Consider the following 72,089-nt stretch of genomic DNA (forward strand, 5'->3'; position numbering starts at 1 on the left):
TATAAAACACCCGCTTGAGCTTCCTGCACAGGGCCCACAGGAAATGCACATCAAAAAGGGGCAGGGACCCAGCCTTACAGGCTATGCCCCTTTTTCTGTGCTGTTATGCCCCATAGGTGCACATGAAGCAATAACATGAAAATCGGCACAATCATCTTCTCTTACCCTAAACTGTTACTATGTTTTCTGTTCCCTTCCGGTTCTCTTGAAGATCATGATCTGATGCACAGCTGGACCAAGTTTCTACAAATCTCGGTCATGCATAATTCCACACCGTATCAGAGTTCAAAAAAAGTCCTAAAACATATACCATCCCAGCAGGTAACAAGTTTTGCTGCAGTCATCTTGACGCTTTTTATGTTATGGCAGTTAAAATTAATAGGGCCTATGTACTTGTAAAAGGAACTGTACATTAAACTAAATGTTACAGGACATTTTGAACACATATTACACTTCCAGAACCCATTTTGTTTGTTTCACTGGTCAGATTGAAATAATTTTTTACAAGTTTGGCTGTTCTATTTTTATAGTGAGTTTGCTACGTTCTGCATACTAGTATTTCTAACCCAGGGAAGTATGGTAGAAACCACAACTTGCATTTCTATAGAGTTCCTCACATAGAATAATACATCTCAGTGGGCTTTACATGGTGGTGAACAAAGAAGAATGGACATTGTTAGCGTGGATTTTGGACTGTTGAATTAAAGGCAACGATGAAGTGACTAATGGGTACATGACTCGAGTGGTGATTTTTTCCCACAACAGACACTGAGCTGGAGGGAGAGAGGGAAAGGCAGTGATTAGGGGGAAAAACCATGGTTGAACAGAAGGATCTATAGGAGGCTTTTGCAAGTGTGGTGGGGGTGACAAGGCAGAGGTATTGAGGGAGGGAGTTCTAGATACCAGCAGCTTCAAAAGTACTTAATTGGCTGTAAAGTGCTTTGGGAATCCCTGGAATTACCCACCAAGGAGACACACCACTGTCCCGAGAGGCGAAATTTGTAAGGGGATAAAACAGCAAAATAAGCAAATAGCAATCTATGCCATGTGATGGGGGGCCAATTAATACATTCCATTATAATTATGACTTTTAATGAAGTTGCTATTCAATAGAACAAGATTAAAAAGAACAATATTTAAACAAAGGGAAAGATTGGGCACATACCACAGCAAGGTGTGGAATAAAGTATGGAAAGCAATATATGTGGTAGTGAAGCTTGAGGAGTAGATTTATTTCAAAAGCAACTAATGCAAAGTATTTAAAGTTCAAGCCCAGACTATGCAATAATGGAACAATGCTAAGTATACATTGAACTGTAATGTATAAAGAAATAATGCAATTTGGAAACAAACAGAACTGAGTTCAACTTCCCAGATTGCTTTAGCTCTGGAGACAATGGAATGGAAGAATGAATTTTGTAGTTAGATCATGAGACACAGAACTGATCGATAGCGTTTTATAGCTGTAGTTTCAATGTTTATATTTTGTGTACACTATAATAAAGTTGCTTGTTAAATGCATACTAAGGCGTTTAAAGTTCATGACACTTTTATTGGAATGAATATGCGGCCTGTAGTTCTTGGAATATACGCATGACTGCCCACACCCCAATACCTGCTACACTGCACATCTCCCTGGCCAAGACCACGCTGATCCCAGGTTTATATAACCAGGTAGGAGGTATTTCAGCACAGCCTGGGATGAAAGGCCTTCCCAATATTTTCTGTGGCAGAAAACTTGGCCTCTAGGTGATAACAGGTGCCAACCTGGTGAAGCTACAACTCAGGACTACATACGTGCTAAACAGCGGAAGCAACATGCTATAGACAGAGCTAAGCGATTCCACAACCAACGGATCAGATCAAAGCTCTGCAGTCCTGCCACATCCAGACGTGAATGGTGGTGGACAATTAAACAACTAACCGGAGGAGGAGGCTCTACAAACATCCCCATCCTCAATGATGGCAGAGTCCAAAACGTGAGTGCAAAAGACAAGGCTGAAGCATTTGCAACCATCTTCAGCCAGAAGTGCCGAGTGGATGATCTATCTCAGCCTCCTCCCGATATCCCCACCATCACAGAAGCCAGTCTTCAGCCAATTCGATTCACTCCATGTGATATCAAGAAACGGCTGAGTGCACTGGATACAACAAAGTCTTTGGGCCCTGACAATATGGGCTGTAGTGCTGAAGACTTGTGTTCCAGAACAAGCCGCGCCTCTAGCCAAACTGTTCCAGTACAGCTACAACACTGGCATGTACCCGACAATGTGGAAAATTGCCCAGCTATGTCCTGTTTACAAAAAGCAGGACAAATCCAATCCAACCAATTACCGCCCCATCAGTCTACTCTCAATCATCAGCAAATTGATGGAAGGTATCGTTGACAGTGCTATCAAGCGGCACTTACTCACGAATAACGTGCTCACCAATGCTCAGTTTGGATTCCGCCAGGACCACTCGGCTCCAAACCTCATTACAGCCTTGGTCCAAACATGGACAAAAGAGTTGAATTACATAGGTGAGGTGAGATTAACTGCCCTTGACCTCAAGGCAGCATTTGATCGAGTGTGGCACCAAGGAGCCCTAGTAAAATTGAAGTCAATGGGAATCAGGGGAAAACTCTCCAGTGACTGGAGTCATACCTAGCACAAAGGAAGATGGTAGTGGTTGTTGGAGGCCAATCATCTCAGCCCCAGGACATTGCTGCAGGAGTTCCTCAGGGCAGTGTCCTAGGCCCAACCATCTTCAGCTGCTTCATCAATCATAAGGTCAGAAATGGGGATGTTCGCTGATGATTGCACAGTGTTCAGTTCCATTCGCAACCCCTCAGATAATGAAGCAGTCTGTGCCCGCATGCAGCAAGACCTGGACAACATCCAGGCTTGGGCTGATAAGCGGCAAGTAACATTTGTGTCAGACAAGTACCAGGCAATGACCATCTCCAACAAGAGTCTAACCACTTCCCCTTAACATTCAACGGTATTACCATCGCCGAATCCCCCACCATCAACATTCTGGGGGTCACCATTGACCAGAAACTTAACTGGACCAGCCACATAAATACTGTGGCTACAAGAGCAGGTCAGAGGCTGGGTATTCTGCGACGAGTGACTCACCTCCTGACTCCCCAAAGCCTTTCCGCCATCTACAAGGCACAAGTCAGGAGTGTGATGGAACACTCTGCACTTGCCTGGATGAGTGCAGCTCCAACAACACTCAAGGAGCTCAACACCATCCAGGACAAAGCAGCCCGCTTGATTGGCACCCCATCCACCACCTTAAACATTCTCTCCCTTCAACAACGCGCACCGTGGCTGCAGTGTGGACCATCCACAGGATGCACTGCAGCAACTCGCCAAGGCTTCTTTGACAGCACTTCCCAAACCCGTGACCTCTACCACCTAGAAGGACAAGAGCAGCAGGTACATGGGAACAACACACCTGCTGGTTCCCCTCCAAGTCAAACACCATCCCGACTTGGAAATATATCGCCATTCCTTCATCGTTGCCTGGTCAAAATCCTGGAACTCCCTACCCAACAGCACTGTGGGAGAACCTTCACCACACGGACTGCAGCGGTTCAAGAAGGTGGCTCACCACCACCTTCTCAAGGGCAATTGGGGATGGGCAATAAATGCTGGCCTTGCCAGCGACGGCCACATCCCATGAATGAATAAAAAAAAACAAACATTAGAAAAATCATCCAGGGGCATGGTGGGCTCCAACCTGCAACTCTGTGGCATGTTGGAATTCCACCACGGCATTCAAAATTCCTAACGTGGTGATGCAGAAGGGCATGGGGTATGGAAGACATTTCGATTGGCACTTGAATCACACCACTGTTGAAGGAAAGTATATTTCATGGAAATTCTTCCAGAAATGTAGTCAATTTAATGATTTCCAATTTTCCCCCTAATTTTTTTCTCCCTCTGGGATACTGTTCTATAAACACAGGCTACCTACTGGTATCTCAACCAAGTGTTGATTGCCTGCTCTTACTGCTACTCACCTGCACTTTTAACAGATGAGCAGCGCTGAGCAGGCAATCCCGCAACATTCAAATATAACTTTTAGGCACTCTTCCTTCTTCGTTAAATTAAAATCCACTAAAAGGATAATGTTAACGAGGTTGATCTTTTCCATGGGAAAACAGTATATATAGTGAACCTGCAGCATAAGCAGTGCAATCACCATTCAAACTGCTCAGCTATCACCTTCAGATGTAATGATCTGCTAGGGACCTGCCAAAATAATTAGAACCAAATTCTGCTAATTATGCTACATATTTTGCCTGATTTATACTCAAACTAGCTGTTTACTGATCAGTTATTTCATTTCCTGATGCATTACTTCAAACTGCCAGTATACCAGCCAAATGCTTTTCCACGAAAAAGACAAATCTTATTTAATTAAAATCCACTGAAGGAATATTAAAAAATTAATGAAGTAAAAAATTTCTAAATGTTAATTCAAATGTAAATGAAATTGCCTGATCAGAGTTGTTCATCTGTTGGTAAACAGCACCGACAGCAGGCAGTCCTATTACTCTTCAATTTAACTTATAGTCATTCTTCCCATGAGAAAAATTAAACATTTTTATCTAGAATGCATCAAGTTATTGATTTTTTTCCCCTGGCACAGTACATTCATGTATAAAAAGCAAATTTATTCACAGAAAATGGGCCAGCTTGTTTTCATATGCAATAGCCCCAGAACAGACCTGGGCCTTAAAATCCGTGGGGAGGTTGGGGGAAGCATTTCAGACTGTCACCTCAGCTGATGACCCCATCAAAGTTAAAAGTGTTGGGGTAGTCCCTTAATTATGCCAATGGTGAATGCCTATGCCATTAAGGGCACCAACCATCGACTTAAGGCAGGAAAGGCCAGCGTGGCTAGGCCCTTCTAGAAACAAATTGAGGATGGTCCCATTGGCCCCCTTTGTAAAAGGCCTCAAACTGCATTCCTCTTTGGGAGGACCAACTTCCATGTAACCACGGGTGAATCTTATTGTCTCATGCTAACAGTTAAATGGCACACGTAATATCTCCTACTTTCCACTTAAGCACTTTACAGGTCATTCTATTCCTTTTCATATGCGTGCGTGTGTACGTTTCCCCCCACTGTTCCTTTTTAAATGCTGTAAATTTGTAAAGCTGATGAATTTTTGATAAAGGGTCCACACCCGAAATGTTAACTGACCTGTAATCTCCAGGATGCTACCTGATCCGCCGAGGGTTTCCAGCATTTTCTTTTTGTTTTAGATTTCCAGCATCTGCAGTTTTTTAAAAAAACTTTGTCTAGGAGTACGCTAGTTTGGCTGAAGATTATCAGCCCCCTTATGTTTATGACAGGAAGGGACCAAGCCCTTCAATGCAGATGAAAGCATCCCATTGGTTTTGTTGAATATATGTTTGATTGGTGGCTTTGAGTTTTACATACCTATTTAAATTTCCATTGTCCCAGTCAAATCTTGAAAGTATATCGGAGCCTGTCTTTTTCCAATTAAGTTGTCTGTCTGAAGCCATTTGATAAGAGATAGACCAGACAGACTCTAAACATTCAGCAGTGACCCATCATGCAAGAATGATACTCCTAGAGTTGGTACCAAGTCCAGTATATACTGATGTTTAATGTAGTAGATGCAAATGTTTATTTCTATCTTCTGAGGAGGGCTAGTTAACCCTGCAAATCTACAGTGCATCATTACTTTGGAACACTTATCAATGTACTGCTGAATGAATCTGATTGGTAGTTTATAGCCTAAGCCAGAGTTTAATGGATTGTTTAGCCAGATACAGCCAGCAAGCCAAAATATAGTAATGAGGGCTATCTGTTCTACCCCTACGCTTCCTACAAATTAACTAGATTTTAGTCTGGTAAAGGCACACTCTGGTTCATAATGAAGCTTCTGCTTATAGGAGTGGTCAGAGATGCTGAACTAGTAAAAGCCCCCAAATTTAATACTTGCTTCTTCCCAGCACAACCAACCAATGGGAAAAAAAGGCATAATGTATAGGAATAGAATTTGGTTCATGTAATTTGACCCACAAATGCAATTGATCATATAAGCAGTGATTGTTAACTGAATTCCACTGTACTTACACAAGTCAGAGTGGACTTTTGGGACCCAGTACTCCCCATCCACCAGCAGCTTTGCCATAAACTAATAAGGGGGAAGGGGGGGTTGAGAGGGTTCAGGTAAGGGTAAATTTACAAGTCTAAAGAGAAAAGTCAAGGCTGTAGAGCAGAATAGCGATTTGGGTAAAAACAAGTGGAGTGTGTCAGGAAGGGACAGAGAGTTTAACAAAAGATAATAGGGCATTTGTGATGGTCACAGCAGGGAAAAATAGTAAAGTTAAAATTAAAGCCTCTATACCTGAATGCATGAAGCACTCGTAACAAGATAGATGAGTTAATGGCACAAATAGATATAAATGGGTTTGATCTAGTAGCCATTACTGAGATGTGGTTACAAGGTGACCAAGGTTGGGAACTAAATATTCCAGGGTACTTGACTTCTAGAAAAGATAAGCAAAATGGAAAATGAGGTGGGGGTGGGGGGTGGTTAGTCCTGATAATAAAGGATGAGATAAAGACAGTAGTGAGAAAGGATCTTAGCAGAGAAAATCAGGATGCAGAATCAGTATGGGTGGAGCTAAGAAATAACAAGGGGCAGAAAACACTGGAGAGTAGTTTACAGGCCCCCTATATCTATTTATATCTATTTGTGCCATTAACTCATCTATCTTGTTACGAGTGCTTCATGCATTCAGGCATAGAGGCTTTAATTTTAACTTTACTATTTTTCCCTGCTGTGACCATCACAAATGCCCTATTATCTTTTGTTAAACTCTCTGTCCCTTCCTGACACACTCCACTTGTTTTTACCCAAATCGCTATTCTGCTCTACAGCCTTGACTTTTCTCTTTAGACTTGTAAATTTACCCTTACCTGAACCCTCTCAACACCCCCCCCTCCCCCTTATTAGTTTATAGTGTTGGACAGAGTATAAATCAGGAAATTAGAAGAGCATGTAACAGGGGTAATGCAATAATCATGGGGGACCTTAATCTTCATATAGACTGAGCAAACCAAATTGGCAAAAGTAATTTAGAGGGCGAGTTCATGGAATGCATTCGAGACAGTTTTCTAGAACAATATGTTGAGGAACCAACTAGGGAACAGGCTATTTTAAATCTAGTGTTGTGTAATGAGGCAGGGCCAATTAGCAATTTTACAGTAAAGGATCCTCTGGGGAAGAGTGATCATAATATAATGGAATTTCATATTGAGTTTGAGTGTGTTAAGTCAGAAACTAGGGTCTTAAATTTAAACAAAGCCAATTACATAGGTATGAGGGGTGAGTTGGCTACGGTAGATTGGGAAATTAGATTAAAAGATATGGTGTTAGATAAGCAATGGCGAACATTTAAAGAAATAATTCATCATAATCAACAAATATACATTCCCTCGAGGAATAAAAACTCCATGGGAAAAGTGGTCCAAGCGTGGCTAACTACAGAAGTTAAGGATAGTATTAGATTAAAAGCAGCATACAATGTTGCCAAAAAGAATGATGTGGAGATGCCGGTGATAGACTGGGGTTGACAAATGTAAGGAATCTTACAACACCAGGTTATAGTCCAACTGTTTTATTAGAAAATCACAAGCTTTCGGAGGCTTTCTCCTTAGTCAGGTCACTCACCTGACGAAGGAGAAAGCCTCCGAAAGCTTGTGATTTTCTAATAAAACAGTTGGATTATAACCTGGTGTTATAAGTCATAAGAACATAAGAAATAGGAGCAGGAGTAGGCCAATCGGCCCCTCAAGCCTGCTCCGCCATTCAATAAGATCATGGCTGATCTGGTCCTAACCTCAAATCTAAAATCATGTCCAATTTCCTGCCCGCTCCCCGTAACCCCTAATTCCCTACTGTCGATTTGTTTTAAATTTATTTAATGATGTAGCTTCCACAGCTTCCTGGGGCAGCAAATTCCAGAGACCTACCACCCTCTGAGTGAAGAAGTTTCTCCTCATCTCAGTTTTGAAAGAGCAGCCCCTTATTCTAAGATTATGCCCCCTCGTTCTAGTTTGCCAAAAAGAATAGTACACCTGAGGATTGGGAGGGTTTTAGAAATTAGCAAATGATGATCAAGAAATTGATAAAGAGGGAGAAAATAGAATATGAGTAAACTAGTGAGAAATATAAAAAGATGCAAGAGCTTCTACAAGTATATAAAATGGAAGAGATTAGCAAAAGTAAACGTGGGTCCTTTAGAGGCAGAGACAGGAGAAATTATAATGGGGAATAAGTGAATGGCAGAAACGTTTTTATCTGAAGACAGAAAACATACTGGAAATAGTGGGGAACCAAGGGTCTGAGATTGAGGAACTTAAAGTAATTAAGATTAGTAAAGAAAATGTAATGGAGAAATTAATGGGAGTAAAATCCGACAAATCCCCTGGACCTGATGGCCTACATCCTAGGGTTTTAAAAGAGATGGCTACACAGATAGTGGATGCATTGGTTTTGATCGTCCAGAATTCTCTAGATTCAGAAAGGTCCCCAAGGATTGGAAGGTAGCAAGTGTAATCCCGCTGTAAGCTATGAGGAGGATACAAAGAGTCTGCAAAGGGATATAGTCAGGTTACATGAGTGGGCAAGAAGGTGGCAGATGGGCATAATGTGGGGAAGTGTGATGGTTATCTACTTTGGTAGGAAGAATACAAAAGCAGAATTTTTTTTAAAAAAAAGGTGAGACTAGTAAATGTTGGTATTCAGAGGAATTTGGGTGTTCTTGTACATAAATCACAAAGTTAACAGGTACAACAAGCAATTAGGAAAGCAAATGGTACGTAGGCCTTTATTGCAAAGGGATTAGGAGTATAAGAGTAAGGAAGTCTTGCTGCAATTATACAGGGCTTTGGTGAGACTACATCTGGAGTACTGTGTACAGTTTTGGTCTCCTTACCCAAGGAAGGATAGCCTTGCCTAAGAGATGGTACAACGAGGGGTCATTTGATAGATTCCTGGGATAAGACGGTTGTCATAGGAGAGATTGAATAGAATGGACCCATATTCTCTGGAGTTTAGAAGAGTGAAAGGATCTCATTGAAATGTATAAAATTCTTAGAGGGCTTGACAAGGTAGATACTGAGAGGTTGTTTCCCCTGTCTAGAGTGCCTAGAACTAGGGGTCATAGTCTCAGGATAAGGGTCAGACATTTAGAACTGAAATGAGGAAAGATTTCTTCACTCAGGGTTGTGAATCTTTGGAATTCTCTACCCCAGAGGGCTGTGGATGCTCAGTCGTTGAGTATATTCAAAACACTAAGGGAATCAAGGGAAATGGAGATAGGGCGGGAAAGTGGAGTTAAGGTAGATGATCAGCCATGATCTTATTGAGTGGCGAAGCAGGCTTGAGGGGCCATATGGCCTACTCCTGCTCCTATATCTCATGTTCTTAATCTCCTGGAAGAACAAAAAAAATATTTTTTAAAAACCCTAGCCAATTCAGGGAAAAAGAATTCTGGGAAATTCTTCTGACCCTGCCCAAAGACCATCAAAAATATGAGTTCCAGGAGATAACAATGATCACAGGTACATTAGCCAACATCCCACCTATCTTTTATATGCAACAATACCATACCATCCTCCTCAAATAACTTGTCCAGCTCCCTATTGAACATCTGCAGCAAATCTGCATCTACTGCACGAGCAGCAAACCATACCAAAGGTCATTTATACTCTAGGAAAAGAAAAACCTACCAACATCTAACCTAGTTCCATGCTTATGCAGCTTATATACATGCCCCCTTCATTCTCTCTAACACCTAATTCAAATAATCTGTCCACATGCACACAGTCTAGTTCTTTCGTCATTTTAAATACTTCAATCAAGTCTCCCCAAAGGCTATGCTTTTCTAGAGTAGAGACCCAGCTCCCTGAGCCTATTGTAATAGCTAAGGATTTTTAGACTAGGTATTAATCTTGTGGCCATCCTCTGAATTGTTTGTAGGGCTTTGAGCTGTACACAGTATTCTATATGGGGCCTAACCAAGGTCTTGTACAAGGACACTTTGGTGCTGTTCATTTTAAATTGTACTGTCTGAGCTATACATCCGAATATACTTTTTGCTTTCGCTATAGCCTCTTAGAACAGCCAGGTCTCTTTTCCTTTCAGGAGACTTTAATTCAGAGCTCAGCATGGTATACATTAGCCCTACCCAAATGCATCACACTACATTTATATACATTAAATGTCATCTGCCTTATGTGGGCCTATTCCCCCATCGCATCTAAATCAGATTGTATTCTTCAAGGTTTGACACCAGCAAATTGTTTTATCATCCACAAACATGCAGACAATAGCACCAACGCCTTCATCCAGATCATTGATGTATATCACGAAGATTAACCACTCCAACACTGATCCCAGCGGGACTCAGTAGTAGCCGGTCTCCACATGGAGCTGCTACCATTAATGATGACCCTCTGTCTATGAAAACGCAACCAATTCCCTATCCAACCCAGGATTTGCCCTCCAATACCACAGAACTCTAATATAGCTGTCTATTGTGAGGCACCTGTCAAAAGCTTTCTGAAATTCCAAACATATGTCTTCTGGACTACCTTCATCCATCAACCTGGTAACCTCTGAAGAATTCAACCAGGTTGGTAAGCCATGATCTTCTTTTCCAAAAGCCATGTTGTGTATTCCCCCTAACCCCTTCTCTGTCAAGGTGGTCGTATATAGTGTACCCCTAATGATCCCTTCTAGCAACTTACCTACAACTGACATCAGCTAATAGGCCTATAAATTGATATGTACATTGAAGTACACCTCAAAACACCCCAGACAGCAGTCTAATATTTCAAAAGTGGAGTTTTAGAAAGATGGCTCAGATTTGTCTGAATACATGAACTTTGAAGGTAGTTTAGTAAATTCAATTGCAGGAGACGGTTAGAAACTGCTAACAATAGAGCAGAAATAAGTTAACATTTAAACTAGAAAGTTTAAGGCATGAGTATCATTTGTTACACCCTCTGAAGAGGTGGGTGGTAAAAAGCTACACAATAAGGCCAGATAAACATTCACCTAATCCAAAGTTTCGGTGTATTTCAATGCATGTTGATTTCATGATCTAAGGGTTTCAAAAGTGAGAACATAAGAAATAGGAGCAGTAGTGGGCCATCCGGCCCCTCGAGCCTGCTCCGCCATTCAATCAGATCATGGCTGATCTTCAACCTCAACTCCGTTTTCCTGCCCGATCTCCATATCCCTTAATTCCCCTAGAGTCCAAAAATGTATCTATCTCAGCCTTGAATATACTTAATGACTCAGCATCCACAGCCCTGCAGGGTAGAGAATTCCAAAGAATCTCAACCCTCAGTGAAGAAATGCCTCCTCATCTCAGTATTAAATGGCCATCCCCATATCCAGTGACTGTGCCCTCCGGTTCTAGACTCTCCAGCCAGGGGAAACAACCTCTCAGCCCCACCCTGTCAAGCCCCCTCAGAATCTTAAATGTTTCAATGAGATCCCCTGTCATTCTTCTAAACTCCAGAGAGTATAGGCCCATTCTACTCAGCCTCTCCTCATAGGTCAACTCTCATCCCAGGAATTAATCTAGTGAACCTTTGTTGCACTGCCTCTAAGGCAAGTATATCCTTCCTTAGATAAGGAGACCGAAACTGTATGCAGTACTCCAGATGAGGTCTCACCAAAGCCCTGTACAATTGTAGTAGGACTTCCTTACTCCAACCTCCTTGCAATAAAGGCCAACATGCCATTTGCCTTCCTAATTGCTTGCTGTACCTGCATGCTAACTTTTTGTGTTTCTTGTATCAGGACACCAACATTTAAGTTCCTTAACATTTAAAAAAGTGTTTTTCTATTCTTCCTACCAAAGTGAATAACCTCACATTATACTCCATCTGCCATCTTCTTGCCCACTCACTTAACCTGTCTATATCCCTTTGCAGATTCTGTGTCCTCCTCACAGCTTACTTTCCCACCTAGCTTTGTGTCGTCAGCAAACTTGGATATACTACACTCGGTCCCTTTATCCAAGTAATTAATATAGTGTCAATGAACATTTGAGGTGTCCAAAACCTGCAGTCAATGCAACTTTTGACACTCTTGTATGTTATTAATGAGAGCACATATACCAACAGTAAAAAGACAGCATTCCTTGCATTCCTGATATGCTCAAAGTATGGCATTCTTCACAGCACAGCACCTTGTGAGTCACACTCACCAATACCTAAGGAAAACCAATTAGTGTACAGACTACAGCCTATGCTTTGCAATGAGCAATTATGTTCTATGGCCTGTTGAAATCACTTGCTGGTGCCAGTCAGAAGGACATGTAATAACTTTTCATTGAAGCAAACTATTCAGTCTAAGGAACAGAAAATACCCACAAGGTCTATTTTGGTCAAGTTTGATAAATAGTCTCTGAAAGTAAAAAAAAGTTTTCCAATGCAAGGAGAAGACCTTAAATAATTTTAATAGCTAATGCAGATGATGAATATTAAGTGGGTGCGTAATTAAGCAAATATAAACATAGCACACTCAGACTGACATAATCCAATTTATTTAAATTATACTTGTAAAAAGTTTATATAAAACCAATGACTTTTTTCAGTTCTGTTTCTTACAAAACAGTCCATCTCCACTCACCACTATTAGCACTTCAGTGAATGTTTAACAGTTAAGGCAGACAAACTAACTGATGAAATGTTTTAGCATTTGTTCTTCTAATAATACGTTTCCAGCTCCACCCAACCTAGTAACAAAAAGGAAGAAAAGTTAGGCAATGCATTTTCACAATGTGTAAAGTATAAGACAAACAAAACTCTGAAGCAATCTGGTATCTTTACTTGTATTTGTCGTTTTCTTTTATGACAGATTTATTGCCCTTGCTCCCTAGTTTTCTCCCTTCCTCACCTGATCATGATCCTACAGGCACTAGATGTTGCCCAGTATCCCACCCGTGTGGCTGCTTTTCATGCCTAAGCTGAGACGGTGAACGTCGGCAGGCTATTCGACCGTGAAGGAATTTCGATGCTGAGCTGATCATGTTCTCATCCAACATCCAAATGCATGCATTTTCAAGTAGGTGTCGTTGGACAGCAATTAGGAGCAGGAACCATGGCTGATTTCCTGCGCCCTCTGCCAATGTCCCTAGCTCTGGGAGGCTATGAGCCAACCTGGTTAAAATCAGTTTGTTCAGCACTGAACAGGAATATCTGATTTGTATGCCCATGCCACATTGTGGGGAATGCATTTACCCGCTGTGGCCAGCAGGAACTTAAACCCAAAAAACTCCTCAAGAGTAAAAGTAATCAAACTACTTAACACCATTCCAATGTTGAGTGTTTAGGTCAGGCTACACGAGGCAGTCTGAACTCTCAGAACAAGTATAGCACCCAAAAACAGAAAAGCCTTGATCAGTCAGGGATATTAACCCTTAAAATTACAGATTGCACGTGAATCTTGACTAGATTATGTAGATTCAAATCTACATAAATCACTTTCAGAGACAATGTCACAACCTGTACTAGATTAGTCTTACCTCCAGGGCTCCTACGGATGATGAACCTTCGCATTTCATCATAAAGAAATATGATAAGACTGTATGGAAAGGCACAGAACCACCAGTTAGGTCTGAAAGGAAGCAAATGAACTCGATTAAAGACCAAACATGGAGGATGTCTACCAAATATTGAAAACCCACAGCACAAAAAATTCTGAGCTCTAAAAGGTGCTTGCTATTTGGAACTAAAAGCAACTGGTGCTGCAGGAACCAACCAAAGACATGAAAACTAAACAACTTACTTGAGTGGGTACATCCTGAGCGCTATATCAGTGCCAGGGCAGTATGAGAGGAATGCAGCGAGTGCTGTCTCTTCAAACAAACCGAAGATGAGAATTTTGTTCCTGTGAAGCAAGAAAACACGTTATTGAGAAGACATAGAACTGCAAGGCAACTAGAAAGCACTAGTCACCCAATACCTCTATAATGCCCACTCCTGAATACAGCAACTCATTAGGGTACAGTTTCACTGGTGCTGGCAGCTTCCAGTAACAAGCCATTTGTTAGCCTAGGCACCATCAGGCTATTCAATCACAGCAGCAGCACACAGGATTTCGATGCTATCCTTGCACTCTCAGGAAGGGGGCGGGGACAATAAAAAAAAAATCAATGGATAGCAAGCAGTTGTGGGAAACCTGGCTGATTATAACTCTCCCTAGTTCAAGCTGCAGAAGCCAATTATAATATAGCAACATAGGTCAAATAGCTTCACTCCCTGGTCTGTGCTAAGTTATCACTTTGGTCTTATGGCACCGCACCACAGCATAAGGCACATTTACGCACAAAATCATTGGGTCACTCCACATCATATTTTAGCAAGTTTATACTTTAGTCCACACCAAATTGTACCTAGTAACAGTCTCACATATCCAATTAGGTTTTATCCCCCCCTCCAAAGGCATAGGGAATAAAATGAAAAGAGAAGATATAATTCTGAAATTCTTTAGCCAATGATCCCAACTGCCATTACTGCATATTGGACGCTAAATTGGGTCATGTAGTGCCTTTTGTTTTGGCGCCACACGGCCGCTCCAACATCCAAGATGGCATCTTGGCTGCGCACACGTTTCCAGCGTGACATGCGCCGGATGCCATCTTGCGCAAACACCGAACACCGGAAGCATGTAAGGTAAGGAGAAAATGCGTGCAGTGTGCAACGCTGATTTAAAGTGATAGACGCCATTTTGGGACTTAACGCTCAATTCAACGCAGTCTTAACCCTGACCATCTGAATGCGTCTTAGGGTGCCTGGAGAACCCTCCCACCAGTTCTATTTAAAGGGACCATGCAGGATTTACAGGTTAGTGGCTGGATTATTGCTTCTGGCTGCCGAGACATTTGTAACTGTTTTTGGAGATGGCCTATGCTTCAATACTAGGAATAGGGGACATAGCCTAACATTTAGAGCCAAGACGTGCAGGAGTGAAGTTAGGAAATGCTTCTACACGCAAAAGGTGGGAGACGTTTGAAATGCAGTTGATGATAGCTCAATTGTGAATTCTAAATCTGAGATCGATAGATTTCTATGAACCAAGGGTATCAAGCGATACGGGACTAAGGCGAGTATATGGAGTTAGGTCACTGCCACTTACTGCCTCCTGATATGTGCCACCTTCTTCTGCAAGAAAGCGGGACGTGTGTCTGGATGATGTGCCTGTCATGGTTGAATAGCTAAGTGTGTGTGGCCTGTGAGTTGAGGGCGGGTGGCTTGCAACAGTGGTAATATGTAAGGATTAGAGGAAGCATCTGATTGGAAGAGTTGAGTACTGATGGAAAAAGTTTGTTGGTATGTGGGTGATTGGGGGTGGGGGGGTGTAGTGCGTGAAGGAATGGATGCTGCTGGTGGTGCAGTTGGTAGGAGCTGCCACTTGACAGTTAATCTCAGTCACCTTGACCACTCGTGTCAAAGCATTGAACTTCTTCCTACAATGCATTCATGTTCATGATGCTGTGCGCCTGGCATGGACTTCGTCCCCTGCTGCCTCCCACTGCCTTTTGGGTTTATGTCTGGAGGGACTCTTGCCCCCCTGTGGATATAGGATGCCCCTCCTTCTGTCCGCCTCTTGCGCCAAGGCCTCTAGTGCATCAGCAGCGAACCTTGGTGCATGCACTCTCGCGGGTCTGGTACCAACTCAGATCAGCAGATTGGTGAGGTTTGGCATGCAGATTGGAGGATGTGAGATTTAGTAGTGCGCAACCTTTATTCAATGTTTTAAGATAACTCATCAGTTTGTAAACAAAGGGATGGAAGCTGCATCTGTGTTTTGCATGTGCAATGTCTGACTCTGTGCAGACAGTAGACTGTTGTTTTCAGCAAATAATGGGTACCAGTTACCTTTAAGAGATTTTTAAAAAACAGCCTGCCTTTAAGAGATTGGAGAACCCCCTGCTGGTGCGAATTGTATTGAATCCTCATGTCAACGCTGATTTGGAATGCTGCTTGAAGGTTAAGTCCTCAGGCCTCACAGAATTCAAGTCCTGCCTGCGCAGGGGCCATTGGGCACGGAGTAATAGCGGATCGCGCTACCCCCCCCCCCATCCAATAACAGGCCCTATCCAATTTCCCCCCCCCCCACCCCATTGTGTCACTGATTGGTGTAACCATCCCCCCTCTCCCGAACATATCGCTGAAATACTTACTTCATTCCCTGTTGGAAGATGGAGTTCCTTCTGGTCTTACAGATCACTAAGTCAGCCCATTGCACTACCACAATGCTGATGAAGAATGAAGTGTGGCATGTGAACTCCACAATTTTCCGCTGTTCATAAGTCTGAAAAAGGACAGAAACATTAAATTAGGAGAGTAGGATAAGTTGGTTTAAGTTTTAAATTTGCTTAAGGAGAAAGGAAGGGGACTCAAACATGGTATGTTAAAAAAAACTGCGCAAAGATCTTAACAAAGGACACTTTAGAGTAAACTCCTACCCAGCGATGGAAATTTCCACTCACCAGAGGAAGAGAATGCAATTTTTCAGCTCTGACAAGTTGAGAAAGCAGTTCACCCACTCTAACTATATGTCTCCTTTGTCTTAGATCCCTTTTTACTTTTTCTTTCTCTCTGAATGAACTTATTGTAGCTCCTCCTTTCATTTCCATTCATAACCCTTCTCTAAATTACTGTGATACCTGTAGTAGAGGGACCTTCCCACCAACGACTGACAGTGAACTTTTAGTTTCTGATTGATTTATTAATGCAATTAATTGCCCAATGACCCAAGTTTTTCTATCTTAGAAAGAAACATTACTAAAAAAGAAATTGCTGTCACCCCAACTCCCAATGGTCTCCCAGACCCACGGCAGAATAGGAGAATTGCACGGACAATAAATTCTATCAGGACCTGGACATCTGAATAACCACTTATACTGAAGGATCAGGATCAAGAGTCTGTTTCAAATTAATTAAAAGTGTTTGATTGTATTTTTTTTTAGTAAAATCAAGCCCAAACCCTACAAAAGCTTCTGTGGGTAACCCAGGTTCCACTGTAAAAGGGGAATATTGTTCCTTTTGATAAGCTGCTCTAGTTGATGCTCTAAGATATTTGTGGGAAAGTTTGAATTCACTGCCAAGTGCTGAGCTATTATAATTAACAGCCGTCAACGTGGATGGATTATGCATCTCCAAAGTCTAAATCTACATTACAGGAAATCAGCCCTTGGTTCTCACCAATACATGGCATTAAGGAGGCTTATACTTACCCACTGTTGGCCATAGCTATCTTCTACGTCACTTTTCCACCGGTCATCCCAAAAGACACGTTTTCCAATTAGATCCATTGGAAGGAATCCATTCTCAGCCAAGATCACAAAATATGTGAAGAAACCACCCAAGGCCTGGATCATTCCTGGATAAAAGCAATTATATTTTAAGTCATTTCAATTCTAGCCACTACTTTCACAAAAATAATTAAACAATGCATCTTCTGAAATGCTTAAAAAAAAACTTAGATTGCACTGATCAGGGAAATTGGGATCGGAAGAGTAGCAATATTGATAAAAGACACCATTACTGCCGTTGAAAGGTGAGCAGGCAGTGGAAACAATTTGGGTAGAATTAAGAAACAGCAAAGGATGCAAGACTCGAGAGAGTTGTCTAGACCTCCTGACCGTAATGATGCATAAATACAGAGGTCAAAGTATGTAGCAAAAGCAAAGGGTTATAATGGGAGATTTTAATTTTCATGTAGACTGGGAGAAGCAGAACCTCCTCTCAAAACATGCCCAACCATGGAACGCCCTGCTTTCAAATGGCAAATCAACAGCAGGCATGATAAATAGGGTTTGGCACATCTCGTATCTTGCTGTAAAACAGCAACATTTGAAAAAAGGTATTTCAGGTACTTCCAAGCTATCTCAAGTTTCACTCTATACTACAGTACCATTTTGCAAAGATGGAATTGATCTAACTTCTAGAATTTTTTTTTAAAGTAACCATTATACAACTAACTCATAGCAAATTTAATTGTTTATATAGGGCAGTTAGAAACATTACAGCACTATTTACTGTATTGAAGGAGTACACTCAACCAATCTGCAATCATCAAATTCCAATTTAACCACCTGGTGAAATGACATCCAAACGTAAAGCAGCTACTCAAAACCAATTAAGTGCACATCAGTCATACTAGGGGAAATTATTTGGCATTAGGATGGTGTTACGGAGTATAATGTAATTTGTTGTACAAGTATCACAATTTTATACAAAAAGTCCCAGAAGCAATGGAAAGGCTGATGATAGTATGGATCTGACCAATACAAAGTCACTTACTGCAACTAATCATTTGCCCCAATCATGCTGCTTCTCAGTTCATCTTCAATAACTGAATGTGCCATCTGTCACTTTCCCTGGATTACAGATTACATGCAGTTTCTCTCCTGCCACCTGCAAGTGCTGACCCTTGCTTTGTTGAGAATGTGGAGATGCACTTTAATGTGATGAGCTCTATATAACTGCAATTTGCTGTAGTGGCGCAGTTACCTCCCAAGTACCTCATCCAAATGTTCACACTATGTATGATACTAGACAGTGAGCAGGAGCATCTTATTTGACTGTAGGGGTTTGATCCAGTCCTCATGTGACATTCACTCGGGGTCAGTGGGCTGCAGTCCAAGAGTGGGCACCAAAGCCAGGGAACATTCAAGCCAAATGTAGCACCACTGTAGGCCTGGCTGGATTCATCAGAACTTGGAGATTGAAACAGAGACATTCCTGATCTGTTCATTACTGTACTATATGGAGCTTAGAGGTGAATTTTCCATGCTGAATGTTCCAGGAGGCTATGTGGAACGTTAATAGTTTTAAATCTTTTGTATGCACTATTTGTATACTTTTCAATATAGTGGGAAAGAAAAAAATGAGAATGGCCAACTAAACCATTACTCACCAATCTGTCCATAGGCCATACTGATCAATCTCTCGTTCACCAGCTTGTCTGCCTTGGGGTCACGTGGCTGTCTCTTCATTATATCACTTTCAGCCTGTTCATAAGCAAGGGAGATGGCAGGGACCTGCAAAGGACAGCAATCATTGGTAAAATAGAAATATTCCATGTCCCACTGTAATAGTATCATTTATTAGTTTACATGCAACTAGCTTCAACATTTCTGCTGTAGTGCAAGGCACAAGATCAAACCCCCGAACACTGCAGAGAAGGAAAATAGTGGGTTATTCGGTCACTGGCTCAAAAGTAGTACAAGACGCCCGAGAGGAGGACATCCATTGGGAGGAGAAAGAAGCAACACAATCACTGAGCTATAAATATCCTTCTCAATGAAATAACTACGAAAAGAATCGAATGTAAACTTACCATGTCAGTACCCAGATCAATGCAGAGGATGGTGACTGTTCCGAGTGGCAGTGGGACATTGCCAATGATGAACACCAGAAAGGGTGTGATTTCAGGGATGTTACTGGTTAAGGTGTAGGCAATGGATTTCTTTAGGTTATCAAAAATCAGGCGACCTGTGCAAAGATCACATCAGAATTTGGAGAAGCAATTAAAAAAAAAACTCATCTGTACAAATTGGCCTCTGGATTTTTTTAAAAAAATACAAAACAGCAAGGTATTCCAAAAACAGTTGGAGATAACAGGTAGTTACATGAAACACCACAGCAAATTAGGCCACTGAATTCCTAATTTTAAAACGGGCACAGACAATTATTCAGTTCAAGATACAACACTGACTATCCCAATAGCTTAAATATTAAGAAGCGTGCCTAGACAGCCTATTGTACTTTCAAAATAAGGTTCTTATTTCTTTCTCTTCCAGCTTTCTCCCCTTGCCCTTCCTCTCAAGGTGGTGAATTATGCTGGGATGCATGCCCACAGCTGGCAGCAGCCCTTCAGTACCTCACCAAGTGGCCATTCTTCACATGAGCCTTGACAGCTTAGTCAATGCTAATCTCATTAAATCGCCACATTTGCACTTTTAGCAGAGTTACAGAACACATAGCAAGAGCAGCGACCCTGCTGACTGACTTCCACTCCTCCTTGCTTAAACCTGGAATGTCATTACTATCCCACTGCAACCCAAGCTGCAATCAGGTAATGTAGACAAGGAATTGAATGTGGTGCTTTCCTCATCTGTTTAAATATTTTCTGCTCAAGTAGAACAACTAGAATCAATGTTAGCAGTGGACTTAAAAGAAAAAAAATCAAGTGCTGTAAATCTGAAATAAAAATGTAAAATGCTGGAGGTAAATAGCCATACTACCAGCATCTGAAAATAGAAAAGATAAATTAATTTTTTTACAATGTTGATGGACTTGTGTACTTCTAGCATTTTCCATTTTATGTTAGAAAATGAGATGCAAGGAGAGAACCCAAACATCAAAACTTTGCCATCAGCTTCAAATATTGCCCTCACCTTCTTCCACACCAGTGACAATGGAGGCAAAATTATCATCTAGTAGGATCATATCGGCAGCTTGCTTGGACACATCAGAGCCAGCAATACCCATGGCAACACCTATATCAGCCTTCTTCAGAGCAGGAGAGTCATTCACACCATCACCTGTCACAGCTACAATGGCACCCTGCAGAAACATTAAATCAAAATATTATCAAACCATATAAAAAAAATCTGCCAACCTCCTGTTTAATATAGCTTTATACCCTTTCCCCATACAACCTTTTTGAACTCCCAATCTTTCACAATAGTTATTTCCATTCTAAATGGTTACATTTTAGGGGGAAAACGCCAACTTTAATTTCATCTCCAATTATTTCAAACTTTTCTGCTGAGGATGTCAACTCTATGAACTACACACTCCTAATAAAAGTACAAGTTTACAACCCACCATCCATGTGAAGTGCTTCTCCATAAAGAATGCTGTAGCACAAAGTTTTGGCCAGGATTTCCAGCCCTTCCTCCATCAACTTTTTGCCAGAACGAGGGTGAGTGGGAAATGTGCCCAGAACACCATCTGCCCCTTGTAACACCCCTCCCCCAATTTCCTGCATGCAGGGATCGACAGGTCGTCATTTATAAGCATATGTTAATGAGGGAATAGATCATTTGATGTATTTCCCGACATTTTCGTTAGACCAACAGTGGACAAAAGGAACATCTGTTCAACCAGCACTGCTATGGTGAAGCAGGAAGGATTTATTTTTTTTTAAATCCAGAAAACCTGTGCAATTGACCTCATAGGCCTTGGTAGCCAAATGCAATTTTTAAAAAATGAAGTTTTACCGGCACCCTGGAGGCTATTGACAGAGCTACACTACAGCATGGCTACTGGAGCCAGTGTCAGGCCGTATCCCAGACAGGCTTTTCAGCAAAGGTTGGGAATTTCACCAAAGGTGACATAAATGACCGAGGATGGAAAATGTGCCAAGATGAGAGGCGCATCTATGCAGCAGACAGAAGTCCCGCCACACTCAAGTTGTGCCCCAAGCGCCATCATAATTTAATGTATGACATTTACACTGGATAAAATCTACATGTAAACAAACCACCAATTTTTATTTTTTTTTGTAGTTGAAGATGGCACAACCTGGAAAATTACCCATTTCAATGACTGCAACATATGTACAAATTAATGTTCAAAATGCAAGATCAATTACATTTCCCTTTCCCCCTCTCCGATAGCTTAGAGTAGGTTGCAATATGACAAAATTCTGCAAAGCCATTTGGTGAGTGGGGGTGGGGTGGAAAACTGCATCTCATTCCTACCTGTCTTTGACAGCCCTCTACGATAATCAGTTTCTGTTGTGGAGAAGTTCGAGCAAAGACTATCTCTGTGTGATAGTGCAAGATGTCATCCAACTGTTCTGAGGTCATATCTTTAAGATCGGTACCATGGATAACGCAAGCTTTAGCATCCCTGAATGACAAAATGTGCAACAGGATGCTCAGTAAACAGCAATATTTTCAGAATCTATTGGTGACTATCTTTCATGTGTGAACCTAGATTGTGATTAATGGGCAATCCAACCGTAGAAAGTCACAGACGAGCCTGATCCTGCCCTCATCCAACATCCATACATGCGCACTTTCCAGTAGGAGTCACTGGATAGCAATTAGAAACAGGCATCCTGGCCAGCTCTAGGGCACAGAGTCCAATTTTAACTTCAGTGTTACTACCCTGGCTGAGATCAGCTAACTCAGTATTAGGTCAAGAATTGAATCTGGTACCTTATGATCTGTTTGGTCCAGTCACTTAAGCTTTTATTAAGTCATTTTATTAAGGAGTTAGTGAGTTTCAAGTGATAGAGCACTTGCAGCTCTCTCTACAGTGGCTCTTGGGAAAGAGAGAAACTTTGCCATACAGACCAGAAGAACCCAGGTTCCATGCCTCTCCAGTGCTGAGTTAGTCAATCTCAGCCAGGGTGGCAGCAGAGATGTTACAATTGACCTCAACAACACTGAACTATGAAGGATTCCAGCTTCTGATAAAATTGCTTACCTGGGATTAACCTGACTACTGGGAATGTTCAGACGAGCAGCAATGTCTTCTATAGTCTCATTTCCTTCCGAGATGATACCCACACCTTTAGCAATTGCTTTAGCAGTGATTGGATGGTCACCAGTTACCATTATAACCTATCAAGTACAAATTCAAAATGTGAAGCAGGAAACAAAAGAAAACAACAGCAGCTGTCTCAAAGGGTCCTACCTCCACATATCCTCTCCATAGAGATAACTGGAGCAATCTACAGACATCACAAAAAGCTTTTGACATGGAGTCATGCTTTATAAGATATACAGAGTCCCGTGGGGTTAGAGGATAGATCTTGGGTTGATCACATTCTTGTAGGCAGGTTATCAATGGTAGCAGTTCTGTGTGGAGACCGGTTACCAATAGTGCCCTGCAGGGATCGTTGTTAGAACAGTTATTCTTCACAATCTTTGTTAGTGATCTGGATGACAGTTTTGGGAGAACTGACCGCAAGTTCGCGATATTACAAAGATTTTAGAACCTTGGAGAAGAAATGACTAGTATCAGGTCCAGATGTGATGAAGGAATGGGCCCACATCTGGCAGATGTCACTTAATATCGATAAATGTAGTGTTATGCATGTGGGTTGGGCTAATGTCAACCACGTATATACCAGGCAGGGTTCCAAACTAAGGTCTGTTGAGCAGGAAAGAGATCCAAGTGTTATATAGCACATAAATTTCTAACGACCAGAGGTGCGAGGCTATAGCAAAAGTAAATAGAGTATTAGGATTTTTTGCCAAGATGATCCAATATAAAACAAAAAGCACCATATTGTTCTTTGTACAGGATCTTGTTTAGGCCTCATATACAACATTGTGTCCAGTTTTTGTCCTTTCACATGATGGGTGATATAGAGGCCCTGGAAAAAGATCAGAGGAGGAAGACTAGATTAAAAGCTTTATGATAGGCTTTGAGAGTTGGGTCTTTTTCTTTAGAAAAGCGTAAATGTCAGGGAAATATGATTGAAGTCTTGAAAATAATGAAGGGATTAGACTATGTCCATGCGGTATGACTATTTGAATTAGGTGGATTAGGAGAAACAGGGGATATGTGTATGTTACGCAAGCATTGAACTAGGTTAGGTGTCAGATTTTTCTTTTTGCAAAGGGTCATTTATTTCAACCAAGTTGCCGGCTCGTGTAGTGAGGACGGATTCAGTGAAAATGTTCAAAAAGGAGCTGAGCTCCTCCAGCTGCTGGCTGTGGATAATATTACAGCGAACAAAAGGTAGGTGAGGTATTGGGCGATGTGACCCATGATCACTGTGGTCTCCTAGAACTCATTTTCATCATCCCAGATTTTTTTTCTCTGAATTGGCCTGGTTTTTAAAAAATCAGTTACATTTTGTAACACACGAAAACTGACCCCAATATCTGAGCTTCTTCATCACTGTGCAATTACCACGTGCCTAACCTCTTGCTGAGCAATACGTAAAGCAAAGTTGCAAAACTCATCTTAAATTAGTTTCCAAAGCTTTGGTATAACTCAAACAAGTCATTTTACCTTGATCCCAGCACTTCTGCACTTGCCAACAGCATCCGGTACAGCAGCACGGGGTGGATCGATCATTGCCATCAGCCCAACGAAGCACAGATCAGATGTGGGGAAATTGGGTTCTTCTGGGTCAAACGGATATCCTTCATTGTACTTACTATCCGGCAGCAGTAAATGGCAGAACCCTACAAGAGAATAATGGGAGTTCAGCAGGGAAAACTGCACTTGATTGCCACATAATCTACACAAGAAAAATACCTTCAGATCAGCTTAATTTATCTTCCCTGAAGACAATCTTCTTTAGAAGGCAACTGTATCTGGGAAGCTGATTGGTACGCTGGTACAAAATATATATATTTTTAAAGCTGACCAATTTCCCCAAAATTCGGGCTGATTTTCCTCTATTGCTGAGGTCCATGATGACAACCCCCATCCCAGCATAGATCAGCTAATGGGGCACAGACTGGGAATCAAATCTGCTGCTTTGTCGGCTGTTACTCACTGCCTTAACCAACTGAGCGATCAGGATGACAAAATTATTTTTTCCAAGAACATTTAAAAGAATGAAACACATTCAGCTTCCTACTTTTAAGATTCAATGTTTGACTGTGGTGCGACATTGTGCTCAAATGCTCTCCATATTTGTGCCATTAGCTCATCCAGCACTTTTTTCCTCAGACCCAAGTCCCTCACTCCTTACCCAGTACTCGCTCTCCCAAGCCACCTAGCTCCAAGTAAGCATTCTGGAATCCCTCCTTCATCTCCTCATTCAATGGCTTCTCTACACCATTCAAAAGAATAGTGGAACAACGGTCTAGGATCCGTTCTGGTGCTCCCTTCATCACCAACAGGTAGCGACTCTCACTGGATTTTTCGTTCTCATGGATAGAAAGCTGAGGGCAAAATTGTTGAAACTTAGAGAACAGTCAGGAATGTTTATAAAATGCATTTGCTAAGAACTGTTAAACAGGATACCTCAATAACCAGTTCAAGGCTGAGAGATAGATTTCTGGACTCTAGCGGAATCAAGGAATATGAGGACCAGACAGGAAAGTGGAATTGAGGTTGAAGATCAGCCATGATCTAACTGAATGGCAGAGCAGGCTCGACAGGCCATATGGCCTACTCCTGCTCCTATTTCTTATATTCCCAGATGAGAATTTATTTAACCTTACCAGACACAATTAAACTCTTACAAGACAAAGTTCTTGGAACAGGGCAACAGAATGAAGAACAGACAAAATAGAAATCTATTTGAAAGTAAAACCCTTTTATTCTAAAACAGAAAGGTGGCTTAGAGACATTGCAATCATGAAAAGGATTACTGGACATGAATAAAGTGGAGAAGAAAAAGTGTGTTTGAAAAACAGATCTGTTTTGTTATTTCTAACCTCCTGGCCATCTCAGTTATCAATATAAATTTAAATACAACTAGATATCCCAACTTATTATAAAGGCACTCTTTGCCCCAATCCTGACACTTAAAATTAATTTGTGCTGGATTGTGAACTCTGGGTAAGAGATGCTCTCTTCCACCTCCACATACTATTTGATGCTTTTTAAAAAAAATTAATTCATGGGATGTGGGCGTCGCTGGCAAGGCCAGCATTTATTGCCTATCCCTAAATGCCCTTGAGAAGGTGGTGGTGAGCCGCCTTCTTGAACCGCTGCAGTCTGTGTGGTGAAAGTTCTCCCCCAGTGCTGTTAGGTAGGGAGTTCCAGGATTTTGACCCAGCGACGATGAAGGAATGGAGATATATTTCCAAGTCGGGATGGTGTGTGACTTGGAAGGGAACGCGCAGGTGGCGTTGTTCCTATGTGCCTGCCGCCCTTGTCCTTCTAAGTGGCAGAGTTCACGGGTTTGGGAGGTGCTGTCAAAGAAGCCTTGGCGAGTTGCTGCAGTGCATCCCGTCGACGGTACACACTGCAGCCACAGTGCGGCGATGGCGAAGGGAGTGAATGTTTAGGGTGGTAGATGTGGTGCCAATCAAGCGGCTGCTTTGTCCTGGATGGTGTCGAGCTTCTTGAGTGTTGTTGGAGCTGCAGTCACCCAGGCAAGTGGAGAGTATTCCATCACACTCCTGACTTGCGCCTTGTAGATGGTGGAAAGACTTTGGGGAGTCAGCAGGTGAGTCACTCACCACAGAATACCCAGCCTCTGACCTGCACTTGTAGCCACAGTATTTATGCGGCTGGTCCAGTTATGTTTCTGGTCAATGGTGACCCCCAGGATGTTGATGGTGGGGGAATTCAGCGATGGTAATGTCGTTGAATGTCATGGGGAGGTGGTTAGACTCTCTCGTTACAGATGGTCATTGCCTGGCACTTGTCTGGCAAGAATGTTACTTGCCATTTATCAGTCCAAGCCTGGATGTTGTCCAGGTCTTGTTGCACGCACGCACGGACTGCTTCATTATCTGAGGGGTTGCGAATGGAACTGAGCACTGTGCAATCATCAGCGAGTATCCCCATTTCTGACCTTATGACGGAGGGAAGGTTGGAAGAAGTACCTGATCTTCAGTCTAGACTCCTTATTAATCAGCAACTACTGCAACACAGTCCCACCTTAAAAAATTTTTATTTGCTCCCCCTCCATTTAGCATGCTACTTGTTTCCTTGGCCTCCCCAAAACTAGTGCTCAACTCTGCTGAATTTCCTCTGTACCTGATACTTATTGGTGGAGTTGAATGGAATTTCCACGATCTTCGGGTTGCGGTCCCTCACTTGCTGAACCGATCCACAACACAGTTCAATACACTTTAGGAGGGCAGATTCAGAGGCATCTCCAGCAACACTTCGCTACATGAAAATAGAAAGTACAATTACTGGTGGCCAATTTATCCGCACACACTAAGTATGTGCACTCAACAGGGATAAGCAAAATCCTCACTGCAGTAGCTAAGTGTTTTCTCTCAGGAAATCCTCATTACTCAAACTGAAATGTGGTAGTACATCAAGATGGATTCGCTGCGCATTCATGAATTTAGGAGGTGTTCATATTTAAATATTCACCCCCATATGCTATTACCTTGCATATAGCATGCAAACAACATGTACAATATTACACCAACAGTAGACAAACAGGAATAATAAAATGCAGAGCCGAAAGCTGCTTTTAAATCGGCACCACTTAATTCAGATCCTGGCATTTATGATGCTAAATCTGGCTCTCTTATCCCAGTGGCACATTCACTAACTTTTCGTGAGTCTGCAAATCTGCAGCTGAGATAAGGGAGTAGTATTTAGCAGCTTAAAAGGAGAGCAGCTCACAGATACCACACTACAGGAATCAGAATTAAAGCAGTATCAATATAAAAGCAGCTTATATTAGCTTGCGTAAAATTCAAATCAAAAGGTTTCATTTTGGAACCACTTTCAGGAGGCCATTTCCTATAAAATCTTCCAACACCACAATATCACTGTTTAGAACAGTTTGAAAGCCAGATCCTCCTTGTAGCAAGCACCATTATGCTTCCTAGATACTTAACCAGGACCTCTGGTTGGAAACTGCCAAACAGTCCTCAACTGAGCTGTGCTGTGTTGTAACCATGGAGTTTCCAAGGTCGAGGGAGCAAGGGGGTGAAACCACTGGAATTCATGTCATGAAATTAAACTCACCTTCAGGATGGGCACATTCTCTTGTCCTGCCTGGAAAACTGCCCGGTTGCACAATGAAGCAATACGGGACAATGCAGACCAAGTGGCAGAAGTCTTGTCAAAAGCAGCACCTATAAAAGCCACGCAGAGATAGTTAGGTCTCTATGATGCCACATTTCTTGTGTGTTCGAATTTTTACAATTTTAGAGCAAGATTTGTGCCGTTTTATCTTGGGCAACTTTTAACATTTTATCTGTAATGATAATGTTTAGCATGTGAGTTTTGTTACATGACAAACCAATATGAAGCAGAGTCTGTAGGTTAGTTAGCTACACCTGCCTGTGCAGTTAGCTCAAGTGTGTGTATATACACAAGTAGCAGAGAATAGTCTGGTGAAAAAGGAAAGACAGTAAACTCAGCTATCCTGAGGGCTGAAAGTTTGTAAGCTTCCCATGCATTCCATAATCCCTGTGTGCCAACATCTCAGACTGGTTAAGGCAACAACCTTAATCTGTGGTCTCCCTTCCATCTCTCTTTCGTACCCCATTACCAACAATTTGCGTGTTTTTTTCCTACTATAAATTACAATTGAATATTTGTTAGCTGCCAAGAATTCACTTATACAACCGACATTACTTGGTAAAAGACACAGCCATCTATGATTACTGGAAGTTACGGTGATTTCTCACCCCTAAATATGTGCACCAACTTGACTTGTGGAGATTTAAACAAGGAAGCCCACAATCTTAGAGATTAGAACAGGTCTCCTTATCTAAAGAGATATAGCTATTGAAGTTTGTGCTTTGAAAGATACTACACTTTGCACAAAAACAAAATCTATTCCCCTAACCTGACTGGTTTTCAGTGGTATCAGCTTCGTGGATCTGGTTGTCAAACCACATGTGAGCAACGGTCATTCGATTCTGCGTTAGTGTTCCGGTCTTATCAGAACAGATAGTAGAGGTGGATCCTAGTGTCTCCACAGCTTCCAGATTCTTCACCAGGCAGTTTTTCCGTGCCATACGTTTAGCAGTCAGGGTTAGACACACCTGGAGGGGAGACAAAATTGATCATTTGGATAACTGCTTCAGACTGCCAGTGTCACAACATATCAACTAATGTGCCCATTGGTGAATTAATTTCACTAATTACCTCCCCCATGGGAAAATAAAAACATAGAAAATAGGAGCAGGAGTAGGCCATTTGGCCCTTCGAGCCTGCTCCACCATTCATGATCATAGCTGATCCTCTGTCTCAATACCATATTCCTACTCTCTCCCCATACCCCTTGATGCCTTTTGAGTCTGGAAATCTATCCAGCCCCTTCTTAAATATATTCAGTGACTTGGCCTCCACAGCCTTCTGTGGTAGAGATTTCCACAGGTTCACCACCCTCTGAGTGAAGAAATTTCTCCTCATCTCAGTCCTAAATGTCCTACCCCGTATCCTGAAACTGTGACCCCCTCGTTCTGGACCCCCCCCCCCCCCCCCCCGCCAGGGGAAACATCCTCTCGGCATCCAGTCTGTCTAGCCCTGTCAGAATTTTATATGTTTCAATGAGATCCCCTCTCATTCTTCTAAACTCGAGTGAATACAGGCCGAGTTGACCCAATCTCTCCTCATAAGACAGTACTGCCATCCCAGGAATCAGTCTGGTGAACCTTCGCTGCACTCCCTCTATGGCAAGTCAAATCTTCCTTTTCCTCTTTTTATTAAAAACCCCTCAGTAAGTCTCCAAACAACAAGACCTTTTACTTCAATAGACAAGGGACTCTGTGTCTATTTTATTTGCCTGGCTTCCCCAATCATTTTCCTCCCATCTCTCCTAAAGATGCCCACTTGTGCTTTGAAATCAATGGAATGAAAACTGAGCGGGTTCTACAATAGGTGGGCGATCTGCTCCGCCAGATTACTGCCTAGGTGAAGATGAAAATAACCTCATTGCGTGCAATGCCATCTCATACCGTTACAGTAGCAAGTAATCCCTCTGGTACATTGGCAACAATGATTCCAATCAAGAAGATGACCGCTTCAAGCCAGCTATATCCCAGGATGAGGGAGAGAATGAAGAAGGTCACACCAAGGAAGACGGCCACTCCTGTAATGATGTGGATGAAATGTTCAATCTCAATAGCAATTGGAGTTCTTCCAACCTCCAGTCCAGATGCTAGAGTGGCAATCCTACCCATGACAGTGCGGTCACCAGTATTGATGACAATACCTCGAGCAGTACCTGCAAGAACAACAAGTTTGACATCAATACTTTAAAAGAGAAAAAAAGAAATATTTCCATTTATATAGTGCTTTTCAAGACCTCAGCATGTCCCAAAGTGTTGCACATCCAATTAAATGCTCTTAAAGTGTAGTTGATGTCGTAATGCAGGGAAATACGGCTGCCAATTTTCACACAAAGTCCCACCACAATCAGCAGGGAGATAAATCAGATAATCTTTGGGGATGTTGGTTAGAATCAGAGAAAGGTTACAGCACAGGAGGCCATTCCACCCGTCGAGTCCACGCCGGTTCTATGCAAGAGCAAATCCAGCTAGTCCCACTCCCCCGCCCTATCCCCATAGCCCTGCAAATATTTTCTTCTCACGTACTTATCCAGTTCCCTTTTGAAGGCCACGATTGAATCTGCCTCCACCACCCTCTCGGGCAGTGCATTCCAGATCCTAACCACTTGCTGTGTAAAAAAGTTTTTCCTCAAGTCACCTTTGGTTCTTTTGCCAATCACCTTAAATCTACATCCTCTGGTTCTTGATCCTTCTGCCAATGGGAACAGTTTCTCTCTATCTACTCTGTCTCGACCCTTCATGATTTTGAATACATCAATCAAATCTCCTCGCAACCGTCTCTGTTCCAAGGAGAACCACCCCAGTTTCTCCAGTCCATCCAAGTAACTAAAGTCCCTCATCCCTGGAATCATTCTAGTAAATCTCTTCTGCACCTTCTCCAAGGTCTTCACACCTTTCCTAAAGTGCAGCACCCAGAATAGGACACAATACTCCAGTTGTGGCCGAACCAATGTTTTATAAAAGGTGCACCACGACTTCCATACTTTTGTACTCTATGCCTCTATTTATAAAGCCCAGGTTCCCGTATGCATTTTTACCCGCTTTCTCAACCTGCCCTGCCACCTTGAACGGTTTGTGCACATATACCCCCAGATCTCTCTGTTCCTGTACCCCTTTTAGAATTGTGCCCTCTCCTCGTTCTTCCTACCGAAATGTATCACGTTGCATTTTTCTGCGTTAAATTTCATCTGCCACGTGTCTGCCCATGCCACCAGCCTGTCTATATTCTCTTGAAGTCTATCACTATTCTCCTCACTGTTTACTACCCTTCCAAGTTTTATGTCATCTGCAAATTTTGATATTGTTCCCTATACACCCAAATCCAAGTCCAAGTCATTAATATATATCATGAAAAGCAGTGGTCCCAACACTGACCCTTGGGGAACACCAATGTACACCTCCCTCCAGTCCGAAAAACAACCGTTCACCACTACTCTGTTTCCTGTCCCTTAACCAATTCTGTATCCATGTTGTTACTGCCCCCTTTATTCCATGGGCCGCAATCTTGATGATATGCCTACCATGCGGCACTTCATCAAACGCCTTTTGAAAGTCCATGTACACATCAACTGCATTGCCCTCATCTACCCTCTGTTACCTCATCAAAAAACTCTATGTTAGTTAAACACGATTTGCCTTTAACAAATCCATGCTGGTTTTCCCCAATCAATCCACCTTCGTCCAAGTAACCGTTAATTCTGGTTGAAGGATAAACGCTGGCCAGGACATCGGGAGAACTCCCTGCTCTTCTTTGAAAAATGCCATTCGATCTTTTATGTCTACCTGAGAGGGGCCTGTTTGTCTCGTCCGAAAGAACGTGCCATAACCCATCAGTACAGCACTGAAGTGTCAGCCAGGTTATGCGCTTACATCTCAATGTGGCTTGAACCCAAGATCTTCTAACTCAGAGGCAAGAGCGCTACCATTGAGCCAAGTCTGACACCAAAAAACAAAATCATTCACTACTAACAAATGAAATGTAGTCATACCTTCAACACAGTTGGTGGAGAAGAAAGCAATGTTTCGTGTCTCCAAGGGGTTTTCACTGGAAAATTCAGGTGACCTAGTCTGAGGCTCAGATTCTCCAGTCAATGAGGAGTTGTCCACCTAAATGAAAATGTAAAAATATATTATTTTTTTCAGCTGCATATGATTGGAGTGTGAACTGGAATTCCAAGTTCAGTCTGAGGCTACATTAATAACATCTGGTCTTTGCAGGGCAAACCCAGATCCTTTTTTTTTTGCATATAAGCACATTGCTCACCTGAGTACCATAATAACTGTCAAGCAGCTATATATGTCCTCAGAAGCACAACTAAGTATCGCTGTGACTAGCGCCAGGGAACGAGAACTTCCTCTTTCACTGACGCACATGCATTGGGCCACCAGATGACGGCACTCTCAGCGCGTGCTAAAAAGCTACGGCTCTGCTAGTGACGTCACTTCCAATTACATCACCCTCACCCGTTCTCGTTGAATGAAATGCACCTCACCAAACCAACTTTGCAGTTCAAATTATGTCAAATTCAGTCAGAGGAAGTTGTGCACATACTGCTGCTCAGACCACACCTCGATTCCCTTGTGCAGTGCTGGTTACTGAGGCGCAAGGAAGCTACTGATACTGATGTGCTGTGGCCAGTGCAGTGAAAAGCCACAAGGAGGATTACTAGTATAGGAGAAATCGACATGGGTGCAAATGTAGGAATGGTATCAAGAAATCATTCTTCACACAAAGAGGGAACTCTACTTGATTCAAGGTGAGCCAAATGGCCTTGCTCATCCATAGTTATTTTGTGATTTTTTTTTTGAATGACGAAGAGAGGGAGCATTGGAAGGAGGATGAACGGCATTCATAGATATACATAACCCAACTGGCAGAGGAGCAGTAGGAGTGAAGAGGAGGCACTGTGTGGTTTGTGTTGCCTGCAATTCCAAACAGCTATTGCCTGTGTTCCAAAAGACATTGCATTATTTGCAGCTGTGGAGTGGAAGGCAGTACTGCTGTCCGTTGGCCCCATACCTGTCTGCCATCTTTCCTGCAACTCCACGTTTGAACCTCTCCGATCAGGTTTTGGCCCAAATCAAAGTCAACAGTGACATCCTCTGTGACTGTGGACGTGATGCACTATCCAGTCTCATCTTTATTTCAGTAATTTTTAAACACGGTTAACCACACCATCCTTCAACGCCTCTCCTCCGTTATCCAGCTGAGTGGGAATGCCCGTACTTTGTTCTATTATTACCTATCCAGTCATAGCCAGAGACTCACCTGCAATGGCTTCTCTTCCCACCCCTGCACCGTTACCTCTGGAGTCCTCCATGAATCTATCCTTGGCCCCATCCTATTTCTCATCTACATGCTGCCCCTTGGCAACAACATTCGAGGACATGACATCAGGTTTCACATGTATATTGACGACACCCAGCTCCACCTCACCACCACCACATCTCTCGACCCCTCCACTGCCTCTATGCTATCAGACTGTTTGTCCAACATCCAGTCCTGGATGAGCCAAAACTTCCTCCAATTAAATATTGGGAAGACATCATCTTTGGTCTCCGCCACAAACTCCATTCCCTCGCTACTGATTCCACTCCCTCCCTGGCCACTGCCTCGGGCTGAAAGGCTGTTCGCAACCTCGACATCCTATTTGACCTGGAACTGCCCTTCCGACCGCATATCCTAATTCCACCTCCGCAACAACCCCTGCCTCAGCTCATCTGCTGCTGAAAGCCTCATCCATGCTTTTGTTACCTCCAACTCGACTATTCCAATGCGCTCCTGGCCGGCCTCTCATCTTCCACCCTCAATAAACTTGAGCTCATCGAACACTCTGCTGCACATATCCTAACTCGCAGCAAGTCTCATTCACCCATCACCTACAATGGCTCCCGGTCCAACAACACCTTGATTTTAAAATTCTTACCCTCATGTTGAAATCCCTACATGGTTTCACCCATTCCTATCTTAACTCGGTAACGCTGTGCCTTGTCTGAACTCTGTAGCCTACCTGACAATGACTGGATCAAATTACATATTCCAGACAAAGAGTTGGGTGAGTATTGTAGTCTAACTTCCTGTATAGAATAACTAATTTGTCTATTTGCAACACAGCAGTGTAAAGACCCAGCCACTAAAAATAGGGAATATATGGGCTGCATACACTGACCTCTGAATTTGTTGCAATGTGAGGCCCACCCTAGAGGTGGCACTCTTTATTTTGAATTCAGTCAGTTTGGAGCTTGCTCCAGTGACTGTTCCTCCATTCTAAAGGACACTGCACATCAACCTCATTAGAGTCTGAAGCTAGGCTGACCTCATTAATGTGATCACGTTTTAAAAAGAAATGCTTCCTACACGTTAGGGGAAAAAAAATCCCTTCTCCCATCTTCATTGTATTAGTCACACACACCTTGCAACCATGTGCAGAGATGATTCGCAAATCTGCAGGGATACGGTCACCACCTTTTACCTCCACCAGATCTCCAGCAACCACGTCCTCAGCATTGATGGTACTCTTCTCACCATCTCGGACAACCAGGGCTTGCTAAAGTGGAGAGAAATAAAATCCAAATATTATTGCAGACATATTATAACAGTTACAAATTTTACATCCATGTCCCTTATTTAGTTGGATCATAGGCCAGCAGGCACTACATACCTGAGGCACCATGTTCTTGAAAGATTCCATGATCCTTGAGCTCTTTGCTTCTTGGTAGTATGAGAAACAGCCAGTTACTATGACCACAGTAGACAATACAACTCCCAGGTATAACTGCAGAAATCATAAAATACACTTAAGAACAAGAAATACAACAAAACCAGGATGGCAACATAATGATCACAGCATAATTTCAAACACAGGGCAAGGAAATGGTTTTACTCACATTATCGTTTGCTGGCTCATCCTCTGTTGCAGCCTGAATACCATATGCTAGAAAGCAAAGAATTGCACCAATCCACAGCAGGATTGAGAAGCCACCAAAGAGCTGCCTACAGAACTTTATCCACTCTGGAGTGGTGGGTGGAGGTGTTAGTGCATTAGGGCCATCACGAGCAAGAATCTCCTTGGCACGAGCACTGGAGAGACCCTAAAAAGACAAATACTGAATAAACACAACTAAAACAGCAGTCTGCTTTTATTTTTTTTAATCTTCAATTTTTTTTTTGTTTCCTCCCATCATCTAATGATATTGGCAACTTATTTGGGTAGAGTTCCAAAGGCACCAGATTCTCTCAGGCTGCTCACCCAAGTGATCGATCTTCATGCGCAGGCCCAGACAGTTACATGTCACCATGCTATTCAACTACTAGGACTTCACAACCAAACCCAATTCTCCAGCAGATAAGACTAGAGGTGGCAAAAATAGTAAAAAGACAGCACTAAAGGCTTTTTATCTGAACGCACATAGCATTTGTCACAAATTGGATGAATTGACAGCTCAAATAGAAATAAATATGTACGATCTGATAGCCATTACAGAGACACGGCTGCAAGATGACAAAGGCTGGAACCTGAATATTCAAGGGTACTTGACATTTCAGAAGGACAGGAAGCTAGGAAAAGGTGGAGGGGTAGCTCTGTTAATTAAGAATGACATGAGTATAATAGAGAGAAATGACCTTAGTTTTAAAGACCAAGATGTAGAATTAGTTTGGGTAGAGATAAGAAATAGTAAAGGCAAGAAGTCGCTGGAGGGAGTAGATTACAAGCCCCCTAACAGTAACCACACTGTAGGACAGGGTATACAGGAAGAAATAATGGGGGCTTGTGAGAAAGAAACAGCGATAATCATGGGTGATTTTAATCTACATATAGACTGGAAGAATCTGATTGGCAACGGTAGCTTGAAAGATGAGTTCATAGAGTGCTTTTGGGACAGTTTCTTAGAGCGAATCAGAGAGCAGGCTATTCTAGATCTGGTAATGTGTAATGAGATGGGATTAAATAATAACCTCATTGTAAAAGAGCCTCTAGGTAGCAGTGATCACAATATGATTGAATTTCGCATTCAGTTTGAGGGAGAGAAGAGTAAGTCCAAGACTAGTGTTTTAAACTTATATAAGGGCAATTATGAGGGCATGAAGACAGAGCTAATTTCTGGGAAATTAGGTTAAGGGATAGGTCAGTACAGATGCAGTGGCAGACATTTAATGAGATATTTCATAACACTCAGCAAAGATACATTCCAGTGAGAAAGAAAGACTCTAGGGGAAGGATGTACCATCCGTGGCTAACTAAGGAAGTTAAAGATAGTATCAAATTGAAAGAAAAAGCATACAATTCCGCAAAGATTAGTGGCAGGTCAGAAGATTGGACAGAATATAAAAAACAGCAAAGAATGACTAAAAGAATAATAAGGAGGGAGAAATTAGAGTACAGAGAAAGCTAGCTAGAAATATAAAACCAGATAGTAAGAGTTTCTTACAAGTATTTAAAAGGGAAAAGAGTAAGTAAAGTGAGCGTGGGTCCTCTAGAGCGAGTCTGGGGAATTGATAATGGAGAATAAGGAAATGACGAATGAACTGAACAGATATTTTGCGTCCGTCTGCACTGTAGAGGATACAAATAAAATGCCAGGAATAATGGTGAATCAAGAGGTGGGAGGGAGGAACTTAAAACATTTACAATCACCAGGGAAAGGGTTCTGAAAAAAACATTAGAACTAAAAGCTGACAAGTCCCCAGATCCTGATGAACTTCATCCTAGGGTCTTAAAAGAAGTGGCGGCAGAAATAGTAGATGCGTGGGAATTAATTTTCCAAAATTCCTTAGATTCTGGAAGGATCCCATCAGATTGGAAAATAGCGAATGTAACTCCTCTATTCAAGAAAGGAGAGAGACAGAAACCAGGAAACCACAGGCCAGTTAGCTTAACATCTGTCATGGGGAAAATGCTAGAATCTATTATGGAGGTTATAGCAGGGCACTTAGAAAATCTCAATGCAATCAGGCAGAGTCAACACAGCTTTGTGAAAGGGAAATCATGCTTGACTAATTTATTAGAGTTCTTTGAGGAAGTAACAAGCAACGTGGATAAAGGGGATCCTGTGGATGTGGTGTACTTGGATTTCCAGAAGGCTGTTGACAAGCTGCCACATCAAAGTAAGAGCTCATGGTGTAGGGGGTAACATATTAGCATGGATAAAGGATTGGTTAGCTAACAGGAAACAGAGTAGGCATAAATGGATCATTTTCAGGTTGGCAAGATGTAACGAGTGGAGTGCCACAGGGATCAGAGCTTGGGCCTCAACTATTTACAATCTATATCAATGACTTGGATGAAGGGACCGAATGTATGGTTGCTAAATTTGCTGATGACACAAAGGGAGATAGGAAAGTAAGTTATAAAGAGGACAAAAGGAGTCTGCAAAGGGATATAGAAAGGTTAAGTTTGTGGGCAAAAATTTGGCAGATGGAGTATAATGTGGGAAAATGTGAACTTGTCCACTTTGGCAGGAAGCATAGAAAAGCAATATATTATTCAAATGGAGAGAGATTGCAGAACTCTGAGTTAGAGGGATCTGGGCATCCTAGTACATGAATCACAAAAAGTTAGTATGCAGGTGCAGCAAGTGATTAGGAAGGCAAATGGAATGTTGTCATTTATTGCAAGGGGAATGGAATATAAAAGTAGAGATGTTTTACTACAGTTGTACAGGGCATTGGTGAGACCACTTCTAGAATACTGTGTGCAGTTTTGGTCTCCTTATTTAAGAAAGGACATAATTGCTTTGGAGGCGGTTCAGAGAAGGTTCACTCGACTGATTCCTGGGATGAGAGTGTTATCTTATGAGGAAAGGATGGACAAGTTGGGCCTGTATACACTGGGGTTTAGAAGAATGAGAGGTGATCTTATTGAAACATAAGATCCTGAGGGGACTAGAAGGGGTAGATGCGGAGAGGATGTTTCCCCTTGTGGGAGAGACTAGAACTAGGGGCCACAGTTTAAAAATAGGGGGTCTCCCATTTAAGACGGAGATGAGAAGAAATTTTTTCTCTCAGAGGGTTGAGTCTGTGGAACTCCCTTCCCCAGAGAGCGGTGGAGGCAGGGTCATTGAATATTTTTAAGGCTGAGTTAGATAGATTCCTGATTAACAAGGGAGCCAAGTATAGGATGGTTACCTTTAATTGCTGTAACTTAACTGTGGGAAAGAGACTGAAAAATCTGCCCATCTAGATCCTAAAGAACTATGATGTCAATTGGTCTCTTTTTAACTAAGTAAGGTAGTTTAACTTGTGGGGAGATTAGTTTCCCAAGGTTGTGAATCAAATCATTGTTTTTATGATAAAACGCAACACTAATACATTAAACCATCACTGAGGGGGAATAAGCAACAATTTAGGAAAGGGTAGGATTTAATAGATTTATCCTTTTTAAAAAGTCTTAATTAATATCCATCAGATGTAAAACAATTGACAATGCATTCCAAATTGATCTGCAAGACTCCAGGTCAAGAAACTCCCGTAAGCATTGAAAATGGTTCTCTACACTTTCCCTTTAACTGGACAATCAAGTAAGATTGAGAGGAGGAGGTAATCTGTGGAAATAGCCACTAGCTTAAACATTCTCAAAGGTGGATTACAGGGATTTAAACAGGACTAAGCAGGAAGTGATCTGCCATATAACAGGTTTTGAAATCCCAAATCACTAGACCAGGAAGTCTTACTCATTACCGTAACTGCTGACACAAACTCCGTTGCCCATAGCATTCTTCGGGAAAGAGGACACAATGACCTTGAACTAGTGAACTCTCCCATCACTATATAAGTAGTATTACATAGGCAGTTTTCCGTCAGAGGGAAAAACATAGCTTAGTGTTTGACAAGATTTGTGGTAATCCTTGCGGTTAGGAGAAATTCCTTTGAGATTAGGCTGATTTTACCAGCACACTACAATATGCTTCAATTACAAATAAGACATAGTCAACAAAGGATGAAGCATTTTGCAGTACACCCATCACATGTGAACATCACTGTACTTAGCCACTAGCTCCTGTGGTTTGTTTTTAAAAGTTATTTTAGTGATAGTAAGTTAGAAGCCTCCCCCTATGACTGTCTTCTAACTGAAGTACAGTACAGAAGTCACACACTTATATTGTCTACTCTCAAATGTAGAGTGGATAAGCTCACAACACCAAATAGATCATGTTCAATCTTTGGCTGGTGCCAGACATACAACACCAACAAGGGTAGCAGTGGACGCTAGAAAATGCTACAGATTCTCCTCCAGACCACAAGCCCCTGCTGGAGAAGAGCACATATGAACATCAGGCAAGGACAGGGTAATGCTCAACTGTGATGGCTCCTCATAGTGAAACAGATTCACATTTGCACAGAGGCCACTTGGGGAAGATGTTAGAAGGTTGCCAATGCCTGTGGAACAGTACCTCAATACGAGTCACCTTTTGCAGGAGTGGAAAATATAGTGAGAGGTCAAAAGAGAGAAGCAATTGAGTTTTCCACCACCACCTCCCCAAATCAAACCCTTCGCTGTTAAGAAGTTTCATAGAATCATGACCTCAAATGGCTTTCAGAAAGTTAAAGAGCAGTTCGTCTTGGTATTGGTGAAGTAGAATCACATTAATCACTGTATATTTAATTGACAGATTGGTGTAGAATAATAAACCAAGATTCCTGCAACCCACCAGGGACACTATTTTAAAAATGAGCTTGATACAAACTGCAGCTACGCGTCCCTGCTGGGCCCTTTTATGACGGGACCATATATTTCACCCTTTTTAAGAAACATTGGGCCAGAATGTACTGTAGCTGGCCAATGAACGGCAGGACTTGCCCATGCCCGTATACTTTCCATGAGCTTTTGAGCTGAGAGTTGCCGTAAGTTAGAGATCCAATCAGCATGGCGCCCTCTACAGAGCATCTGGGACCTGTGTGAACAGGGCAAGCAACCGTGTATCTCCTTAACCAATCAGATTGAAGAACTGTTATTTATTTTAATTCGTTCATGGGATGTGGGCACCGCTGGCATGGCCAGCATTTATTGCCCATCCCCAACGAGCAGCTCAGAGCCTCAACCAGGAAGTGTAAGTGAGACTAGCGAAATCAATGTCAAATCAGGTACAGAAAGCAAAATAAAGAGAGAGGGGAAAAGAAAGATTGGATTAAGAGAAAGAGGTAAAGAAATGAGACTCCACTTATAAAAATTAATATTCAGTGCCAGAGAGTGTGTTTGGCAGTAATTAAGACTTATCATGCCATTAAAAAGGGTACTTAGACTTAAACTGACAAGCCCTAACTTTCTGTGGCGAGTTTAGTTCATAGCTACTATGGGAATTTCATTCCGTTTAATGTATTTGAATGGTGAGTCAGAAAGTGAGATGCCGTTTTCGCAAAGCTAACAGCAGAACAGTGCATCTTGGACAGCAACTTCCAGATTTTCACACTTAACTGCGCATCTGCCCTCGCCTGAAGTTGCTGTCCAATATGCACATAAATAGCAGTGAGCGCTGTTAGCCTCACTGTTTTGACAGGAAATTCTGGCTCATTAATGCCAACCCACATTAAACTCTCAACATATTTGGCAGACATTAAGGACAACACATACATTTTGTTGAAGAAAAACAAAGTAGCTGAAATTTAAGCTTGAAATTATTGCGAACAACTTTCATTTACGTAGTGCCTATAATTGTCCCAAGGCACTTCACAGAATCGTAATTAGTGGACACGGAGCCACAAAAGGAGATATTGGGAGGGGTGATCAAAATCTTGGTCAAGAGGTGGACTTTAAGCAGGGTCTCAAAGGAGATGAAGAGGTGGAGAGATTTCAGGAGCGACTTCCAGAAGATGCTGTCTAGACAGTTAAAAGCACCACTGCCAACGATGAGGCAAAGTGAGGAAGGGGGGGAAATGAGATGCACAAGAACCAAGTTGGAGTAATGCAGAATTCTGGGAGAGGGGACGTTTAGGGTTGGAGAAGGTTACAGAGATAGGGAGGAGCAAGGCCATGAAGGGATTTAAACACAAGGATGGGAATTTTAAATTGGAGGTGGTTGGGGTCCAGGAACTAATGTTGGTCAACAACGACCACGGTGATGGGTGAGTGGGACTTGGTGTGGGATAGGACAGACTTTTTAATGGAGCGGATATGGAATTGGAAGCTGAGTGCAACGTTGAATAGGATGCGACCGGAGACAGTGGCCGGAGAAGTGACACAGATACGGAGTTTGTGGTGGGGTCTGAAAACGTTGGCTTTGGTCTTCGCAATGTTTAACTTAAGGAAATTGCAACTCATCCCCAAGGTAAGATTTCAGACAAGCAGTCTGACAGCGCAGAGACAACAAAGGGGTTGAGAGAGATGGTGGAGAGGTAGAGCTGAGTGTCGGCAGTGTGAGTGTGGAAAATGGAAAGGCAATAGTAATCTGTTAAAATTGCACACACCACTTTTTGTTTAGGGCAGAGCCACATTATCCTACATTTACAAGTGTACAGACTAAACATGGCATTTGTGGAAAATTTACTGAACACAAAAATAATGTATAAATAACCACTGATGAACATCACCTACCTGAGTCAGGTCTGTACCATATTTGCGATGAAGTTCATCCAGAGTGAGTTTATGATCATCCTGGAACAGGAAAGTTGAGCATTAGGTCACCTCAAACATTTTTCACATGAATCAGGCAGACAGTTGAGACACCAAATAAAATGAATATGCCCCACTCAAGAAAAAAAGGAAAAGTGTTTCTATACCAGTGCCACTTCTTTCTTAAGTTCATCCATATCCTTTTGTTTAGATTTCTTATCTTTCTTCTTCTTCGGCTTAGTTGCATTCTCTGATGTTGCCGCAGGCTCATACTTGTCACTTGCAGTCTGGAGAAAAAACAATTTAAATATATTAAATGGATGTGTATGCACAGAAAATATCACACTGGTGAAAAATCTACCTGGACACAAGAACTTTTAAAAAAAAAAACCCTCCCCTTCTTACTCCAGCCAATTGCTAAACTGTTATATTAATGCCACAGAAGTCTGTGCATGATGCAATTCGCCCTTACAGGGTACTGTCTACCAACCCAAAGAGATACTTGGATGTTTGCAAGACAGGTTATTAGGAACATGAGTAGGCTATTTAGATCTTCGAGCCTGTTCCGCCATTCAATGAGATCATGGCTGATCTGTGACCCAACTCCATATACCCGCCTTAGCCCCATATCCCTTAATACTTTTGGTTAAGATCTAATGTTTTGCAAAACTTGAAATTCAGCCTTGAAGGTGATTTAAAAAAAAAAATTACATTCCAGTTTTTGAGCTCCACAAACTGACAATTTGGTGCTAACTTCTTCAGTCCCGCCCCCGGCACTGCTGACAGAAGCTGAAGGTAGCAACTTAAAATTCCAGTGCAGCTGAGCATGGTGGTTAGATCAGTATCTTCATTCAGCTCAATGAAATGCAAACTTTGCACACTCAAGGGCCATTGTGCTCACCAGCTTCGCCACTGAGTTCAAGTGTAGCTCTTGTAATGCATCACCCTTCTAATGGGAAACAAATCAACAAAAGTTGCTACCAGTTGTGCTGCCTGCTGCCCTCCACTGATCATAGACTGTAAAAATCCTCTGCTTTAAAAAGATCTCTCTTTATGCTTTTGCTAATTTTTTTATGACTTTTGCATAGTCACTTTTTCTAGATTCACAGCTCAACAGTAGAGCACACATTAAAACAAATGAGTGAACATTAATGATGTGTCATAGCCAGATCCAAAACCTTTACTAGAGGCATGCGGTTAGTTATAAGCACAGCTGAGTGATGTTTTAGTGCATCTCCCTCTACCGCCTGCCAGTCAGAACAGCTATTTCTCAGCGATGTACTCTACTAAAGTCAAGAAAATTTAAGCAGAGATAAAATAGCAATCAAAAAAGTTTTACATTAGATTGTTGGTACTGTACTGAAAAATTTAGATTTTCCTCAAGTTTTACTGTCTTTTCTCCAACTCAAGAGATAATTGAGGTAAAGGCAAGAGAGACAAAATGGTAATAACAAAAGTTTGTTTTTTGGAATAAAGCCATGCATAGCAGCCGACAATGGAGCGGTTGCAACCGTCAAAATAGGAGGTCACGGCTATCTTTTCACACACTTTCCCCTCCTGCATTTTTGCATTTCCTGTTTGTCATTCCCTCTCATTTTACTTTCAACTCTTCAAGACTGTTTAGCTTCATTTTCTTATTTTTCCAGTTTCTTTCATCCATTGATAGATTTCTTGCTTGCTGTCTTGATCCCAGCTGTTTCCTCAGACCCCACAGCAATGTTGAACTTTGATTTCCAGCTCAAGCCATTAACACTGTTGTAGGAGCCAAAGTCAGTACAGAAACAAAGAAGTGACGATTGTGAAGTTTCTGATCAATCATAAAAAAATGGCAGACTGAAACCATTCTGATTATGGGTATAGTTAGTATTTGGAGTTTTTAACCATGAACAAAGGGGCTAATTGTAACCCCCCTATGACGAGCGGGAGAGGGGGGTTACAAATGGATAACCCGGCCCCAACATGCCTACTTTGAGTTTTACCAAGGCAGGTTGGGGGACGGCCGAGGTAGCTCGCTTTGGAGAGGCGGGTCGATAATTATAATATATCAATGAGGCTCCATGCCTCAGATATTGTCAGCGAAATTAGAGGCGAGAACCGCCAGGTCCAGCTGGTAAGTGCCTTTCCAGCACTGCTTATGGACCAGGTGGAGCAGGAGTGCTTCCCACCGGCCTCCCCAAACAAATCTGCCGCAATCTTCTGACACGCTCCTGCCCCCAATCCGATCTTTTCTCTCTTCCCCACCTTCGTGATCGTCAGAACCCCTCCCCCTGATCTCTCTCCCCCGGCGATCTGATCTCTCCCTCCCTCTTCTCTGGTTCCCGGCTGTGGCCTTGTACAGCAGGCTTTCCCGCCCGGCAGCCTCTCAAGCTGGCTGGCTGCCGGGCAGGAAACGGAGTAAAAAGATTTTAATGAGGTCCCGCTGTTAAATTCGGCAGGACCTCCATCTTCCCCATCAACTGACAGGCGCCCCCACTCCATCCCCGTAAATATCGGGGTAGACAGAGCTTAATGCAGACTTGTGCATCTATATGTAGATTATGGATTGAACTTTTCCTTTAAGGAAAACGTAGGGCATTAAGACTAAGTAAAAGGACAGTACAAAAACTGTACTGCATCACATTTAACCCACGTCAGATTCTGGAGCACTTATATCAGAAGAGCCACTCATGCAGTGAGTGGCAAAGGTTAAAACTCTTGTTACTTAACAGTTCCAAAACTTTCTGGACCCTCCCCTCAATCAGCTAAAAATAAAATTCCTGGTGTGGACCATTGGTTTGATACCATTATCCACCATTTGCACTACAACGTAGATCACTCTTAGACTCCAGGCACTAAAAGGATATTTCCAATGTTAACAAATCATGGGATACAAAGGGTTTGCATTTTACATCCCCTCAGACTTGCTGTTTTTTCCCTAGCAGTACACAGCCCTAGCAGGAACAGTAGCTCCACTGGATTTAATTACCACTAAACCACAGCCTCATTCACTAGACAGACTTCAGTAAACAAAGTTACCCATAACCCAAACCAGACTTACAATTTGCAGTAGCTTTATAGCTGAACTACATTGAGCTCTTCTTCAAAAGCCAGACTGTCTTCCATTCTTTACATGCTGGCAACAGTCTTGGGGCTTAAAGTTACCTAGTGACGTTTGTCAGATATGTAAAGTATAATCAAATGCTAGTAATGAGAAGCCTATTCCACCCGCACTGGGAAAAAACAGCCTATATCAGGACCCAATTCCTCCGGACTGGAATTTCTGCAACTCAATAAAGGGCCACCTGAGAATACGTAAGCCCGTAAATTACTCCGAGTGGTGAACCAGTAGTGGTTGCCGTTAATTAGATTTAAATTCACCCACTAAGTTACCGGGTTCTTTTGGGCTGCAACTTCCTTGGACTATGACTTCAAATAACATCAGCATTCTTTCCTGGGCAGTAAGAATGGTGAAAGGATCTCTAAGGCCCGCTCAACCAATCAGCTTGAAGCAAACCACGCTGTGGGAACCAGGAAGTGTAGTTCATAGACAAACAGCACAGACTAAGAACCCAGATGTGCCCAATAAGGTATTATAAAATGATAGAGAAAGTGAAATAAGAGATAAAAAGAGAGATAAAGATAAAAAACGACAGAGATAAAAAAAAGTTTTTTAAAAAATTTAAATTTAAAACAATTTTTTTTTAAAAATGAACCCTACAAGTGGCCAGGATCATTTCAAGATTAACGGCAAAATGTCCCAAATACCGCCCAGAAAATAGCACTGCACAAGTTTTCCCAATTGAGGCCCATCGGCAGCCAAGCAGAGTGGCAAGATTTCCAAATTCTATGGCCCTGAAATTGCTTTAAAAAAGAACGGTGAGCTCAACAGCGCTCACGTTGTTAGTGGTGAAATCGAGGAGCAAGTTCTAGTGTTCGCACATGCGCAGTCAAAGGCGGAAATCCAGAACTTGCTCCTTCTGGTTCGCCGGCGATATGACAGCTTCGAATTAAAGGGATATCACAGGCTGGAATCAGTGGAAACATTGAACCAGAGCCAACTTGCTCTTCTGCCCAGCTAGACAGTAACTAATATCACCACAAAACAAGTAGGCTTAAAAATACCAGCTCTAAACTAAGTTTTAACAGGTGATAAGTCTTAATGACTGCCAAACAACTAAACATTAACTTTTAAAAATGTGCAGTCTCGTTACTCCTTATTTTAATAGCTTTTGGTCATTTTTTAAAAAAAAGTTTCCCTTCTGTCTCTTATTTAATTCGATTATTTCTCACCCTCTCTTTATCGCTGTCTATAACTGTTCTTACAAATGATTTTAGTGTTGCAACTTTCACTTCCTGGATTTTACGTTCCAGCTTGCAGAAACCATTTGCAGTGCGTCAAAAATGCTGCAATCTGATTGGTCGAGGGGAGAGTGAGATACTCTCGCCTCTCCCATGGGTCCTAGTTTCGCTGGAGCTAATGCTGGGCTTTTCTCAGCTTCCTATTTGAGGACATGCACCCAGTAAAGACCACAGTAAGTTAGTATAAATCTATGGAGCGACGAGCATTGTTGGTTCGCCACTCCAAGCAATTTCTGGGCCATTATTTTTCTTCTTTGTTGACTTACCAGCATATTATTTTCAGTTGCTGTATATACTATACCAGAACCTCCCTAGCCACCGTCATAGGCTAAACCAGACTGCTCGCAACATCGGTGTCCTATTCGACTCTAAGTTAAGCTCCTGACCTCATGTCCTCTCCATTATAGACTGTCTACTCCCACCTCCGTAACCTGGCCCGCTTCCAATAATACCGCAGCTGCTGCTTAAACTGTCATACAAGCCATTGTTACTTTCAGACAATACTCTCCAACCGGCCTCCTATCCTCCAGCCTCACATTAATTTCAACTCACCCAAAACTGTTGACCGTATCCTATCCTGCATCAAGTCCCACTCACCCATGTTCTCGCTGATTTGCACTGGCTCAGAGTTCCCCAGTGCCGTACATTTAAAATTCTCATCGTAGTGTTTAAATCCTTCGTGACCTCACCCCTCGTTACCTCTAACCTCTTCACCCCCCCGATCTCTGCATTCGCGACTCTGTCCTCTTATGTATTCTCCCAATTTTGGTGACCGTGCCTTCAGTCACTTAATCCCACGCTCTAAAATTCCTCCCAGACCCCTCCACCTCTCTCCTCCTTTAAGGCCCTCTTTAAAACTCATCTCTTTGACCAAGCTTTTGGTCATCCCTCCTAATCTCTGGTTTAGCTCACCATCCAATTTTCCTCCCACCTCTGTAGAGCACCTTGTAGCATTTTTCTGTATTAAAAATGCTATATAAACACAAGTTGCTGTGTGTGTATACATATATCTCAAACACACACACACAAGCATGTCATTCTTGTTGACGTATATATGCTAATAAAGGTTTTCTGCAATGGTAGCTAACACTACCCTTGGGGAGTTAGGACAGAGGATCTTAATTTGTAATGGAGTTTTCCAACACACAGAAGTTTTATAACCTTTGTTCTAAGGTATAAGACAAAAGTACTTAGCTTGGAGTAGTCAGGTGAGTACAAGTTAGTACAAACAGAAATTGGGGCACTGGGAAGAACAATGTGAAAAACAAACTGCAAAAACAAATTGAGAAAAATGCAGATCAAAATAAGATGGCCATTACCATGTTTTACAATCTTAACACAGTTTTTAACAGCTAAAGGGATGGGTTCTTGTAGGAATCATGAACTATAATCGTGAGTTAGAAAAATATCCTTTGCGTTTGGATTAATTATGGCAGCTTTCCTTCTAATATCAAAAGTTCCATTATAGGAACATAGGAACAGAAGTGAGCCTGTTTCACCATTCATTTAGATCATGACAATCTGTACCTCAACTCCATTTCCTTGCCGTTGCTCCATATCCCATGATAACCTTACCTAACAAAAATCTGTCAGTGTCACATCATGCTGCCAAAATGATCTAGCAATACTGGAGTGTCCAACAAAAAGTACTGCAAAATTATGACCTACATAATGATGAGCAATCAGAGCATGACTCTTCAACCTACAGGAAAATCTAATCCATTGTACCAAATACTAAAGTTGTGCTAAAAATTGACATCTTCAGTGCCTGGTCACCTTAGAACAGTAGTGTATGCTGATAAAAGTAAAACTTGAATACAGCAGTCATTAACATCTGATAAAAGTCAATTTTCATAATGGTTACAACTCACCCATGACTGAATCTTAAGTGATATAATGGGAGAAATATCCAGTGTTTCATTTTTTAAATTTCTAGTCATCTCAGAATGGCAACAGACCTTCCCGTTTGTTCTTCCCTTCCCTCCCCCCTTTCCCTGGCTCTGTACTTGCTTAAAAACGTTAACTCTTTTACATCTTCCATTTTTGACAAAAGGTCTTCAATCTGAAACGTTAACTCTGTTTCTTTCTCCACAGATGCTGCCTCACTTGCTGAGCTTTTCCAGCATTTTCTGTTTTTATTTCAGAATGGCAAGGACTGTTCAAGCAACTTTTTTTTGCTGGAGAAGAAATTCCATCTGATTAAGACATGTACTGCCCCCAATGTCAGTACAAAACAGATAAATTTTAATCTCTGGCTAGACTGTATGACTTATAATTATTTTATTCCCAGCACCTCAGTCTAAACATGGGATTCTTCTCAGCCAATTCTTGTAGATAATAGCTAAATGTTTTGAAAAATGCAATCTCTGCAGCCCAGAATAGACATTAAAATGGCATCAGGGAAAAAAATTAAGTTCATCTCAAAACAGTCAAGCAAATTTTAATTCAAAAATTGGGTGAAAGAGTTCAGTGATTTACCGCAATCCACCCAGACTTATAGCTCTGTAAAATCAAAGAGCATTCAGAACTGTGAACACTGAAAAGGGCCCCTTTGAGGATTAATTTTTGAAAACTGAAATTTGGGTCAATTTAAAGTCAGCTGTTACACATTGAGTAATCTTTTCAATTAGCCCAGAACACACCATTCCATTCGAAAAAAACAGAATAAAGCTTTATTACTGAAAGGTGGGAAAGGTATATCCAGCTGCACAGCTGAACTTTTGATGCCCAATTCTTCAGTATTGTGGCAGACCTACAGAATACACAATCAATTCTAGTTTGACTGGGGTCAGTGCTCTTCAAGCAGAATTGAGCCACTAGTTTAAATAAAATGTGCATGCACTGTAAGCACCAGATCACAATACAGACACACATTACACATGGCTATAAATGATCCACATTAAAAGCTGAAATTGGCAGCCATACAGTACATTGTTTTGGTTCTGCTCATTACACTATGGCTGCTAACTAATATCAGAACAGTATGTCCAAAGAACATGCAAATGTTTTAAAATACTGTCTTTCTACACCTGTGGAACCGTGTGAGCACGCAAGATTGAGAGACATTATTGATCTTGTCAAGCTACTCAATTCAAGATGATTTATCTATTCAGTTAGTTAGGTTTAGCTAAAAACGGTGAGCTGCAATCTCCCTCTCACCTGACGATGGAAAAAGCCTCCGAAAGCTTGTGATTTTCAAATAAAACTGTTGGACTATAACCTGGTGTTGTAAGATTCCTTCCATAAAAGAAATGAACTGAAGGTACAGGCTACACTGCACCTTTATCTGAAACACTTCTACTTGTATGCATATTGCAATGTTGGAGATTGCCTACATAACTACTGAGCCTACACTTCAAAAGTAATTCAGTGGCCATGAAGTGCTTTGGGACACCCTGAGGATGTGAAAAGTGCTATATAAATGCCATTCCAGATGCAATGTTGATTTTAGATCTTCGTAATCTTCCTAACCTCACCATATCTTTGTGCAATTTATATTTTCTTACCCCCTTTAATTCTCTGCCCCGTGTCCTGAAAACACTTATATTGGGGTATGGTACCACGGGTACAAGTTGTTCTCTGGTATCTCATCTAACCACCTATCATTCATGTCAGACGTCAGTGAACATAGTCAGACTACTGCATCATGGAGGAGGGAGAGACCAGACACTGATCCTGTCCTCATCTAATATCTACACTCATGTCTTTTACAGCAGGCAGGGCTGTATAGTGATAAGGAGTGTGAATCCTGGATGATATTGTTTCTCTAGTCTAGGAGACCGATTACAGCACCATTACCACCACAGCTGAGATGAACTAACTCAGCACACACAAACGATCGAACCTGGGATCTTCCTGGTAGATATGCTTCACTTCCACTCCACCCGCTATTTACAATCGTGACATTGAGCAAGCTTGGGGATGACCCTTTGCCGTATTACAGTTCTGCTGTAGTGCAATTTTAGCAATTGAGCCACTGGCAAAAGCCAAGTACTTCATTCTCAGACCAACTTACACCAAGACTCCGTCTTGTCAACTAAATCTCGAGCATACACAATACTCAAAACTAGGAAGCGGACAGGCTACAGGCAGATCCCCATGCCTTTCATCAGCACAGATTCCTACACTGTTCGCAAACTCAGTGTCCTATTTGACCCGGAGCCGAGTTTCCGATCCCAGAACCTTGATCACCTACTTCCACCTCCGTAATATCGCCGTCTTCACCACTGCCTCAGCCCATCTGCTGCTGAAACTTTCATCCATGCTTTTGTTACCTCCAAACTCGACTATTCCAATACTCTCCTGGCCGGCCTTCCATCTTCCACCCTCCATAAACTTGAGCTCATCCAAAATTCTGCTGCCCATATCCCTAACTCACACCAAGTCCCGTTCACTCATCATCCCAGTGCTCATTGACCTACGTTGGCTCCCGGTCCACCAACTCCTTAATTTTAAAATTCTCATCCTCATAGTCAAATCCCTCCATGGCCTTGCTCCTTCCCATCTCTGTAGCCTCCTCGAGCCTTACATTCCTCCAACTCTGACTTCTTGTGCATTACCCACTTCGTTTGCCTCACAAATGGCGACCATGCCTTCAGCCATTCTAGGCCCTAAGCTCTAGAATTCCCTTAGCAAACCTCATTACCTTTCCCCACCTTAAAACCACTCTCTTTTACCAAGCGTTTGATCACCGGTCTTAATGTCTCCTTTGGCTCGGTGTAAATTTTTGTCTGATCATGCTCCTGTGATGCACCTTGGGATATTTTACTAATTTAAAGGCACAATATAAATGCAAATTGTTGCTGTTAAAGATAATACATTTTATAAAAATACACAGGACACGAGGTATATGTACTTAATTTTCCAAATAGATATGTCTTGCACATATATTCAACCTTTTCCATTTCTTGGCATTTAGATATTTTAGAAAAGGCAAATAATTCTTTGTACCAAATACTGATATCTGAAAGTAAATTGGACAATACAAAAAAAATCAGCTTGAACAGAAGTGCATAATTAAAATCAATAATTTCTATGTACAAGTAATAAAGAGGAATCATCCACAATACTTGCGTTTTTGACAGAACAAAATGAACTCCATTCTATCTAAATTCCAATAATTATTTTTTGACATATTTTGAAAAGTTGTGCTGTAACCTCACTCCACCCTGCATTTACAGTCTTGTCACTATAAGTTTACAGATGTCCCTTTATTGTATTAGTTATAGCACACTGCCCATATCCCAACCCTTCCTGGTAAGGTTCACAGTGGCACGAGTGTTAATCACTACCCTCTTCCTGCCTTTGAACAGTATGCACTGTACAGACTTGTTCCTGTTCACTCCACACCCCACCCACTTCGCTGAGGTCAAGAATCCTTGGGAAGAAAAATTCAACCAAAACGCCTTTTAAAGAAAGACCATTTGAGTGGTTTTTTGGTTCAATCATGAATGTGCTTAATAGCCTTAAGACAAAGAAGAGAATTCCTGTTTATTTTTTGATCTTGCCTTAAAACTGAGCACAAGGACAAAGGGAATTATAATTTACATGGTCAAAAAGATTGAGGAAAACTTTGAATTGTTCTTAAATGCAATAGCAATTAAGTGAAAACACTGAAGTCCGTGGTTTGCCAAGAACAACATACGTTACTTATACTAGAACCTCTTTACTCTACCCCTTAAATCACAAAGTAGACAAGAGTCTGAGTTGACCTGCTTTACGGTAACAAAATAAAACAGATCTCTGCGAGGAATGTTTGGCAAAACGTCAGCTCTGCCGTGCGGGCTAGGCCGAGCCAGAAGCAGTATATAGTGCCTGCTCAGCAATGTACACACCAAGTTTGAGCAAAGCAATATTAAACAAGTACTTTTTCCCTTGCAGCAGAATGATAGCTTTCTCCTGCTAAGACTGATACACACCTTCTATTCATAGGCTATTTATATTTTGCGGTTGGTAAGCAGCTTCCAAATTCTTCTCACTTTTCTGTTGCCTAACTCGGGTAATTCAGTCTTTCTGCCATTTTTTGTCTAAATTAGAATGTAACCATTTTTCACCTTTATATCTTACTTTTCTCTGTTTTTAAAATGGTAGAGAAGGAACAGATGCTCACGCGTGTATTTTAAAATTATTGAACTGTCACAAAGCCCACCAGCTGACTTTATCCATCTCCGGTTTAAAAAACACACATATGTATGCCTAGCATAACTCATTGTTTTCAAATGCAAAACAACCAAACTCAGTATCTGTTCCCACTTTGAGCCTCCGCGCATTTGAAAGATTATGCAGATGGCAACAGCCCAGTAAACTCAAAGCAGACAAGCAGCACCAGACTCCAATAACACTGAATTATATTGTTCTCACACACAGGAAGAACAAATAGAGGAACAAGACCAATAGGGAGCTTCTAAAAATCAAGTGATCTAATCTCCTGACAAAAAGCTAGGAAGTCGGGTGATGAATAATTTTCCCATTTACTGGTGGATTTGTGAAGTCTGATTAACTCAAAGTTGTAAAACCTGTAGTTGCCCTCAAGTACTAATTTATGGGGAGAACACAGAAGTGAACCATACAGATCAGAAGGCGCGCTAGCTTCAAACTCCACTCTGTGCTAAGTTAGCCAACTGTAGGAGCACTATAATTACCTTCAGCACCTTTGTGCAGGGTGGGGAGGGCTGCACATGTGGACACCAGGTCAGGATCAGGTGTGGCTGTGGTGGCCGCATCTAGGACAAACAGCCACTTAAGTAAGGAATCAAAGGGCAACCAGCATGCATGGAACTGAACCCCAGCAAAATTCAATGCCTTAAGATGATGAGGCGTGGAGCAAGTTTGGGAAAGACTATCATGGCTGGTAGGGTATGAATTCATCTTCCTAAGATAGGGAGAACTACTCTCACCTGTTGCACCAGCAAATTTACTAGCATTGAACATTCTACTTTAATTATCACAAACCGCAGCCGTCAACTAGAATAGCATTAATGGAAAAATGGTAGGGAACAGACAATTATGTTGAGCATGAGCTCTTCTCTACGCTGTCTTTGCTATCAGTATATAATTTAACACTGATATTACCCTGCACTATTTTTATCCTCTGTCTGTCAAGTGCAGAAGGACATCAGATTAAAGCAGCTTTCCTCAGCAACCAGATGTTTTTACTTTCTTAACACTTTTACTGAAGAGTGCAAGTATCTCAATTTATGAAACAATCCTGAACAGTTTTAGCAAATTAACCACCACAAAATGTTGCCTGGATAATCCAATGACTCTCCCTCCCTACATTGTGTAGAGGTTTATTATACCAAGAAAATACTTTAGTAAGCATGACTTGCAACTACTCCCTTACAGGTCACAAAAACATCATATTTTTCAAGGTCTAAATCCTCTCTTGAATCAGCTGAGTATAAGTGAGGAATTGGCAGTCATGTATGAAAAACTCTCCATCTCAACACCTCAGACTCCATGACACCAGGGTACGATCATAGAATAAACCAAAGACAAGTGAATCCAGAATTTAAAATAAAACAGTACCAACAAGTAATAGCCTTCACTCCAGATCGGTTCAGCACCAGGACTTCATAACCAAATACGGCCTCTGGCCTAAATCCTAAAGGTTAGTCAGAAAAAAAGCATCCCAATTTGCTGCCCACTTTCCCTATATGAATCAAGCCTCATCTTGCTTTTGAACATTACGTTGACAGACATGTGCACAGACTGCAATTTGACTGAAAGTACACTCCCTAGCATTTCCAGAACTAAAGAAAACTAACTTTCAACCCCTCCCCCAAACGTAATGTTGATCCCAGGGCTCCATTCTGAGTGAACAGCCAAGACTGTTGACCTTCTTCCAATGCAATTCTCAAAACTACCACAAGGAAGCATATGACAATAGTCCAAGCTGACTTGTCCATCAACTTTTCCTCCCATGTCATAAAGTATCCAAGTGTCTTTCTTGACATCACAGCTATGAACATATACCGTAATACGTTGTGGCACAGTACACTGCAGCACTAATGCATTCTGCCACATCATATTAATTCATTAATAAAGGATCAGGCATGTTGATAAATCAATGCATTATTTTCATATTTACCATGAATATTGCAGTATAAACAAGGCGGCCGCTAGCAGAATAAGAAAAATGGGTCAATTATTGGTTAGGAGGTAGGAGACAGAGTAGGGATAAAGGGAACATTCTCTGATTGGCGGGATGTGACAAGTGGTGTTCCCCAGGGATCTGTACTGGGGCCTCAACTTTTCACTAAATTAATGACTTGGATGAAGGAATAGATAGTTGTGTAACCAAGTTTGCAGAAGGTATTAATTTAGACGGTGAAATAAACTGTGTAGATGACAGCAGGAAGTTACAAAGGGACATAGGCAGACTAAGTGAGTGGGAAAAACTATGGCAGATAGAGTTCAATATGGGGAAGTGTGAAGTCATCCACTTTGGATATTAGAGAGCCAAATCAGCATATTTTCTTAATGGGCAGAGTCTAGGAGCTGTGGAGGAGCAAAGGGATTGTATACAAATCACTAAAAGCTAATGCACAAATATGAAGCATAATCAAAAAGGCTATAGGAATGTTGCCCTTTATCTCAAGGTTAATCAAAAATGAGGGGGAGATGTTTCAGCTGTACTTGGTCAGACCCCATCTGCAGTACTGCACTCAGTTAGGGCACTGAACCTCAGGAAAGATATACTGGTCTTGGAAGGGGTGCAGCACAGATTAATCCAAAGGATATGGCTTACAGGGTTAAATTACAGGGACAGGTTGCAAAGATTTGGCTCGTATTCCCTTGACTTGGAAGCTCGAGAGGTGATGTAATTGAGGTGTTTAAAATGATAAAAGGGATTCAATAGGGTAGATAGAGAACCGAGTGTGAGAATCCAGAAAGAGAAGGCATAATCTTAAAATTAGTGCTAGGCCATTTATGAGTGAAATCAGGAAGCACTTTTTCATGCAAATAGTAGTGAAAATCTGGAACTTTCTCCTCCAAAGGGCTGTGGATGGTAGATTTTTCTTGAGCAAGAGTATCAAGGGATATGGAGCAAAAGCAGATGAATGAAGTTGAGGTACAGCTCAGCAATGGTCAAATTGAATGGCAGAACAGGTTCGAGGGGTTGAATAGCCTACTCCTGTTCCTATATTCCGGAGTCAGGTTGAGACTGCAAAAAAAGATGCCACGTTATTTTTACATAATTGGCATATCAAGGTACAGCAGAAGTAAATGACATTTTGCACCATCCCAAATTTTTACTTTGCAATGCAATACTATTCATTAAGATTTACACTTTTCCCTCAACTGATCAGTTGCATCTCTTACCTTACATAACTTGCTCATGTGATCCATAGATTGGTAGAGTTATAAGAAAGTTTAAAGAATATTTCAGGAAAAAAATTAAACCTTAAAATTTAGAACTGGTCTCCTGAAAAGGCCGGGGTGGGGGGGTGGGGAGAAAGAAGGCTTCTTTTTATACTGCCTAGGCTCAGGCACAGAAACATGACTCAGTGTCTGAACATCACATAACTACACCAGAACTTCAGAAATGGCAAAATGACAGCTCAAATTTCAGAGCAACAGCCTAGAGTAATCGTTTGCCATTCAGTCTTACATAAAAACAGAAAATGCTGGAAAAGCTCAGCAAGTCAGGCAGCATCTGTGGAGAAAGAAACAGAGTTAACGTTTCAGGTCGAAGACCTTTCATCAGAACTGGAAGATGTAAAAGAGTTAAGTTTTTGAGCAAGTTCAGAGCCAGGGAAAGGGAGGGGGAGGGAGGGGAGGAAAGAACAAAAGGGAAGGTCTGTGATAGGGTAAAGGGCATGAGTGATTAAGTGACAAAAAGGGATGATGGTGCAAGGCAAGGAAGGTGGTAATGGGACAGGTTAAGAAACAAAAGATTGATCTAGAGTAGCTGTAAATGGCAGCAGCAGAACCATTACCAGCACTAGCTGACCAAAAAAAATGGGAGTAGTGGTTATGATCTGAAGTTATTGAAATCAATGTCGAGTCCGGAAGGTTGTAAAGTGCCTAAACGAAAGATGAGGTGCTGTTCCTCGAGCTTACGTTGAGCTTCATTGGAACAGTGTAAGAGGCCGAGGACAGAGAGGTCAGAGTAGGAGTGGGACGGAGAATTAAAATGGCAAGAGCGGAGGTGTTCAGCAAAGCGATCACCCAGTCTGCGTTTGGTCTCCCTAATGTAGAGGAGGCTGCATTGTGCACAGCGGACGCAGTATACTAACTTGAAAGCAGTACAAGTAAACCGCGGTTTCACCTGGAAGGAGTTTTTGGGGCCCTGGACGGTGGAGTTGCATCTCCTGCGCTCGCACGGAAGGGTGCCGTGGGGAGGAGAGCAGGTGTTGGGGTGATGGAAGAGTGGACTAGGGTGTCGCGGAGGGAATGGTCTGTTTGGAATGCTGAAAGGGGAGGGGAGGGGAAGATGTGTTTGGTGGTGGGATCACGCTGGAGGTGACGGAAATGGGGCAGGATGATACGTTGAATATCCAGGCTGGTGGGGAGGAGGGTGAGGACAAGGGGGACCTCCACGGTTCTGGGAGGGAAGGGAAGGGATGAGGGCAGAAATGCGGGAAATAGGACGGACACGGTCGAGGGCCCTGTCAACTACAATGGAGGGAAATCCTTGGTTGAGGAAATAGGAAGACATAGCGGAAGCACTTGTTGCGGAAGGTGGTATCATCAGAACAGATGCAACGGAGACGGAGAAACTGGGAGAAGGGAATAGAGTCCTTACAGGAAGCGGGGTGGGAGGAAGTGTAATCAAGGTAGCTGTGGGAGTTGGTGGGCTTATAACAGATATTGGTTGACAGCCTATCCCCAGAAGTGGAGATAGAGAAGTCGCGGAAGGGAAGAGTCAGAGATGGGCCACTTGAGGGCAAGGGAAGGGTGGAAATTGGAAGCAAAGTTGATTAAATTTTCCAGTTCAGGGTGAGAGCAGGAAATGGCACCGATAGTCATCAATGTACCGGAAAAAGAGGTGAGGGAGGGGACCTGAGTAGGACTGGAACGAGGAATGTTCCACATTTTCCACAAAAAGGCAGGCATAGCTGGGACCCTTACGGGTCACACAGCTATCACCTCATCAACACATTTAAAACGTACACACAGAATTTCTCTATCCACACTCCTCCTACATGGACCCCGGATCAATGCCACCATTATAAAGTCCAGTGAATATCATGGAGTGGTGGGAGTTTTAGAGATCCATGTTTCGCACTCAAACACAAGAATGGAGCACTGCATACCAGCCTCTGACCACAATAAAACTGACTGTTCTTAGAATTGAGTCAACAAATTTTCACAATTGCTAACAGAATGGTTATACAGGAATGGTATGGCAATAATTAGTTTGATTTTTTCTAAATTGTATGTTCTTTGCTCCTGGGGAAATTACACCACTACTGTACCTGAATTCTAGTACTGATATGGCAAAATTCTCAGTGTAGAACCAAAGGCAAGAAATAAGGACACCAGTAATATCTAAATGGGATATTACCTCCATTTTTCAACCAAAATAAATTCCTGGATTAGCACGCTTTAAAACTGCACTCTGGCGTAAGTTACAGAGCAACAATCACTATAACCGATGTAGCAGGCACAACGGTTTGTTGGAATTAAACTTAAGATTTCATAGCAATCAACACAATCAGTGCCATGTACCTAATCAGAGAACACTGCCCAATTTATAAAACTGTCAAAATCTCACTTACCAATGTCCCTTTCATTAAAAACAATTACACACAGGAGACCTACTAGCAGCATTCTGCCCCATGTGGTTCAATCTCAATGTTAACAACAGAATTGACTGGAACATTCATTCACTCCTACACAATCTTACCTCTCACCAGTAGCACACCACCAATGCCTTTCACAGCACATTCACCACCAAATCATAAACATAGCACAAAAATCCCAGGACGGAACTGACAAATCTACTGTCCTTCTCTATCCGGGATGGCAATCTGGAAATAAAATGACCGTTCTCTCAGATTCCTCGTAACACAACACTTAGTGACATGCCATCATTAAACTTACCTACTGATACATAGCTGACCCCTCTGGTTGAGAGGATGTGGCGATGATGTCGGAAGACGCCGCTGTACTCAGTAAAACCTGTACCCTGCCCTCAAAAACTGAGGCACATTTTATAAAATCACCCTGAGGACTTACACCAGCAACTGTAAGAGTCTCCGCTCAGTTCAGATTACACTAGCTCTAGAATTAGTAACTTCAACTCCTTTAAGGACTGTATTCCTTCACCTTGGTTACAATACTCGGGTAGATGCACTTCACACACTTTTACAGTACAATCGCTTATTCCTCTGCCCAAGTTTCAATGCAATGAAACCTCGAGATCAAATACAGTTTATCCCAGTTTCCAATTAGGAATCCTGACGCGTTGCCTCAATTACATTCTGTCCAGATTCCGTCATGGGAGACTAAGTTAGGGCCTCATCCACTCACCCCATCCCCACCTCGACAGTCTCACCAACTCTCTCTGCCACCTGTAGGGGGTCTACAGGCAGATATCGCCTTTACTTACCCCTTTCCCCATGTTCCTTCTAGTTGTGATCAGATTATAAATAAAGTTTAAAAATTATTAAATAGAATAAAATTGTGAGGTGAAGTGGTTTTCCCCCCACACGTGTCCCGAAAACTACCCTCACCACCGGAACCGGATGAAATGTGGTGAAAGCGCGGGCGTGGGCCCTTAAATAACTTTTCCGGGCCGGTCCCGCCCACCGCGCCGGCACCAACCAATAGAAACACTCCATCCCGCAGCTGCGCAGAAGGACCGAAGACGCGCGTCGAACGCGCTGTCGGGTTGTCCAATCGGAAGGCGGCTGCTGCTGCCCGGAGCCCCGCCTCCCCGCCCACTGTAAGCGGCGGGTGATTGACAGGAGAACGCGGAGCCGGACGACGCGAGCCATCGCGAGCTCGAGTGATGAAAATACCCCAGCGCTTGAATCGCAGGGGATTTTCACATCCTAAACAGAGAGATTAAAACACTGGGAAACAAACACCACATACATCGTTCCTCGGGAACGCCAATAACTTTGAGAGAAAAGGCATAACAACTTTTTGTACCTCAAGAAAAAAAAATCTCCCAACTTTAGTTCTGAATCTTCCTTCGGGGACGGGAGAACTCCCAGTGTTTTCATGTCGACGATCCAGAGACTAATCACATTCATTAAACGTCCAGCGCGGAAAAAGAAAATGTTGTTTAAGACAACGCGAAACGTATTTTCTTTTCAATCTACAACACTTACACTTGTGTCTCGGTGTGTGAGTGAAAACTGAGGCCCAAGTGTCTTCAAGGAAGTTTACAGTAAATTAAAACTCGACAACTTTAATCATGAACTGAAAACTGGACGGGAATTTACAGTAGTGCGATGTCCCTTCTCACTCATTCTGCTTTGGTGTTGAGCAATGCTATATGCATATTCCATTTCACAAAATTGGAAAACAATCTTAAAAGTATTGTATAAAAATGTAATTTTAAAAATGCTTCAATCGGTTTGCTTTACAATTTCTTACGAATGTTTCAAGGACAGACTTTTGTGCTTCAGTCGTAATCGCCGTCTCGAACGGCCGTTGGAAATCAGCGAGCCTGAAAAATCCCACTATTCGATGTCAGTGGAACTGTAATTAAATTCTTAAGGTAATGAAGTCTTTGTTCGCCCTCTGCTGGAAACAGCCTTTCCTCTACCCAGCCTATGCAAATCATTTAATAGCAATTGTGTTATAGATCAGAGTCTTCACATGTGAACACTTAATTACACAGGGAGCTACATTTAAACGATCCATCCACTGATTGGATTCAGACAGAGCCAGTGGGAGCAAGCTTTAGAAAATCAGTGATGCATATCGACCAGTATTTAAAGAAATAAAAAAATAACCTATCTGCAGTAAGTTAGAGAGCATCAGCCTTGGCTCGTTGTGCACTCTTGCTTCAGAGTCAGAAGTTCAAATCATATTCCAGAGACTTGAGCACATAATCCAGACTGACACTTCAGTGCAGTACTGAGGGAGAGCTGCATTGTCGGAGGTACTGTCTTTTGGATGAGAGACGTTAAACCGAGTTCCACCCCTCAGGTGGACGGGGGCGCAACACAGTCAGGCTGACCACAAAGATGTATGAAGGACCCATGCCATGGCAACAGGATGTCTTTGTGAGAAAGGTTCTGTTTGGAGCTTATGGATTCGTGCCAGCGGACATCTTCTGCCTGCAGGACTTCCCGAGGAGCAACTATTTCGACGTGACCTTCAAGAAGATGCCTAAAGATGTTCCAGGCTTTCAAGGAGAAGGGGAAGGAAGCGTGTTTTCGCTCAACGCGGAACCAGTCTTCGCGCTCCTGCAGGAGAAGTAACGGACGCTAACAGTCCACATGTTCAATCCGCATGTGCTCATGTTCCTCAAGCAATACGTAGGCGGAGCATCGACGTCGCGGACATGCATGGGATCTGGACCAGCAAGAGGAACATCCAGGCGAAGCTGAGGGCAGACGCCAATGGAAACACCATCAAGCTTCGCAACTGTGACAAGTCAAGGGTACGTGGTGTACCTGGGGCAGCCCAGAATGTGCTGATCCTGCGGTAAACCCAGGCATGAAGCGGCGTCCTGCAAGGCGGTGATCTGCAGGAAGGAGGGCCATGAGGCACTGGACTGTCAGGAGGCCAAGTGCTGCAACCTTTGCGGAGAGGCCGGTCAACTGTACAAGACCTATCCAAACCGCAGACTAAGCTATGCGTGGGCAACGAGAGGAGAGGTGACGCAGGAGAAGAGAGCAGCAGTCGTAGCTGCCACAAATGAGGCCAGACCCCTCCCGCACTGCTGTGGTCCTACGTGAAAGGGCCAACGACCAGAAGGAGGACAAAGAGCAGGAAGGGAGTGTTGAGGAAACCAACCAAACCCTGACATCCAGCCCCGAAACTACCCGAGAATGCAGAGCCAATGGAAGGCGAACCAGGGACGGATGAAGGATGGATGATACAAGCAAAGAAAAAGAGGAAGTCCTGCAGGACCAGAGGCATGAACGCCAAAGGTGCGGCCAGCAGCAGGAGGAGCGTAGAGTCCCCAACAGACAAAAGCAACCACTCCTTGGACGACGACCAAGGAAAGGGGGGAAAACCCCACCTTCATCAAAGGAAGAGGCAAAACGAGACGGTGACCAGTGGCATCGACAACATGCTCCAACTCCAGGAACTTGGGAGCAGCAACACCCAGTTTCAGGGAACTGGGAGCAGTGCCACGCCCAGCGCACCCCAGCTCCGGGACACTGGGACCAGCAACGCGGAGAGCGAGGTCCTCCAACTCCAGGCAACCGGGAGTAGCAACGCAGAAAGTGAGGTCCCCCAACTCTGGGCAACCGGGAGCAGCATGACGGATGCGGAGAGCGAACCCCAGCGACGGATGAGGAGCTGAACCTGGTTGTGGATCTCACGGACATGCGACCACCAAGTGAGGACCCTCCCCCAATAGAGGACAGGCTGCTTTCCTCAGTCCAAGGACTGTCCAGAAGTTCCTGCACACCACACAAATGCAAATGCAGAATCTGGACCTAGGGTCCCTAATGGACGGTAATGTAGAACCCGGACCGATGCAAGAGTAAGACCTGAATGTTTTAGTTTTCCTCCAGGGTCAAGAGGGACTTGCTGTTCTTGCAGGAGTGCAGGATCCCGCACCTCAGCAACTACCAACGGGCAGTCAATCTAGTCAGGAGGCAACTATAGTTGTTCCTCAGGCCTGGGGATTCTGCTGCGAGGAGGTCAATTCACCATCACTGCGGTTAAGGAGGTGGAGGGGGGCCGCCTGCTCATAGCAGACATTCTGTACAAGATCGCCCCGCTCCGACTGATCAATGTGTAGGCCCCGATCCTCTGGAGCGAGCGGATGGAGGTCTTCCAGCGCCTCCCAATACTGCTGGCGACCACCAGACCAACTGATCTCACCGGAGATTTCAACTGCATCATTGATGCAGCTGGACGCTTCAGCAGGAGCACGTCCAAACTCCAGATAGAGGTGGTGAAAGACGCAAAGCTTCAGCAACCCTGCAGATGGAGCACCGCAGAGATACACCTGGTCCAGGCCAGACGGGTCCATCCGTTCCAGGATGGACTTTCTTTTTGTGTCTCCAACACTCAAGGTCAGATCCACCGACGTCCAGCTGTCTCCTACTGTCAATTGCAGGAGGACCAGAGGGATATGGAAGCTTAACGTGAGACTGTTGACCCGAGAATATTGAGGAACTAAAGAGGGATTACATAGGTTGGAGGACTGTGAAACCCCCCTTCGACTCCACTGGTGGGAAACGACCAAAGCCAACATAAAGAGGTTCTTCATCCTCAAAGGTGTTCAGAAGGCGAGGGAGAGATAGAGGGAAGTGTCACAACTCCAGAAAAACATGCAGGATCTGCTCCAACTGCAGTTGATGGGGGGCGATGTCGGGAAGGAACTCCAAGGTGAAGGGCCAGCAAGCCCCGCTTTTTGCCTCCAAGGCCCCAAAGATCATCTTGCGGTGCAGAGTTTGCTTCGTAGAGCAGGACGAGAAGTGCTCGCGCTTCTTCTTCCAGAAACTGCACAGAGAGACCTCTGTGATCAGCAACCTGAAGGAGGAAGATGGCTAAGTGAAATCCTCACAGGCAGACATACTGAGGATCAGCAAATCCTTTTATGCTGGGCAGTATGACGCAAAGCCCACAGACAGCACGGCCTCCCAGTCCTTCCTGTCCTCTATCACGGAAGTCTTAGGGACAGCATGAATCGGCCACTGACTTTGGACGAGCTGGCAAAGGCCGTCCTGTCCTACGAGAAGAGTAGAACTCCCAGAAGCGACGGCTTACCGGTCGAGTTGTACTTGGCTCTGTGGGACTGGATAGGCCCAGACCTACTGGAAGTGTATGCTTCTGGCAGGCAGCATGTCAGAGTCCACGAGGAAAGGCATCATCACCCTCATCTACAAGCAGAAGTGGGAGAGGGAAGAAATCAAAAATTGGCGACCCATTTCCTTGCTAAATGTCGACAAGATTCTGTCTAAGACCATCACCAACAGGCTCAAGTCTGCCCTTGAGCGGGTGATCCACCCGGATCAGACCTGCATTGTACCTGGCAGGAAGATCAGATAGCCTTGCGCTGCTCAGGGATACGATCGCCTACGTGCAAGACAGGGGGGTGAACACCTGCCTCATCAGCTTGGACCAGGAGAAGGCATTTGACAGAATATCCCACACACAAATGATGGATGTGCTCTCCAAAATGGGTTTTGGGAAGGGAATCTGCGATTGGGTCTGATTGCTCTACGCGGACATCCGTAGCGCAGTCCGAATCAACGGGTGGGAGTCAGAGACTTTCCGATCAGATCTGGAGTCAGGCAGGGCTGTTCTTTCTCTGCGGTCTTGTTCGTATGTTGTATTGAGCTGTTTGCTGCGTCCATCAGGAAGGACGCAGGTATCGGGGTGGGGGTGACGATCCCAGGCAGCAGAGGCTCTCAGGTTAAGGTCTCCCTGTACATGGATGACGTCACCATCTTGTGCTCCGACCAGCAGTCAGTCCACACATTGATGGGCATCTGCGACCATTTCGAGCTGGCCTCAGGGGCCATAGTGAACTGAAATAAAAGCGAGGCCATGTTTTTTTGGCAGGTGGGAGGACCATTTCCTTGTCCCCATCACTGTCAGGTCTGACAACCTGAAGGTGCTGGGGATCTGGTTTGGGGGCCCCTAGCCTGCACAAAAAACTGGGAGGAGCAGATTGCCAAGGCCAAACAAAAGCTTGGTATATGGGTGGGGTGATCCCTCTCCATAACAGTCAGGAACCTGGTGATCAGGTGTGAGGTACTTGCGGTGTTGCTCTACATAGCCAGGGTCTGGCCCATTCACCACAACTCCGCCTTCAGTCACCTGAGCAATCTTCCACTTTGTCTGGAGTTCCAAGGTAGAAAGCGTCTGCAGGGCCACCATGTACAAGACCCCAAACAAGGTGGGGGGGGGGGGGGGGGGGGGGGAGGCGGCGGAAAGAGCATCCCAAACGCCCCTCTGATCCTGATGGCCACCTTTGTCTGTGGCTGCCTCTGGATGTGTATAGAGCCCCAGTTCGCAAACACCAAGTATCACTACGTACTGGGTTTCTACTTGTCCAACACACTGAGAAGGCTGTGTCTAGCCACGCTGGCCGAGCAGCCGCAGGACGTCTTGTCCCGCTGGACCGTCCCCCCCCCCCATCTGTCCCAGGTGGAGAAGTTCCTGAGGAGGAACCTCTTCAACCACAAGGCCATCAGACAGCGGTCAACACAAAACGTTCTCAGTCCTGCAAGGAACGGAGAGGGTGGACTCTATCGGTTTCGTCCCCAACCAGACGGTCGATGCCATTTGGCAGAATGTCTCGTCCCCGGAATTGACCAACAGGCACCAGGATGTAGCCTGGATGGTGGTGAGATAGGCCCTCCTAGTGCGGTCCTTCCAACACGTATGGAACGTCAGTGCCACCACGAGCTGCGCTTGAGGCTGTGGCAGCGAGACCACCATCGTCCACCTCCTAATGGGCTGCCCCTTTGCACAGAGGCTGTGCAGAGAGATGCGTTGGTATCCGTCCTGGTTCGTCCCAAACAGTTTGGTAACACAGGACGCTGTGCTCTACGGGCTGTTCCCAGGGACGCACACCGAGACAGACATCACCTGCGGCTGGAAGACCATCAACTCAGTGAAGGAGGCCCTTTGGTCCGCCCGAAACCTGCTGGTCTTCCAGCTGAAGGAGCTGTCCACAACCAAGTGTTGCCGACTGGCACACTCCAAGGTTCAGGAGTACATGCTGCGGGACAGACTGAAGCGAGGTGCGACCTATGCAAAGGATCTATGGGGAACGGCCACCGTGTAAGGCCACCCCACCTTGTATACCATGAGTCATAAGAAATACTGTGTTTGAATTGTAATAATGAGATCGCTTTGTATACGATCTGTGGTGTTCTTGGTTTGAAATGTACTGGTTTGGAATTATGATATTTACTTTGAACTGTGTGTATCTTTAAATTCTATGAAATAAAGTATATTTGAAATTTTAAAGAAAGGAAAATATCCCATGGCACTAATCAGAGAAGAGCAGGTGAGTTCTTTTCCTGGTTAACATTTATCCCTCAACCAACACTGCCAAAAAAAAAGATTAATTGGTCATTTATCTAATTGCTGTTTGTGGGACCTTGCTGTGTGCAAATTGGCTGCAGTGTTTCCCTACATTACTGTAAACAATTTTACAACACCAAGTTATAGTCCAGCAATTTTATTTTAAATTCACAAGCTTTCGGAGGCTACCTCCTTAGGTGAACGATGTGGAAATCACATCGTTCACCTGAGGAAGGAGGTAGCCTCCGAAAGCTTGTGAATTTAAAATAAAATTGCTGGACTATAACTTGGTGTTGTAAAATTGTTTACAATTGTCAACCCCAGTCCATCACCGGCATCTCCACATCATCCCTACATTACAACAGTGACTACACTTCAAAATGTACGTTAGTGGCTGTAAAGCACCTTGGGACATCCTGAAGCTGTGAAAGGAGCTCCTGTATATAAATACAAGATGTAAATTATTGAAAGAACATTACTTTGGGCTATCACTACTGTTGGCTCTCCTGCAACAAGTTTACATACATTGTTTGGAGATGCCAGTGATAAAGTCTAATAATATAATATCACTTCTTCCTCGCCCCTACATATTTTCCTGCAGAACCCACTGCCTTGTGCTGGGCTACAGATCCACGGCTTCTATACCTCACCCAAATAACCATTCTTCATGCGGCCTAGGCACTGAATAACAGGCTATTTGACTGTTGCTGGTGTTATGCCATGCTCAATCCTGTGCTCAAGACCTCACCTACCATTTGAAAATGCACACTTTCTAACATGGGTCACATGATAGCAATCATTTTTTTTCCCCTTTCCCTAACCCAGGGATGCAGAGACAAATTCTAGCATCGCCAATACCACTCCGGCTAAGATCAGCAAATTCAGCACAGACCAGGAATTGAAGCTGCTGCCTTCCTGTTCTGTATGGCCCTCTACCACACCACATGTTAAATTTATCAGCAAAGTGTTGGAGAAGCTACAGCACCATTTTTGGTCTAATCATACAATAAACAATCTGGGGCTGAATACGAGTTGCTGCCTGCAGGACACTCTCACCAGCAAGAATACGGACAATAGTAAACTGAACACAGAAAACAATGGAATAAGTAGGTAAGAAAGTTATATTTCCATATATTATACCCAAGAACACACACTGGAGCGTGCTTTAACCCTCAGCATATTTCAGCCACATAACATGTTCTAAACTCTAGTTACCCAAAATAAAATATGCAGGTTATTTGTTCAGCGTCTTTGTGGGAAAGAAAAACCATGGAACTGATTAATATCATGTTTTCTTTAAAAAGACAGAAAATGCAAACATTCACCAGATCCAGATTGTTGTTTATTTATTCAAACATACGTTTCTCTGCTGGAATCTGCAGTAGGAATTATGGTTTGGGACAGGAACTGAGAATATACCCATGCTGCTGAGAATGAGGGTAACCCTGTGACTACTGTGAACTCTGAATCTTTTTTCCCTGTAACAGCTGTCACAAATCTTGTGTTAATTTTAATGTTTTCACATATTAAATAAAACTAGGGAAATATATGAAACCACTAAATGTTTCTAAAGCCAACAGCTGTCTGATTGCTATCCATTGACATCTGTTGGGAAATGTGGACATCAGTTAAAATCCTGAAAACAGGATCGAGCTTGGCTGTCATGTCACCCATGATCAAATAGCCTGCTAACACTCACCATCTAGGTCCCTAGAGGGAGGTGCCGGAACCATATTGCAGCATAAACCAATGCTTAAAGGGGAGAAAATTAGGAAAAATATTTCCAAATTAGAATAAGGTGAAGGTGGCTTCTTTACATAAGAACATAAGAGATAAATAGAAGGAGTAGGCCATACAGCCCCTCGAGCCTGATCCACCATTCAATAAGATCATGACTGATCTTCTACCTCAACTCCACTTTATCGCTAAGGTTCATAAAGGTTGACGTTAAGGCACTGCCGGTTCTGGTTTACACAGTATCTTCACAAATATGCACATGCCTGAGTTAATAAAAGCCTGTATTATGAATGTTCACTAGCAGGAGAGTGAGAGGGGATGAGGAGCCTGCCAGGAACTCAATGGTGGCTTGAAATCTACTGACTGTTAACAGTTCTGGCATTAAACTAATCAATTGGACAGAGTTGTTTCACACTGGGACCAGCTCAAAGCATAGAATTCAGACAGTGGGTGTGCTCAGTACCCAGCCGAGACAGTAAACATGGTAAAAGGACTTACTGTACAATAAGTATACCTGCAACCTAATGCACACTGCTGACTCCCATGGCAATTTTATTTTTAATACAGTTTGATGTTCATCTTTGTTAGAAAGGCATTCAAAATACTTTACAAACACCCCAAGTTTCAAACTTAGGGTGTTTGTAAAGTGAAACAAATGCTTATTGGAATGAAATATGTGTTCAGTAAACAATATTTAATAAATATGTGAAATAACTTAATTTATAGTAGAGGGTGCACCAGACCTCTCCTCTAAGGTTGTCAATTGAGATTTTCAGGTAAAGTGACAACTACAAAATTTCCAGATAGGGGTGGAGAGGGATGTATCCTTCAGTCTCAATGTTGAATTGCTGAGGTGGTTGTTTTGACCTATGTGATTGTCCTCTGGTGCAGCTACAGTAATTCCTCTCCCCCTCCGACCCTTTTTACAGATATATTAAAATGTTGGTGCAGAATAGATCATGGGCATCACTTTTTAAGTTGAAAACAGCTCAATGGCGCAGGAGCTGATTTTACTGCTGCCAGTCAGCCATCCCAACTACAATAGCAAGAGTTAAAAAGCTAATGTGAATGAGTTTTTTATCCCCATATTTCGCTCCTCGTGAAGTTAGTTTGGGTGGCTCATGTACGGGTACAGTTCAATGTGCACTGACAGCCATGGCTATTGTTAATGTGTGAGCCTAGAAGTGAGCGTCAGCAGGTTTTTCAGCAGTTGGGACATTTGCAGCCGAGTCCAAGTCTGTCATCGGCTGACACTTGTATTTTGCAGTGGAGTAGAATGGGGAGGGGAAAACATTGGATCATGACTTTCCTGATCTGTATGTCTCAGTACCACATCACATTGTACATTTAAATATCTGTCCAACAAACGTTCACCTGAGGAAGGAGGAAGCCTCCGAAAGCTTGTGAATTTAAAATAAAATTGCTGGACTATAACTTGGTGTTGTAAAATTGTTTACATTTAAATATTGACCAGTCAGGATAACCAATGAATTGGTTTTATTAGGTTCTGGGCACTCTCTTTTGTTCTAGTTTTGTTGTGAAAGTTTAACCATGTTGAGCTTTTCTTTCACATTCAGAAAGGCAGATCAGAGCAAGTTGCAACAGTTGACACCAGAAAGATCTGCCTTGAGCAGTGTATTGTACCTTGGGTCATTGCTACATACAAAGAATTTAAGATTGCCGCATTTGGATTGCTGCCATTGAATCAGTTCATGTCCTATTGGTGCAATTTAAATCCTTCCTTATTTACATACAGAGCAATAGGAGTGGGGAGGCTACAAGATTGTACTTCAATCACAGCACTTTACGAGATCAGAAACCACTGAATTATCAGATTTGATTCTCTCTACAGCATTTTACATAAATACATAAGCATAAAAATCAAAATCTCAGATTTAGAATTACTTTTATCCCTTTTGGAAAGAAAAATCATTTTAACTTGTATCAAAGTGATTACCAGCAAGTTTTCTCTGCTTTTCTTTGACGAAAGAATTACAAAAATATTGATGGCAATTCATTTTGTTAATTTGCAAACAAAGTGCCACAATGTTACCTATCTACATGATAAACTGCAAGATTGGCCATCTCTCCATCGTCAGAACGCAATAAAATACCTATCTTCTCATTTTTATTTCTCTTTCAAGTTCTTCCTGTTGCCTAGACATTTCTCAAACTAATCAATCATTCAAGGGAGAAAGAAAGAACTTGCTTCTATATAGCACTGTTCACGTCCTGAGGACGTTTCAAAGCACTTCAAAGCCAATTAACTACTTTTGAAGTGTAGTGACTATTGTTCTACAGGCAAAGACGGCAGACGATTTTTGCACAGCAAGACCCCATAAACAGCAATGAGATGAATGACCAGTTAATCTGTTTTGGTTGAAGGCATGAAAGTTGCCCAATACTTTTATTTCAACAATAAATTTTCAGTAAAGATGGCCTCCTAGAATACAATATGACAACTCAAGTTTTTAAAGTGAATAGGACAAATTAGGAAAGAAAGATTCAAGTATTCTGAGAGTGTAAACCATTCCTTTCCTAAAAGCACTGTACAGGTAGGGTCTACTTGAAATATCAGTTTAATAATGTACCTAAAGAGAACTCACATTTGGCAATATTTCAGTAAATGTTTCTGCAAACATTATGAAAATCGTCTGCTGCTAACAATTTACACACACAATATATATAAAATATATATACACATACATGTCTGTATGAAGGTATACCACATGATACTATCATTTCTATAAAATTTTTGTATTTTCAGAAGAATTATATCATTGGAGCCATTCTGCGATCTGCACATCAATAAAGTTCCCATTTCAAATTTACATTTTAGGTCTAACTTTTATCGCTTAAATTTGTTTAATTGATTTTCATGTGGTTCCTTACCCAAGTGCCCATGGCCATTCTTATGTGAGCCTGGAAAGAGAGTGCCAGAAGGTCATTCAACTGTGGGAAACACCACAACCAAGCCCAAACCTGCTTTCGCCTGATCCCATATTATTTCTATTACAAAGATCACCAACTTATCCCTCTCTAACATCGCCCACCCCCGCCCCTACCTCAGATGATCGGCTGCTGAAACACTCATCCATGCCTTTATCACCTCTAGAGTTTATTACAACACTGTCCTGGCCGGCCTCCCATCTTTCACTCTTCGTAAACTTCAACTCATTCAAAACCCTGCTGCCTGTATCATTTTCACGTATAACGTCCCGCTTACTGATCACCCCTGTCCTAATTGACCTACATTGGCTCCCAGTCTCCCAACCCCATAAATTTAAAATTCTCATGGGAGTCCAAGTTTCAAGTTATTGCGAGGATGCGCTGGAAAGATTGCAGATGTTTGGAGCCCCCACATTTGAAGAAATCAGAGAGTGGTTCTATTGTTCTGGGCCAACATTGCTCCACTCAATGAACACCACCACTAAAAACAGATTAACTAGCCATTGATCATTCCACAGTGGTATGTTATATACTGGTCAGTTCCTCTTAAAGGCACAGCAGCCCTTTAAATCTGCAGTTATGCCAGATATCCCACCCTCCAGTAACTATTTTCCCTGAGCAATGCTCAATTCACACAGGGACCACATAAATTGGTAGATCTCGCAAGATATTTGATTTGCAACATTGATCTAAACTGTGACTGTTTGGCAGTAGTCCTGTTGTCACTGACAAAATTGCAAAATTTAGCTCCCTATCCCTGCAAAGAATAGTTGAGGCAGAGACTATTGCAGGGTAGATAAGCATTTGAAGCAGAAGATGATACAGGACTATAAAGAGAAAGCGGGACAGTGGGATTCATTTTGGATTGCCCGAGTAAAGAGTCAACACAGGCACGATGGGCTGAACGGCATCTTTCTGTGCTGTAAGCATCTATGGTTTTAAGGAGTGAACACCTTCAGAGAGAAGGAGAGGTGAGAAAATTGACATGGAGAAATCATAGAAATAAATATAGTATTTCAATAAGGCTTTTCTTATTAATGCATGTTTTTAAACAACTAAAATTGGGAGTGCATAGTGATTTCATCACCTTACCATCAATTAACATATTCCAGCTGCATGGGTGGGAAGGCACTACTGGCAGTTTGGCCTCAGTGCAAATAGATTTATCTGGCAGGCGCCAAGTAAATCCATTGACAAATAAGGCAGTAACATTAGCGCCCAGTGGAAAAAACAAGGCCATTAGAACTATAATGAGAGTAGTTTGCCATAATGATTGTATTTATCTGACAGCGCTGAAGCTGATAGACTGGGTTCACAGGAATGAGAGCTGTGGCTCTAGATGGTGAGCTGTGTTGGCTTGTCACATTCTATTTACTTAAAAAACCCCTTCAGCAACCCATTGTTTTCACTGCAAAGCTCATGTGACGCCACTGAGCACAGACTGCTGGGAAGTTTTGTTTGAAGTTTGTTTTTCTTTCATTCCAGCCTGGTTTTTGCTCTAAAATTCCCAAAATTCTACAGACTTAAGCATTCATGAAAATCTGACTATGGGGTGGTCATGTGGAGAGCTGAATACTTTTGCAAGAATGAAAGAGCACCTGACAAGGAGCTGCCAAAAGTGAAAAAAAAATATGGAATATGACCAACTTTTCTCAGCTAATTGTAGGGATCAGATCATTTTGGAAATTGCTTCATATTCTATACAGTGAATAATGTAATAAATAACTGAATATATTAAAAAATAGAAATGTTGTTAAGTGCACTGCTGGAACCAAGCCCCACAGACCAGGAAAGTCCCAGGTTTGATTCCCAATCTGTGCTCAGATAGCTGATCTCAGCTGTGTCAGGAATAGGATTACTACAAATGACCTTAGTGCCCCTTGTCTAGGGAGGGGAGGGGAGGGGGTGGGGAAAATCAGCCAGCACTTCTACTTTCAGTGCAATCTGGTGAGTCAGCAGTATGTGTATGTGCGCATTCATTGGGTGAACACAGGATTGGGCTCAGTTGTGATGCCTCTCACATTGTCAATATTCTGTGGACGCGGTCTTGGTTCACACATGAAGGGCCACTGGCCCACAGAACCATACCTTCAAAAGTAGGGACAAAATTGGAGAGGAGGATAACAAGTCAAATATATTTTCCCATAGATTTGTAAAGTTAAAGACTATGGGGTGAGTTTCCCCACACAGGTTCGCCCAATCATCCACTGTAACTTTGGCGGAAGAGCTGCAGAAACCCCCGAAAGACGGCATAACTGGATCTTCTGCCAAAGTTATGATGGACAAGTGGGAGATCCACAGAAATTCGCCCTCTATGAGATCAGACTAAAATTACAAATTGTACAGAACATTACTGAGCATGTCTGAATTCAGAGTTCCTTGAAATAACTGATAAATATGTCATTTATTTATTACTTTGATGAAGCCTGTGTCAGTGCCATGGAGGATAGTTGCTTGGATCACAATTGTGTATATTGTAAATTCATTTAGCTGTTGAGCCATTCACTCACACTGTTGATAGTAGAGAAACTTTGCAGAGAGAGTAAGGGCAATGGGATAGGCATCAGGTAGTGTCTAATTGAAGGGTGTTGAAAACAGCATGCATTTACTGAACAGCCAGTGATGTCTTTAATATCACTGTAAAAGCAACCAGTTTCAACCAGTTCAGTGC

General features: G+C 42.7%; 1 protein-coding gene across 1 annotated transcript; it reads right to left on the reverse strand.

Moving 5' to 3' along the window:
• Positions 1-12,586: 12,586 nt before the first annotated feature.
• LOC137327284 (sodium/potassium-transporting ATPase subunit alpha) lies at positions 12,587-58,291 on the reverse strand. The gene is made up of 23 exons (XM_067992937.1): positions 58,161-58,291; positions 41,431-41,550; positions 41,246-41,305; positions 34,605-34,808; positions 34,379-34,492; positions 34,130-34,264; positions 31,706-31,823; positions 29,604-29,872; positions 28,490-28,688; positions 27,661-27,770; positions 26,707-26,841; positions 24,743-24,935; positions 24,052-24,227; positions 22,513-22,649; positions 21,780-21,930; positions 20,469-20,637; positions 19,409-19,563; positions 18,986-19,109; positions 17,301-17,446; positions 16,245-16,375; positions 13,847-13,948; positions 13,584-13,675; positions 12,587-12,794 (listed from the first exon to the last, which is right to left on the reverse strand). Exons 1-23 carry the CDS (start codon positions 58,170-58,172, stop codon positions 12,766-12,768), a joined length of 3,081 nt encoding a protein of 1,026 aa, XP_067849038.1. The 5' UTR covers positions 58,173-58,291; the 3' UTR covers positions 12,587-12,765.
• Positions 58,292-72,089: the final 13,798 nt, after the last annotated feature.

The sequence above is a fragment of the Heptranchias perlo genome, chromosome 11, assembly GCF_035084215.1.
Source record: "Heptranchias perlo isolate sHepPer1 chromosome 11, sHepPer1.hap1, whole genome shotgun sequence".
NCBI classification, from domain to species: domain Eukaryota; kingdom Metazoa; phylum Chordata; class Chondrichthyes; order Hexanchiformes; family Hexanchidae; genus Heptranchias; species Heptranchias perlo.

Coding starts and splice junctions, on each gene's coding strand:
- LOC137327284 (XM_067992937.1), bottom strand. Junction 34,265..34,378: donor TCAAGAACATGGTGCCTCAG/GTATGTAGTGCC, acceptor TCTCCACTTTAG/CAAGCCCTGGTTGTCCGAGA. Junction 20,638..21,779: donor TAGAGGGCTGTCAAAGACAG/GTAGGAATGAGA, acceptor ATGTTTCTGCAG/GGTGCCATTGTAGCTGTGAC.